The following is a 54091-nucleotide window of genomic DNA, read 5'->3' on the forward strand; positions in this document are numbered from 1 at the left end:
AGGAGGATGCTGCTTGTGGTTCCAGACAAGATACAGGGCAGGATGGACACATCTAGCAGGTATCCAATGTGTTCTGGTGTCTGTGGAAACACAAGAAACCCTGTCCCCAGGTAATGAGATTCCTTGGGCCTCCCCATCTACTGGTGATGAGGTCTCGTACCATTACCTTGGGTTTGGGCAACTGATCATCACCAGATGACTGTAGTGATAGAAAGTGATTCAAAATAACTGGATCTGAGAGTATTTATATAGAGAGTTTTATTTATATAGAGTATACTTATTTATATATATATGTATATAAAACTACAATAATTTATATTAATTTTATATATTTAATATTTTATGCTTAATTTCTACTATCTTTGGGAATATTCCTTGATACAACACAATGCCCTGTATATATTGCAAAACAGAGTATTAACAGGTAACACAGCAACTGCAATATTTTAAAAGCAACTTTATTGTTGGAACATACAGACCTAGTGAAGCTGTCCAAGAAATACGAGAGCACACACACTACAGATGAAGTTAACAAGACATGCCTTGTATTCTACCAAGGGAAAACAAAAGGCAGTTAAAAGCCTACATAAACCTATCTACATAAAAGGTTTCCTGAAGACATGGACTTAAGGTCTTCACATAAATGCTGCAAATCCACCAGATTTCCAGGCAAACACATAACATGCACAAGTGGGGTTTAAGGAAGGACAGAGGGCCAAAGCCGCCTACTTTTCTTCAAATTTGTCAGTTCTACTGGAAAGCCTGGAAGAAGTTAACTAAATTAAGCACCTACAAGTACAAACATATTCTCTGTACATGAACTACATCTTTGTAATTTCTTGCTTGCATAATGCTGTAGGTTCCTGCACAAGGAGGTAATCAATCTTGAGAAACTTTATTCTTGATGCATTTTCTATGGCTGACCCAAATTTTGTTTCTGATTCATGACAAGTGTGAAGAACAAAAGTTCACTCTTGGACTATTTTCAAAAGTTTAGCAAGGGAATAAAAAAGGGCAATGTCCAGTGCTGGGGTATTGCTGGCTATCGGCCAATGAACACCATGGTACAGATAGTTAAGGCAGTGTTATCTATATACTTTTACTTTACTGAGGTACATACATATCCACAAGTTTCATGCATTATTCAAACATTCTTGGGAGCTTCTGATGTTGTAGGAACTTTTTTTTGTTTTGGTTTTTCACTCTGACTTATCTGCATGACATCGTGCACATCAGGTCAATATATTTTATTCCTTCCTGTGACTCCATCCTGTTGTTGCACACTTCCCCGATATCAAGGAGTTAACAAGTTCTTCTCTAATTCTCCTCTGATGCTCTGGTTTGTGTCACTGTTATCACTTGGAGAGGTCAGTCAGCAGGTGTGGGAAACAACATAATTGCTTTATACAGTTCTCTCAGTTACATGGAAGTATTTTAACATTTTGTGTTTTACTAAGGCCTACAGTACAATACATTCATCACACCATTATTTCTGTAAGCTACAAGGTGATATATTCATCACACTACTATTTCTATGGGCTATACAGTGCATACTTAGAATGACAGATCATGTTATATTAGCAAGCAGCTAAAAGGAATTATAAATTGCACTATGTTTGAATACTTATGATCAGTAACAACATGCAAAAACTAAAGAGATGAATGAGAAAGCGAATATTTTATAGGGACATTTTTAACACAAGGAATGAGGAAACTTTTGGTGACTCCAGAGGTCAAACTTACTGCCTCTGCACTGTGTGCTACCTTTGCAAGTAAAGAATGAACTCTGAACTATTTCTACCCTAGTATTCTTATTCTATTGTTAATTTAAAAAAAAAAATAGAAATACATATCTCCTTTATTTTTGCTCAGAAATTCAATTCATTGGAGAGTGCAAACATGTTAAGACAGAATTTAATTACTACTTTCAAAATGACTTTCTAAATCTATTGCAAAACTTTCTCTCTCAGAGAAGGTGGATAAACTGGATTATACTCCCAGTACACCACAGATAAAAGCAACCAGAAATTAATGAGATTGCATGTGATGACAACTTGAATTCTTTACGTAGAGCAATTTGATCACACCAACTAGTCAAGATCAGACTTAACTATTAAGGTCAAGGTAAAACCAACCTCTTCCAGAAGCAAGCATTGTAATCATATATATATTAAAAAGCATATGTATGGGTTTCCCCAAAACATTTGAGAGAAGTGGCTAAAATCAATTAGTGAGATGGCATGATCAAATGTGTCTTAAAATCAAAAAGGTTTCAATAAAGAAAGAAAATAAAAAACCAAAGGCAAAGCCAAACACATGGAGACAAGTCTCTTACTTGCTACAACACCTCAAAAAGCCTGGAACTTCTTTGTTCTTTCTCGTTAGTACTTAACAGTTCAGGTGGGCTATTTGGCTCTTGGTCCAATGAGAGCAGCAACAGCTTTGAGTTACATTCTTGGAGCCCAATCCATGCTCCTGTGCTGACACTGAGCCAATTACACCGAGAAAGGCACAGCACTTTCTAGTTAAACTTCCTAAAATGTCTAAAGGTCAAATGAAACTCTTTCCCTATTTGGAAACACCTGCTGGGGGTGTGAGGGATTCTTTACTACACGTGTGTGTGAACTTTGCCTGAAAGAATTTTGACTGAGCCTCTGGAATGGTGCAGAATGCTCCCATCCCAGAATGCACTTCATCTAGGTCCAGGGATACCAGAAAAGTTGAAATTCTTTTTAAGTTACTTGCACTTGCATTATTACATTTAATGTCCTATCATGGTGCTTGCTCAACCTAACTAGACCAAATGTCCCCCAGCCACATTTAGTTTTATATAGAATAAATGTCAAACACAAATTTTTGTTGCCTTGATGTTGTTCTTTCCCTCAGGCACTTGATAAATGCCCAACATCTGTTCTAAATGCACATTTTTCTGGTCCTTTGTTTGTTTGTTTGTTTGGTCCTTTTTTTGTGAAGGCTAGTAATTAATTCCAGTTCAGAATCTTGCTTTTTCTGGTTTGAAAAGTTTTCACACAGACTACAGGAAAAAATGTGCCAGATTATAAAATGGCTTCTGAAAACGCCGGTTTTTCCCCAAGAATTTTCCTCATTGTAGGATAACACACAAGAAAGTGTGAGGGCAAATCATCTTGTGGAACAGTTGTGTTAATTTTTCCTTATAAACTCTTAGCAATAAGCCATATTTTAGACCATTTTTTAAAAAAAATCTGATATAAGAAACCATAGAGGGTTTTGTCTTCCAAATATGAACTAGATACTAGTGGCTAAACATCAGAATGATTTTTCTCTATGGAGAGGCAGTGCAGCTGGCAGCAGCTCAGACACTTCACTCTCAATATAGTACTTTGAAATTTTTCCATCTAATTCTGGTGATTGCCTGACAACTTGTACCTTCAGCCCATTTAAAAAGCTGGTTTTATTGAACACTGGACTAATTGTTACATGATTTCAGCTATGATATTTTTCCTTCTGAAATGAGAAATGCAAATTCATTCTCATTTCTAGAAGTCTTACCCACCATTGAGAATTCTAGAAAACTAAATGTTTCAATAATGGAATTCAATTTACTATGACCTGCTTTAGATCTCACCTCCTTGTTACTTACTTCACACTTGATGAAGTACATTGTTTTTCTGAATACTTTTGTTCTATAAAAAATATGATACCATCTGGACTGCTGTAGCTGCTGTACTTCAGGAAGAAATTCTAAGATAAACTGCTACCTAAACCCTGTAATCCTTCACATTTAATTTCTTTACATACACTAGCAACTCACATTCCTTGTAGCTTCTGAAATAAATGTTTATACATTTAAAAAAATCCTGTGCAACAACAAAGGTGCCAAAGTTGTAACCCACTTAAAAATAGACGTAACACATTCTGCAAATATATTTATTTATTAATAAGATCTCAAGTTTGTCTGAGATCATCCATCCAGAAGACAGCTTTCAAAAGTGTGCTTGTACAGCAGCCATATACAGTAGTAACACTTTGTTAGCAAGACTACAAATGAATATCTGGATTTGGTTAGTCATCAGGATTCAGATTTACAGGAGAGTCCTCAGTATTTACATTCCATGGGACCTCGGGACCTCCAGGCAGTAGGGACAAGGAAAGGTTTGTCTTACATGAAGTTCCTGTTTGTGAGGATCATATCAAGTATGACTTACCCAAGCTTTGACTTACATGGTGATCAGTGACTTGTAGCCAGACCACTTGAATATTTTTTCTTGCTCCATAGTACAGATCCACCAGCAACCACCTGATCTGCTTCATTTATTTGCCACATTAAAACTGTTCTTGCTTCCTCTGGATTTGCATTTTCTTATATCACCACTGACCTCCTATGATTTGTCTTGTGGTACTGAACATGGAGGTGTCTGCATTCAATTGGACGCCACCATTTTTTACTCCACTTCAGCTCTTTGGTAATCCAGAATTACTTCCTTACAAAGCTGCCCTCACTTCACCATGTGTGAAGCAAGGTTGAGGCCCATCTGCCTTCATCCAACTTTGAGAGTCTGGCTCCTACTCATCCAGTCACTGCCTTTCCCACAGACAAACAGGCCATAGCCCAACAACAGAGAGAAAATTTCCAAAAAGTTCTGGTAAAGGCACCAAGCCTTGCATTTTCCACATTACTATGCAAAAGGACTCCCCGTGAACTACAACAGCCTGCACGGGGCAACTGAGCTGACACTTGCTTTCCCTTGGGGCAGCAGGTGGATCACAGAGACAGTCAAGTCACTGGGACTCACACAGGAACAAGGCTCGGAGCCTCTGCTACCAGTCAGCTGCAGGTGCATTACTGCACTCCTGGGCAGCCTGCATCATTGATCTGTGGCATGGCATCAGCCAAACAGCACAGTACAGCACTTGTGCACAAGTCAGAAAGGCACAGCTGAGCCAGGGGCAGGACTGGCAGTACTCTGTCCCAGCTGACATCTATACACTCTTGCAGCTTTCAGAGACAAACTGCCAGCAGAGCTGATTATTGCCACTGCTCTTAAAACAACCACCCCTACTCTCTGCTGCAACAGAACAAATAACCTGAAGGAGCTGCCAGTAAATACAAGAGCAACCAATGAAAATAACAACTTCTTCATTTAGCTACTTACATCCTACATTTGGAACTTCTCATCTTTGCTCATCTCTTGTGCAGTTAGCTTTCTGCAACTTTTACTTCTGTTCAAACCAGTTTAGCTGCTTGGATGTCCACATATCACCTTGGGGAACTGAGATGAGGCCCAGACAGGTCATCAGTTTACTTGCTGAGTAACACTAAAACTAAAAAAAGCTCATACACCAAGGGAGTCATAGGATGTGTATTCCCAAAGAACAAGAATTCAGCTAAACTGCTAATGGCAACATCAAAATGTGAGGGAATGCTTTTATAGAATCAAGCAACTCTCAGTAAGGGCAACTGATGTGTAAGCAAGCAGGCAGGATGGAGATACGACCATTTCTATTAGACAGGAGTAACTTCCTACTTTTGACTACTCATGGACAGACACAAACAGCCAGGTTGGAATAACAGGAGACTGTAGGGAATAAATCTATATTCATGATACTCTAACTTGTCCACAACACATATGCACTAGCCTCAATCTGGATGTCAAGATTTAGCATATATTGAAGGGTGACTACTTCAGGTATTTCTTCTTGGGAACAGGAGATCAAGACTATGACCAAAAGCCATGCACACAGCAACACACAATTGTAATTTGAGTTCATTTGGTCATAAAGTTGAGCCCTTAGACCTTTTGTTCCAATTTAAAACACAAGAGTATATATACAGTTTAATTAAAGCACTTCCACATTTAATTAAAGCAAAATCATTTTATCAGAAAGTTACACAACCCCAAAAAGCTGTTTTTCAAAACCATACTTTATTTTTAAAGGCTAAGAGAAGTATTCAGAACTGTATTTCTTAAGCAAAAAGATTCACATTTCACTGTGCAGGGTCATTAGTAGGAGAAAAAGCATTTGGGGATTTACTTTTTTGCAACTGCTTTTGAGTTCCTACATCAAACCAGATTTGTTTAAAAATGGTAACATCAGTTATGGCTCAAGATACAGAATTACAAAAGAGTAACACAAACCTTGAAACTCAAGGGGTGAACAGGTAACTATGGTCATTTCTTCCACATAAAGATGTTTAAGCCAAGACAAACAGAAGCAACAACTGTATTTATTGGTAGCCAAATCCAATGAACATCATCAGCACAGACACTACTTCAAAGATACCCATGCTGATAAATGCACGTGTTAGAAGAATGTTCTGTCTGTTCCAATTACTTCATCTTTTCCTCCACATCATAAGCCTCAAAACCTTGGAGGTTATGAAACCACAACATTTTTTTTTTCTATTTTTTTTAAACAAGAGGCTACAAGAAAAGACGAAGACTACAGAATGTGGTGAAGAGAGAGTCATCACCTCTAAAGAGACAGCAGGACTTTGACCAAGAAATTTTCATCAGTGAGCATGTAAGGACCCAAACCAATTCAGAACCCAGAGCTGCAATTTTGTTGGGTATTCTCCCTTCGTGAATCTGTAACTCTGCATGTACATGTTCTGGATGGCTTGCATTCAGTGGGACAGAGGTAGTGATGGGAACAAGATTCCTTCCCTAAAGTTTCCAAATAGGTGCAACCTGGTAAGCATGACCCAAGGAAGGGTGAGTGAAACCAGCAGAGGGCCTGCCAGCTGGGAAAGGACAAGAGCACAAGCACAGACAGGAAGCTGCTCTCCCATACCCAGACTGAAAAATAAAATGTTAAGGTGCTGGACAAGAACTGAACAAGTAACAAAACATCTGTGGCCTCAGCAGTATGTACTTCATGCCAGGTTGTGCAAAGGGTAGAACTGTACCTTTGCTGCACACTTGTGGTGATCAAAATGATATAGTATTTGCAGTACTGCCAGAAATTCCAGTAACTAGTTAGCCTGATTATACTGATAGTATCTCAAAAAAGCCAGTCACTCATACAATAAATTTCTTGTATTTGCAGACAATTCCTTTATCCAGTTAATTCTTCAGACTTGTCCCACCTTTGCTATTTTTCTGTCCTAAGGGGATTTAGACAGACTTCAGTTGTTTAAAGTACTTTCCCTTTTGCTCAATGAGAGCAATTTAAAAAAATAGCATCTTTTTATCTTATACACCTGGAATATTCCAATTTGTTATAAGAACATTCACTAAGAGAAAACTGTTTGTAATACTTACAACAAAAGGTTGCAACTGTTGGACAAGGGATGGTTGAAAACTAGGTCATCTGAATATAATTTGAGTTGTATAAACCAACAACTGAATAAAGTCAATACTTGGGTTTAGAGAGCAGTTCTCCTTAGAACACCCCGTTTCTCTTCTTAAGAAGATCAGAGGTAAAATGGTTTGTTTTATTGCAACACTGGTTAGCCAAATCCAATCCTTGCCATTCAGATATGATTTTTAAGAACTAGGGATTTTATGGTTTACTGCCAAATTTGGCAGACAATTTACTGATGAGATTCATGACCTTTGGATTGCTCTGGTACTTGGACATATTTGCTGGGTTCTGGGCAACATCTTGGAATGCAACCATAACTTCTGGATCCTGGACAAAAAACAAACAAACAAAACAACCTTAAGGAATTTGTAAAACAATTCTACAAAAGTAATTACATGGTTCCATATGAATCTAGTCTTGCTCAGCTTTTACAAAACAAGCCTACACTGGACTTCTGGCAAGAAGTCTCTAAAGACAGCCCAATAATACAGTGCATGCTGTTAAAGCTGTGTCAGTAAACACCAGAGTCATTACTGAACTTGTTACAGTAATAGTTCAGTGTGTGAGAAGAGGGATAGGATAAGACTTCTGTTTTCCCAGAACAGAAGCTATCAAACACAGCCACACCTACGGTATTATTTCTCTTCAGGCATCTTTCAAATGCATTTTGAAGGAGGTAGGAGTTTGAAGTGTGTAGCATACATGATAGGATAACTCTGCTCTGAAAACAGCTGATTCTTAGCCTTTTCTCATTTCTTCACTCTAGCAGCAGAAGCCTGAAAATGTTGGGTTGTGAGCAGACAATGTGGCTATGTTTGGCTTTTAAAAATGCATCTGATTCTCAGTCATTCCTCACCTCCACTGAAAATTCACACTTGGAAAAGAATCTTGTTATCTCTTATCACATTACTATGTATTGATAAATACATCCACATAGTCAATAAAGTCAGTGCCCAAAAAAATAACTCCATCTTCTCTATTCAGTATGAGAAGCATTAATACCTTTTTCCATTACTTCTAGTATACCTTTGGCCTCCACTGAACTTGAACTGGTTTTGATATTTAACCGTGTATGTTTTGAACATAATGAATCTTTTTGTAACAATTTTAAATCTCAGCCTGGAAAAATGTTTCTATTATAAGCAATATCTACAAAAAATTCCAATTTTCTTTAATTCAACAAAAGTGAAAGCAGTTTATTATGTTCAATACAAGTCACAGATGTTAGCTGTAATTTCATCTGCTGCTCTTTGTAGGACATTTAAGTATTTTCACCAAAAGACACGCTGCTTCCTAGACTTCTAACCCATTGCTACAGCAGGCATGTTCTTTGGAAACCATCACAACCCAACCAGTGTACTCAGAGCTGCCTGTGCTTCAATAACACCATCCTGTATCTATTCTAGCATCAGACTCAATCCAAAGCTGTTTAACAAGTCTGATCCTAAACTGCATTTGGCAGGTGTGGACTCCACTGAAAGCACCCACATGACACACCTCAGTCATATTTATACACGTTGGGAACCAAGAGTCCAGTCTTATGGGAGGATTTAACTCCCTCACAAAAGACAATCTGCAAAGCATATGGAAAATAGAATGGTGAAGTTCAGAAAAGAGAGACTAGATACATTCTCTCCACTTTACGGGATTCCCATGCAGAGAAAAAAAGGCAGACTTTCACAATCTCAGACTTCTTGAATTGATTTCAAAACAGGGCATATGATTATAAAGATTATGTCACGTTGTTAAGTCTGTGGTTTCAGTTATATATGAATCGAGAACAAAAAGCTGAGTAATCTTACTCATTACTTTGTGTTAAAGCACTCCTAAATGAATGCTAAATATCCATTTTTATGCTATGTGTTTCACTTTCTTATAAATGCACAGCAAGTAAATGACTCTGTACTTCTGTGACTCCCTGAAAGCTCTCAACCTTAGACAGTGTTTATAATATCCAAGGTTTAACAGTGATGAGCAATATTACCAAAATAAAGTGTAAGACTGAGGACATCAACATTTCTGTAGGGAAATGTTTAGTGCATAAGGTGTGTCCTAGGGTGACTTTATGATGCTTGTATCTCCAATTGTTCTGTTAGTGCTGCATATGGAGTTCTGTGCCTTTAAGACTGCTTTTGAGAGCGAGGCAGGGAAAGAAGCAGTGTGCAGTTTGTTGTGAAAAACAGGGTTCACTCCTCTGCAATTTTTCTCGGGATGAGGTTGTTCGGCTGAGGCACGGACAGCAGCGGGACAGAAATCTCTTTTTGCATTTAGTTTAGCTAGCTGAGGCAGAGAAGCTTCCTGCGCCGTTTTGGGGGTGTTTTGGGTTTTTTCCCTTTTCCTTGGGGCTGTTTAAAGCTGCTCTGGACTGAAGGACCCAGAGGAGCCCCGAGAGCTGGCACCTGCAGCCCACCGGGGCCTGGACTCCGCAGGGCTGAGTAAGGGACTGATGGAGTGGAGCTACACCCACAGCAAGGGCTGCCTTAATTTACCATCTCACTCCAGAACGAGAGGTTTATTGTTTCCTATTATTCATCCTTTGTGCTTGTGGGCACTTTGTTTGTTAAATAAAGAGTTTTTTCCACTTTTCTTTGAGGAAGTTGGTTTCCCAGACCAGCTGTGAGGAGGGGCCGTTTGGGTCTGCTTCCCAGAGGAACCCTGTTCAGGGGTTCTCTCCCAAATTTGCCCTAAACCAGGACATGGTGGAATGGCAGCAATTCTGTTAGTGGTACCAGGGAGACAGTCTTCTAATGCTGTGGTCTTGAGTTGCAGAAGGAAAAAAAATACTTCCAAGAAACGTTATCACTGCCTTTTTTTTTCCCCACAACTTAACGCATTTTGTTGGAAGTGTGTGTCTAACATATGGCTATATGTCAAATAAGGAATCCATAGGTTCATCTTAGACATCACTCCTTATAAAAAGAACTTCTACTTGACTCCAAAATGCAAATGTCATGTGTGTAGAGACATACACCCTTCTACAGTTCATTGCTTCAGCAGAACTATATCTGACACTCCAGGAGGACTTAACTGGACTGCTACCAGTACCCTGACAGTCAGTGTCAGGCTGTATTCTGACTCTGTCAATATTTTCTTTTTTGTTTGTTTGCTTTTATGTACTACTACATTTTTATTTTCATTTTCCTAGTGAAGAACTTTTATTCCTATTCCCCTATCTTTCCCTGAGAGCTCCTTACTTTCAAAATTATAATAATTCAGAGGGAGAGGGTTTACATTCTCCATTCTAAGGGAGACCCCTGCCTTCCTTAGCAGACACCTGTCTTTCCAAATCAAGACAGATAGACAAAACAGTAAAATAAAACATACTAAAATTTCAGTAGATTCTTCTGGAAGCTAGAAAGCTTAGATGCAAATGAGCTAAAAACCCATGCATTAGAATTCACTGCAAAAAGTAAACCACATGCTACCATTAAGAAGCTGCGAAAGGAAACGCAAGAGAAGTTTTGCTGCTTTGAGAAAAAAAAATCCTGAAGAAATCAATCTTCAGATAACGTAACCAAAAATCTCCATCAAGATTTGGTTTGCAGAGATCACAAAATCACAGAATTGTTAGGGTTGGAAGGGACCTCTGGAGACCATCTGGACCAACCCCCCTGCCCAGGCAGGGTCACCTAGACCAGGTAAGATTTATGCCAATGGCAAGCAGTAACTCTGCTGAATACATCCACAGGCAGCCATATCTGGTTCTTTGGTTGCTTCTACGGATGACAAAATGAAGTTAACAACAAAACCAGTTTAATCTGGCTTGTCTTCAGGCACCCACAGTTGTCAGGTTTACTGAGATGTTTCAAGACTCAGGCACATTTCAGCGTTAGCTCATGGAGAATAGTCTCCAAAATGATGAATCATAGCAAGTCTAAAGAGACTGAGGTAGTGGCCTTTACTCTTAGAATACTCTCATTCTGGCACTAACTCCTCACTACGAAAAGCCTCTACAGACTATCAGTTAAAAAGCAATTTTGGAGCGACTTGTGTGATTGAATATATTCAGACTTTTTTGTTACCTCAGACAACAGACATAACAGCTGGCAGCTAACATTATCCATCAACATATTCCATAGGTACACTGGGCAGATGCCAAGCAGTAGAAACTACTGTCTTTTAAAACTAGAGCTTACACGGCAAATTCAGAAAAGACCAGAAAGCAGAGCTGGACATTTTAGGAAAAAGTGGCAGTGTAGACATAGATCAAGTTCTAATAAATTGTATCTAGATACAAAGTTGTTACAAAGAGTACACACGGTAAGAGACTCAAGGCTTGCCAACAGGCTGTACGTGCTAAAGCCTGCCTGCATTATCAGAAAATACTGTCAACACACATTCTTGCAAGAGTCCTACCTATGCTGGGGCCTATGTAATCAGCATGCAATGGAGTGGTATGTGACAAGCATGTAATATTTAGCTGCGCTGCAACACTGTTTTCAGCAACCTTTCATCACAAACTCCAGTGTTAGAGCAGGAATTAGCCTGGTAAGGAAGACAGCTACAAGTCAAGGCCCTTTCTGCATGGTTTGCATGCAAGCCAACACTGCTGACTGTGGCAACCTAAGTAAAGGCGTGTTTTCCAACATCAACAACCATTAAGGGAATGAACTCATGAACTTTTGCATGGAAAGTGATGATTTTTTTTTTGTAATTCCAGGGCATACTGAATAAGCTTCTTTTGTGATGCTTCCTTTGTGTGTCCTCAGCTCATTATTTCAATGAGCTGAGGACAATATGTAACTCTAATCACAGTAATCCAGAAAAAAGAAACAAAACAGTTTTATACTTGATCGTATTAGAATGCAAATGTAACTACATAGCTCTGACTTTTTCTAGCTCACCTGCCTGTAAAACTGGTATTGTCAGACAAGTCTTCTTTGATCTGTTTAAATACTTTTCTTGAGTAGAAGTAGTTATGAGATTGAGCAATTAATTAAATGAGCACTTAATCAAGCCCAGTAGGGAAGTAAGCTTTCTGAATATGATTTCAGAAAATGCCAGATGATAGAACTACTCTAATAATGTCTCTGGCAAAACCTCAAACATTTAATCTCCTAAGAGAAAGGCAATTCTCATCACAATATTACTATAATATATTGTGTAAGAAAAATGCTACCAGTTTTTTTTTTGTTTGTGCATAGTCATCCCTCTACAAACTGTGTGCATTCAAAAAATGAGCAAGTGAATTATGTGTGGAAAACAACCATTGAGAGACTTTTGAAAAAGAGATGACTGCATATAGCACACAGTTTTGCCTATCACAGGGGGCAGGGTTTATGTGTCATCTTCAACTAAGCTTCCATTAGTTTGCAAAACAGATAACACTGAATCCAGGCAGTCTGATGTCACACACATCAGAAAAGAATTTTAGAACAGAAATAAGCAAGCACCCCATTGCTATCCAAAAGGTCATATCTTCCTTCCTTCCTTCCTCCCTTTAGGCTCATGGGTGCTGTTCTTCTCTCATTCAGAAGGTGCAGCTTTGACTTTAACAAATACTCACCTGCATGGCAGCAAGAACTTCTGGATCACTGAGAATCTCATTGAGACCTGGCATCCCTGCCATTCCTGGCATGCCTCCAGCCCCAGGAAAGCCACCTGAAAATCCAGCACAAGAAAAACGCATGATGAAAAACATTCAACTCACCTATACAGTAATTATGCTTACTGAGACCAAGACATACTTGCCACAGACATACTGCCCTTGCCACATCTCTAAAGCCAAGTCCTCTATATGGCAATAGCTGGTCCACTCAATGGTCCACTTCTCTTTCTGTTAAAACCTACATAGTTTTCCATGTTTTTAACCCAACTGAATAGGAGGTTTGTAGTGAGTACAGTTCTTTTCCTGGTTAACTTAAATGAGGTAGGCCTCAAGCTAGGGAACATAAGGAGTTTGAATGTCTGAGGTGAAAAAATTAGGGCAGAAGCAGCTCAGTATTATGTGCCAGCACATTTCACATTTGGTGGGAACTTTAGGTTTTGAAAAACTGTACCACCAACAGGAAGAAAGTCCAACAAAACACCACGAAAAATATCCCTGAAGCAAAATGCTTGAGGTTCTCTTATGGAATCCTTATTCTGCAGCTCCTCCAAATGTGCTGAGCATGACACACAGGGTCTCTGTCTGGCTGCTGATCCAGCTGGAGCACACACACAGCCTATCTCAGCTCTCAACTACATCTCAATTTTCAAGAGCATCAGTACTTTTGTTTCTCACCAGTTCACCGTATAACATGGAAAGCCTCATCTTTGTGAAGCTGTCAAGGATAACTTTTCTGTAAGGTAATCTGCACTACCTTCTTGAATAAACTCTTCTGTTAACAACAGCTTGCAACAAGCACAGATTTCCCTCATGTTCAATCCAGATTTTCAACTTTACATTATTGTTCTTAAGCAGAATGGATTCAAGGTACCCTGGATAATTTAGAAAACATTTTACACTCATTTTTAAATATATTATCAAGCAAATTTTGCTTTTTTTGTTTCCCCAGACCTAAATCCCTCCATTCTGTTATCCTTTAATTATTGATTTCTGTCTTCCCTCAACTTGCTACACAGCATCAATTCTCTTCAAGAGAAAGAATCCCATCCCTCTTACCACTGGTGCCCCAAGAGTTATTTGTACAGAAATTCTCAACTTCATATAAGATTTTTCTGTCTTGAGAACAAATGCTATTAAAACTGCAGTTATAATATTCCATATTGAAACAACAGCCACCTCTACCTCAAATATTGGTGCTGAAAAATAAAATACCTGGGAAGCCACCTGGGAAGCCACCAAACTGAGCTCCTCCTGCCTGTCTTCTTGCTTCTTCCTCCTGCAGATGAAAGCACATCATTCCACATAAAACAATGGAACTGCAGCCTGTTTTCTACTGCTCAGCTGGGTTTAGGAAAAAAAAATACCTGGGACCATTTCAGGCAGATATGCTGTCACACGAAACAAAGCACTCTACTATCTTCAAAACCACTGACAGGAAATTTCTCTGTCTATTCTTAATTTTGTACATGATTGCAGGTTAGTTATGCGGGGGATGTTTTTTCTGAATATGAACTGTACCATTTGTTTTAGCTCCCCAACTGTATTTTTAGAATCTGCTCCCCACATATTAAAGTACATCATTAAAGCACAAAACAAAACAAAAAACAAACAAAAAAGAACACAACGACCAAAAAAAAAAAAAAAAAAAAAAAAAAAAAAAAAAAAAAAGCAAGCCAACTGTGCCAAGAATCGAGAAAGAGAAGCAGAGAAGCAAAGTATTATTCTGAATTTAAAACCTCCCACCTTGGGATAGTGGGATACATAAATACTTAAAGTGACAAATATTCTGGAACAGCCATACAATAACTGACTCCTTGAAATACAGGTTAGTAGAGATTCCAGAGACTGTTTTTGTCACAAGCAATAAAATCAGATGAACTCAAATGCCCTCTTCTCCAGATTTTATTATTTGTTAAATAACCAAGGCAAAAACTACCTCTCTAAAATTTAAAACTTGCATTTAAATTACTTTTCCTTGGTAATTAGTTTTAACCAAGATGAACACTATCCAAATTATTCAGAAATATTAAAGAAATAAAGAGAATAGTCACCCGTTGTGCTTTCTCATGCTCCTCCCGTGCCTTCTTCACTCTTTCTATTCTTTCCTTGATTTCCTTTTCTTCACGCTTCCGCTCATATTTTCGACGATGTTCTGCAATTTTCTGAGCCTATCACAATATCAGACAATGTATTTCAATACAAAACACTTGTAAGCATAATCAACTTGTTCTACCAGTTCTTAAAACTAAGATCTGATTTCACATCCTAAAAGCCTCTGTTTTAGGGGCCATCTGCTACTTCTTTCCCATGGCAGTCAGTCATTATTGTCTACTCAAGACTGATTGGATTCATCAGAACATGCACTCTAGCATACTTTTTGCAGTTGTTTCAGGACCTGCATCATTGTTAGAACTTGAATGTGTTAGAACTTGAATTCCACGTCCTTTTATGGTTTTATGCTGAAATACTGATTTCTCTGGGGCTAAAACCAGCAATTGCCCTGGAAAAGGGCACAATAGGTAATATAATTCCCACTGCACACACACACTTTCTAGGTAGTGTTATCACTGTTTCGGATCCCTCTACAGCATGTACTGACCAACATAAGCAGAACCAAAGAATTCCTCAACCAAACCAAGAAAAGGCTGGTGGGGAGGAAGTTTGCTTCCTTTAATTAGCCTCTTCCTCGGGTGTATTAAATCTATATTCCCAGCAAAAGAGGAGTTAACAACGAAGTTCCCAAGGCTCCTCACTCAGGGCTCCTTAAAACAACAGAATTAACTGCAGCACTCCTTTTCTCAAAACAGAATGGATCTTTAGAAATAATCGCAAAAATGCTTCATTATTTCAGAAATAGTGTAAGGTGGCTACTCTGTAACATTCCTGTAACTAAAACCCAGCAAAATCTGGGGACAAGAACAAAGACACTATGAAGACAATGGATACTCTTGTATTCTTTTGGAATACTCCATAATGGAAAAAATTACTTTTAAAGTAACAGAGCTTTGATACAACTTATTTTAGCCAGGAGACACTCATTCCATACTACATCCTTCCTAAAGTGTATCTGTCAGAGAAAGCACACTGGAAAAAGCAGGAATAACAGAGAGTGAGTACAGTACCTGCTATCACATCCTAATGTCACTGACATTCAATGGCTCATTAAGAGAGAGGTAAGTGTTCTGTTTTCTTTTTAATGAAGCATAAGGAGTTTCCAAATTTCAGATTTTTGTTATTACTAAGTATTTCTCAAAATGAACTAGACTTATTTACAATTTGACTTAGACTTTTAGCTGAAAGTGCTACAAAGTAAAAAGATCTAGGAAAGCTTGAAGTGAATAAATTAGATGAATGCATCAATTTCATGTCCTAAAGATTTTGAAAATCACCCAGGAAAAGATCCCGTGTTTCTCCTAGAGCTACATACACAAACTCCCATGCAATTATCAACTACACAGCAATGTATTACAGATACTCACTCCGCTGTTTCTGTGCTCAGGCAGATTAACAGGGAAAGAAAATGTTCCCCCTCAGCCAAGAATTAAGTATTACTTTGTATGAAAACCAGTATGAGACCTAAGACCTAATTATATTAGCCACAGACCAATAGTCTCCAAAATATAAGACTAACAGATTATAAAATGGTTTTCTTTGTCATTTCGCTGGAGACAGAAAAGATATGGTAGAAAAACTGAAAGATGAAGTTATTAGACACAGGAATGTTTATGCATGTGGGGGTTTAAGCTTGACTGGCTGCCAGATGCTCTCTTGCTCTTACCTCCTCAACAGGACAGGAAGAGAAAATAAGATGGAGAAGCTCTTGGCTTGAGATAAAGACAATATCACTCACCCACTATCATCATGGGCAAAACAGAATCAGCCTGGGGAGGAATAATTTAATTTATTGCCCATTAAAAATGGAGGAGGATGATGAGAAACAAAACTAAAGCTACCTTCTTCCCCAAGCTCAGCTTTACTTCTTCATTCCCCACTCTCCCACCCTGAAAAGCACAGTGGGATGGGGGCTGTCATCAGTTCATAACTGTACTTCTGCCACTCCTTCCTTCTCACACCTTTTTCCTGCCCCAGTGTGTCTGCCCCCCAGGACACAGTTCTTCACAAACTGCTCCAGTGTGGTTGTCCCCACAAGGTACAGTGCTTAAACAACTGCCTGTTCCACCATGGGTCCCTCATGAGCTGCAAGCTCCTGCCACAAAACCAGCTTCTGTGCAGGCTTCTCTCCACAGGCTGCAGTTTCTGCCAGGAGCCTGCTCAAGGGCACTTCATGAGCTGGAGCTTCCTTCAGGGCAGATCCACCTCCTGTCATGGGATCCTCCACAGACTGCAGGGTGGATCTGCCCCACTGTGGATCTCTGTGGACTCAAGAAGGACAACCTGCTTAACCATGACCTTCTCCACTGGCTGCAGGGGAATCTCTGCTCCCATGCATAGCACACCTCCTCCCACTTCCTTCTTCACTGATCTTGGTGTCTCTGAGGGGTTGCTTCTCTCGTATTTTTCTTCTTTACTGCCCTCCCTCTCACAGCTGTTACATTGCAGGTTTTAATCCTTTCTTAAATACATTATCACAGAAGCACCCCTGGCACCACTGACTTGTTCAGCTTTGGCACTGGCTGGAATTGGCTCCCTCTGATACAGGGGCAGCCTCAGGTCTCTCCTCACAAGAGGCCAGCCCTGCAGTCTTCACCTTCCTCCAAACTTCCTGTATAAATCAAATACAGTGTAACAGCTGCCATCTGTGATGTGCCAACCACTTCAAAGGAACAGGTAAAAACATGAAAAAGGAAGCCTGCTTTCTTTTACAGAAGTTATCTCCTTAGAAGTTACAGAAGTTTCTCCTTACAAGATTGCTAGGGTCAGCCAGGGGAGAACAGCTGAAAACCAGCTGTGCCGAGCTGAGGCTGCCCTCACGGGGCTGAATAATGAAAGTACAAAGCACAGCAAAATACTTCCTTCAGAAAATGTGCATAAGGTCAAAGCTTTGATCAACTCAGAAATATCTTGGGGAAAAAAATCAATTACCAGCTATCTCCAGCTTTTCTGAAGGTTTCCAGTCTAAATTTTAAAATTCCTGGCAAACTTCAACTGCTTCAGATTCTCCTGTTATGATCTTAAAAAGGAATGTATTCTGTATTTTTGTTACATGCCCAGCCCCACACATTCAATTTTTCTACACACAGCCATAAACAGCTGTTACTAAAGACAGAAGTATTTATAAACTCAGTCTGAAGTGTCAGAAGACATATAAACACATTTCTTCCAGAGAATGCCTGTTGAAGAATATGAAGGCAGCTGTGTCACTCAGGAAAGACCTGATACAGGAAAGACCTCCAGCACTCCTCCCCACTTACCCTTGGCTGCACCTCCTTCAGCATGGCACTTGCATCTTCATCATAATCCAGTTTACAAGCTAATGCAAGATCATGAGCAGCCTCCTCCCAGTGACCAAGAAGTCTGGAATTCAGAAGACACCAACAGTCACAAGGAAAAACTGAACACTTGCAGGTCTTCAAAACGTTTAATCATGCATCACATAGAAATTTTACCTAGAGCTACGAGGACTTACTTGTAGGATTATTAGAAATAATCATGGTGTTTCCTTTAAGCTGCACATACAATACTATTAGAGGACGCTTACTTGTTTGCTTCATATGCTCACAGTAACAATGAATAAAAAACTCTCCATGAGAAGGTACCCTAGCTAAACTCATGAAGCACTACCACCATCTCAGACTTAAGTGGACCCTCTTGTTCAGCACTCAAACCTCATGATTTGGATGCACCATGTCTTAATTAAAGCAGTCATGTAAGCCTCATACTCTTGATAATTAAAAATTTAAGCAAATGGTGGTATTACTAAATGGTCAAAGCACTTCTGCTCACAGACAGAGGTATTAATTCAAACTATTCTCTAGGCTTCCCACTGTAAAACTGCAGACACTAACAAACTACTCTCTAAACACTGTCTAAACCACTTTTTAAAAAGTTATATTAGCATTTACTTCTTCCACTTTTATATAAGCCATAAGAATCGTCACCTTTTTTTTTGATTAATTGCTATTAAAAAAAAAAAAAAAAAAAAAAAGTTGAACTACAATTGGTGGAATGCCTAACACCATTTAAAATAATTACATTGTTTCCTTAATAACATTTCTCAGTTGCAACAAATGGTTCACTAATAACCACGTATTTAAATTTACTATGTAAAAGAACTCTGGGGTCTAAGGAAAAAGGACAACAGAGAAATGTTCAAGAGCTATAGGTCAGTTAAAAAAAACCCAACAAACTAAGTGAAAACAAAAACCTCCAAACTAATAAAACAAGCAGTCCCAGATCTCATAATCTTTACCTAACGATAAGAAAATGTTATTCAGAAAAGCAGTAAGCCATTAGAAGATGACAGAGAGAGGAAGTGTGGCAGGGCTGATGGGACAGTACCAAGAGGACTACTCCTAAATTGCCATCAATAAATCACCATCATCCTTGTTCTCTAAGCCACATACCCAGCACAATGGTTTCTTGGCTCACAGCTACTGCTCTCAGGTACAAGACAGTTCAGAGGCACAGAGAAGGACAGAGTGTATGAACAAAACTGCTTTCCCCACTTAAAGATGCTACCAAGTATAGCTGCAGTTCATTACCTATGTGCTTTCCCTCTCCATTTATAGGTCTGTGCAGAGTCAGGATTAATCTTGATGGCTCTGTCACAATCTCTAATGGCAGCATTTGGCTTCTGCAGTTTCACAAAAACACTGTGGGAACAAGAACATTTATCATACATACTGAAATATCAAGCTACTACCTTAAGCTGGAAATAATTTTGGATGACTACCAGGTAAGCTAGTGAGATAAATGCATTTGAAGAGCTACCTTCAAAAGAATTCATAGTAACATAGATAACAAAGTCACTAAAATTTAGTCTCCCCCTCCCAGCACTGTAGGTGAGTCATGAACAAGAACTGAAAGCATTAATTGTTCAGATTTAAGCCTTGCCAGCAAGAATAACTTCAGTACAGACAAAAAGATACATAAATGCAAAGGACAGTTCAGCCTCACGGTGCTTGGGGTCTCTGGTCAACGCCAACTAGAAATTCCAACAAAACAACAATAATACTCTGTGTATTGCACAGTCTTTAACACAGTAAGACAGAGAAAGCATGAGGAGTCACACAGGCTACAAGGATCAACAGCTAGAGTCATGTGGAAAAGGAGGTAGGAGATGAGTCATCAAAATAAAAAGCAGCAAAACAAACACAAACTACACAGGAAGCCCCAATCCCTTGTCAGTTAAATGTAAAAACTGAAAATTTTACAACACACAAGCATATCAGACTAACTAGTAGAGTAGTACTTCAGGAGGTTTGAGTAATTAAAATTAAAAATCTCTTAAGGAAACATTAAAAAACATTCATATTCCACATCAGAACATCAACATCTACATCTAGTTCTATATCTCTCTTTTACATGTATTTGAAAACATCAATTGTTTATCAACAATTCCTGTAAGGAACTTCATTATTAAAGCTTCTTATAAAGCAAGCACAAAGTCACACATTGTCTTCTAAGAACAAACAGGTGGACAGGGTGTCAGGGAAGTGTCCCAAAGCAACACTTTACCAATGAGAGCCATTCCAATGCTGCTGGCTCCACAAAGCCCCATGTCTCTCAAACACACAAACCCCCCAGAACCAAAACCATGGATTACTTCTAGCACTTGATCAGTACGGCAAGTTTTACAGTATCCTAATATATTATTCTTTTTTTTTTTCTACAACAGATACAATTGACGGAACTTTTAAACTTTTCCTAATACTCTTATTTTTCATTGCTACACCCAGTCCTGAGAAGATAGGACACTGTAAGAGATTTTAAAAATACTGTTATGATAGCAACAGTGTATTAAGGTACACAAATGGTGTTCCATGCAAAAACTTTGATATGGAAAGAAAAAAAACAGCAAGGCAAGTACCAGTCAAGATGTATTACAATGGAACAGTATTTTGTATTACAAAGGGCACTGATTATTCTTACAAAAATTTAAGTTCTCTCTGAATAAAACATTGCTACAGGAAAGATCCACTGAATTATCAAATCACCCATGATTAGTGGTCTTTTGTGTAAGAACAGAAAAAGAAATCTGCTTCTGCAACCCATACTTGTCATGCCTTCCTGAAGAATCAGGAAGATAAAGATGTTTGTGAGTTATGAATCTAGAAAGTTCCCAAAGCAGCATCTGCAGTCTGGTAGATGTAAGTAGCAGTAAGGTGGGTAGAGAATGAGCTGAGATACAGATGTGTCTTCTTCAAAGATATAAGTGTTGAACAGAACCTGGTATACTAATAAATTCATTTGGCAGATACAACAGGGAGAGAATTCACAGGATTCTTAACCAAGTTTGCATCTAAACAGAGTATCATTTCAATCACCATCTTAATCCCACAATACACTTCAGATTTTACAAGTGTTTGTAGCGCAGCATTATTCTATCTCAACATACCACCAAAAGCACTATTGTTGAGGAATACTTTCAGTGCAGCGGCACTGTCAGCTGAAGATTGAACTGTGGGTGGTGAGTGCCTCAGGCAAGAACCAGTGCATAGAGACCTGTGGCCCAGCCAGGTGACTGGACACTCTCAGACACAGCAGCAGCCCATGACCCCAGACTTTCACAAGCACAGACTGTGAAGGTACAAAAGCCCAGGGCTTCCTTTGTTTGGAATCCTCCCTTCAGAGGCACCAGCTTGAGCTGTTATTTTGTTATTGCACCATGATTACATTATTTCAAGGATCCAGATGTCTGAGAGTCTGCTGTGGGAAACACATGGTCAAGACAGTAAGGAAACCTGATCTGACTGTAGGGGGGTGTAGCTGCAAAGGCACCTTAGTCTCAACTCAGGCAGTGTGAGCCTGACTGCCAGGGTACACCCCTGGAAGGTCAGACAGGAAAGTATCCTTAATGTTACCACAATGCATTTTGGAGCACCGTCCTGTTATTTACTCTATTACCAAGATTCTTTATAGGGCTGCTGCAGCAAATCTGGTGAGTCAAATAGAAGAGAAATTGCATGAAATGAACACTTCCCTTTCCCTCCTGTGGTTTTAAGTTTACACAGATCCTCAAGGTGCCTTACATTTAGGCTCCCTAAGGAAAATAGCAGAACAAGCAGAAACATAAATGACTAGTTTATGACTCACCTTGCCCTCTTGGCATACAAGATGGCCAAACATGGATTCAGCTTGATAGCATCTGTGAACAAGTCAACAGCCCTCTGAAGATCCCCTAAATATAAGTACCAGTGAAGTTTCAATCATTATGTAATGAAATTACACCTGAATTCCTAAACCTGCCTTACACAGTGTGATATGCCTACACTCTTCTTAGACAGAACATTATCAAAAAGAAAAAAAAAATCACCTTTCCCTCCTGCTATGTTACTGTAGTACAAACTCCAAAATTAACACTTGTGAAGAGATACTTTTTCCAGTTAAATTTGTATGTAACTTTGAATGCAATCAAATAGAATGTCACATCTTTACTATACATTTTCACTGCATTAAGACAAACCACTACAGACACCAATCATAATATGGAGGTGTCCTAGGGTGACTTTGTGACGCTTGTACCCCCAGCCATCTGTTCTGTGTGTGCTGTTTGTTGTGTTCTGGACCTTTAAGACTGGTTCTGAGAGCGAAGCAGGGAAAGAAGAAGTGTGCAGTTTGTTTTGAAAAACAGGGTTCACTTCCACACGTTTTTCCTCCGGACACTCCGACATGTGCTCATCGGGGCCTGGACAGCAGCCAGAGAATTTGTTTTGCTTTTAGTTAGTTTAGCTAGCAGAGGCAGAAAAGCTCCCTGGACTGGTTTGGTTTTTATGGTGGTTTTTTTTTTGGTTTTGTGTTTGTTTGTTTGTTTCCCTTAGGATTGTTTAAACCCCTCCTGGACTGAAAAACCCAGACAGGCACCAGGATCTCGTACCTGCGGCCCAGCATTTTCCAGCGCCAAAAGGACTGGGACTGATAAGGGACTGAGTGAGCTGAGCTAACTCACGGCAAGGACTTCTCTCAGTTTTGCCATCTCTCTTCAAAAGAACGAGAGGTTTTATTGTTTCAGGTTATTCATTCTTTGTGCTTGTGGGCATTTTGTTTGTCAAATGAATAGTTTTTTCCACTTTTCTCCGAGGAAGCTCTTTTCTCAGACTGGCTGGGGAGAGGGACCATTTGGATTTGCTCTCCAGAGGAACCCTATTCAGAGATTTCCTTCCAAATTTGTCCTAAACTAGGACAGGAAGGAATTACTGCAATGATCAATTTGTAACTAATATGCTGCAGTACCTTATTCCCCCCTTCCACCTTTCCCTAAACTACGCCTACGTTGGAAAAACGGTCGTTGAAGAAGCTTTCATGCTCTGGATAGGTTTGGGTATCCAACAGCAAGTAAGTTTTCTCCTCCTCTAAAGCATTCAAAATGGTCCAAGATATTCACCTTCATTTTCAAACAGGAGAACCAAAAATAATGTCCTTGAGTAAGTATTAAAAAACAATGTATTACCTTCACTGAGAGCATTTATTGCTTCAATCTTCTTTTCATTAGCTTGATCTGCCATCTCTTCAGTTACCTAACAAAATAAAATGAACAACACACAAAAACCCCAAAAGCTATAGAGTCCAGGCCATAATTACCACACTAAGAGCTTGCTAAAATAGGAAATGCTTCAGTTGTCCAATTCCAGAACCTTCATTTCAATTTGCATTTAAATCTTAGTTCAAAGAAAACCACAAAACCGTTGCTTTTGCTTGATGACATTAGTCAACACTATTTTTAGCTATAAAACACTTGAAAGCTAAATTGAATAATGGTAGAATTCCACATATCTAGTTTGCAAGGGTGTTTTGATAAGCTTCTTTGGTGTTTTCTGACCTGATCCCCCACACGGAACTTTCTGTTTGACTCTAACCTTGAATAAGAAAAGAATGTTATTTTAAGCCAGTAAGTTTTCTGTTTAGAAGAAAAAGAGCCAAAACAACAGCTGGCTTCACAGATAATAGAGTATTCATGCTCCCTCAGCTGCTATCCTTGATTACACTCAAACCCTCCTATCTTTCCTACTGCCATATTGAAAATATTTTGCTTACCTCCACATTTTCATCTCCCATTTCTTGATGGTCATCATTGTCTGGTTCAATCACTCCCTCATTATCAATTTCTGGGGGAAAAATAAAAAGGAAAACTAAGGTCCATCTACAGAGACGGGATTTTCAGAATCATTTTCACATTGGCAAAATGCAATCAAGTCACTGTTTTCCTCGCTGTCTTGGGTTTTTCTTTATCTGTTGTAACTCCAGAAGGTTGGGGTAACTGCCTTCTCTGATAACAAGCCAGCTGTTAAAACCGGGTGGGGCATTCTTGAATGAACTCTGTTCATTGTTCCACTACCCCATGGGGATATCTTCTGTTAATGGGCCATTAAAGCTCAACAATGACATGACACATTACATCATACTATTGTAAGATGCTCTACCCAGGGAGGAGGAGCCAAACCCTCTTCACCTAAATAAAAAGGAGCCACAAGTGTGACCAGGCATCCAGTGTTCCCACAGGATTCCCAAAGGAAGACTGGACCCATCTCTGGACCCTTGGCTCCACAGGATCATCGCTGCTTCCAACAGGATCACATCTGCCACTGCAGGAGGGCTGACTTTTGGACTGTTTCCAACACCCTGACCAACAGGGTGCAGGTTGTATTTCTGACTCTGTCAGGGTTTTCTAGGATTTCTTGTTGGTTTGTTTGCTTATTCTTTTGTATTATATCCCTAGTAAAGAACTGCTATACCTATTCCCAAAATCTTTGCCTGACAGCCTTTTAATTGCAAATTTCTAATAATTTGGAAAGGGGGAATTGGGGTGGGGGGCTTACAATCCAAGAGAAACTCCAATCTTCCCTGGCAGATATGTGTCTATCTAAAGCAAGACACCCACCTAAGTCGCTCTCTTCACTTTCTGGTTCAGGTGATTTAACCGGCTCCTCCGGGTGTTCCTCTGCTTTGCCCTGAGGGAGACACGTATTTGTAAATACACATTATTTCTGACCGATGCTCTACCTCTGCCCTCATAAATAAAAATGTGCTAGAAAAATCAGATTGCTATACAACTGAACCATTTTATTTATAAGATATTAATCTCCTTTTCCCTCCTTTCAGATTAAGCCTATCATGTATGGAAATATTTCAGAGCTCAAATCTGGACTCATGAACTTCTATTATTGTTGAAGCTGGTCCTTGGAATTTTGTAATTCAATAATCAAAACCAAATAATCCAAATAACATCCAATTCAGATCCAGTTTTACAGGGATTACTAAGCAATCCTTCCAGTCTTTGTGCCTTCCCTCACACATTCTCTGGATCAAAATTCTTTCAATTTAATACCATTAAGCTAAGGTCCTTTAGCAGGAAACAATAAGCTGATGACAGTGATTTAAATATTGCTTTAATTTGCCAAGGTCTGAGCTTGTTGGCACTTCTACATACCTAGAGTATTTTTTCAAAAATTGCATATGTTTTCTTATCAACTTCTATATTTCATGTGAATTCCATAACTTAGCACATCCTGTCTATTACCAGATACAAGCCATTTGTCTTCTTACTTAGTATCACAGACTATATTCAGTATATATACACAATCCCCCCCTATTGCTCTAACTAGTCAGTAATTCCAGCATTCACTGTCTTGTTGAAAAAATTAAAAAATATCTTTTACCAAAAGAATTTCAAACTAGAAAAAATCCTGATATAAATATCTACAAGGCAAATTTATTTTCTCCCTTAAAATAAATTAACAAAAGCCAACATCTTCCACAATACTGCCTTAAAAATTTGATAGTTCAACTGATCACTTCATTACTTATCATACTCATTAATAATACTTCTCATGTAAAAGATAATTAATCCACTAACAATGAAAGAAATGGTTTATAAACAGACAAGAGCAAAGAACAAAAAAAAAAGAAATCAAGACTCTGTATGGCACTTGCATTGCAGAGAACATCAGGCATTCAGGATTAGAGAAATGGAGCATAATAACACTTGAAATGAACTAGGAAGCCATCCGTAACAAGTCATCTACAACACACAATGGGCAGGCTTCAGACTGAAATCTCACATTCAGCCCCCATCTGAGAGAAAACTGACAGCAAATTTTCCCCTTCTACTGCTCACTAATTTTGCCAGCATCCATTTTTAGTAATAAATTCTTCATATCTCACCTTAGTTGTCTCCTCCGTGGAGGCATTGGCTGGAGCAGGTGGTATTGTGCCTCCCATGCTTTTCAGCAAAACAGAGAAAAGACAAAACAAAACAGTAAGATTATCAAAATAGTGGCATGTATTCTATTGATTCAAATGCTGGTAATCTCATCTTTTTGTTGCAACACAAAGCATGATGATCCATCTCACTGTCAAAGCAGCAGAGCACACATCCCCCACACACTTTTTGCAGTGTAGTTCAATGCACACTGTCTGTTGTACAGCTCCATTGAGACTTGTACTCACTCGCATCACCCCCTTCACCCATCCATGCTTTCTCACAAGGGAAAGCTGCCTCATGGCTCAAATGGATTTTCTCCTTTAAATGTAACTTATGTTTGAATCATAACTAGATATTATGATTACAGATATTACTAAAATTAGAATTATTTATTTGAACAGAGTTCAAACAATTAAAGAGAACAGCCTAAAATGCCCATGCAATTAAAAAGAAAATGCTGCCTAGAAAAAAATAATTTCTCTTACATATTGCAATATTTCTGCCTCTCTTTTGCCACAATTAAGGACCATTCTTGGTGGAGACAGCATTCTGTCAATATAGAATAAACTTCCTGACTTTGATTAGCAGCCAGAAATAATCAGAGGATAAATTCTCCAGTTGTTAGATAGAACATCTAATCATAACTATGACAGAATGCCACAAGGAATACCATTCCCAGCAATCCCCTGCCCCACATTTCCACCTACTCATAGTTCTCAAGAAAAATGTTTTCATGAGCTCAACAACCAACCCCTTGGGTCTCCACACAACTGGTTAGATGGGATGCAGGGGAGAGAAGGAGATGGGTAAACAGGGTGAGGAGGAATTGGAAGAACTATCTGCTTTCAGGAATTAAACATAAAACAGTATCCCAAGGATGAGAAGTTACAGCTTCTCAAGTCAAGTTACTGCAGTCCCTTCTCCCCTCTTTCCTCCCTCCTGACAGCAACACCTCAGAGTCAGGCCTCAAACTGGCTGAAAACAAACCTGAATGAGGCAGAATAGGACAGAGGTAGGGATGAACTGGGGGAGAAAGGATAGAAGGAGTTGACAGGATGGACAGGTCATGGTACAAGGCCCTGCAGCAAAAGGCAAGCAAACAGCACTAAACTACTTCTCATTTACTGTCAAAAAAACCCCCAAACCAACCAACCACCCAAGCAAATGCCAACAAGTGACAAACCCCAGCATGTTCTGAAGCTATTGCAACAATCTCTGTGTGTCTTCAGGATGTTGACATTACTTGATAGTTGTACTGCAAGGACTAAACAACTGCAGTCTGAGAAATCATTATCCAGCCAGGCAGAAAACCTGGAACGTAGACTAACTGTTCCTACTAAATTTTTGCCCTCATAGGCTGACAATAAAACACATAACTCTATTATTCTCTAAAAACCAAGGAGAGGACTAAAGGGACCATCTAGTGAAGCCTTGGAACTTTACTTCTGTCTAAAGAAAACTACAAATTACAAAGCACTTTAGCAGAGCTAATAGCTAATATCCATGGTAGTAGCTGGTTTTAAGCTAGTACCTTAGCTTAAAACCTTAAGCTGAAACCTTAAATCACCCCGAGACTGAAACAACTTAGTCAGTCTCGTCTGTTCTCTTCATATCCTTCTGAAAACTATTAAAGTCGAGTTCAATTTGAGAAATGTTAAATAACCTCTATTTAAACTACAGTTATAATCCCAGAATAACTCAAAAGCAAGTTACTCTAAAATCTCTTAACCCAGTATCTGATAACAATGATTGAATACACAGCAGGGATACATGCAAAGATTTCAACGCATTAAACCTCAGCAGTGTATGGCAACACAAGACACTCTGGTAGGGAAAGGCAGGTACTGAGATGTAGAAAAAACACAGACACACACAAGACACACAAAGAGTTTAAAGTGTGTGATGCCCATAACAACTGGGAGTTGTCAGGACTCTGGTGCAACAGTGACTGCACATTTCCACTCATCACTGCCATGAAGTGTCACATTTATGACTTGCTGGAAGAACTGCAAATGTGATTTCAGCAACCACTTTTACTACTGACAGAAAACTTATTGTTAGAGAGAAACTGGATTACCATGAATTCAAAAGGGTAAAAACCTATTTGAACAAAACAACAACAACAAAAAAAGGACTTATTCATCAATTAGGGATTCTGTGTTTTATTTCTAAGGACTGCTCTTGTTTCTTTGTTCAATTGCTGGGTTTTGAAATGTGTTTCTTTTACTGACTCACTTCATAATAACTCAAGTAAAACATTGGTATTTTTATGCAATTACAAGAAAATGGGCTTGATAAAAGGAATGTCAAAACACTTTCCAAACACACTCATGCACTACCCTATGCTTTCCCTACAAAGAGCATCGATATAGAAATTAAATACAATAGCTAGGCAGAATAAGGGTTGGAAAACAACAAGTGCATGAAAAGAGGTAGGACTTAGGGTTACTGATGCAATATTAACAGCTAATCAGAAAATAAAGCATCCCATTCTGGCTTCATGGGTAGTTAGCATAATTAAAATTATCACTAGGTTTAAGGAAAAAATAAATCAAAGCAATTATCAGAATTTTAGTCAAAAAAAATTAATGATGGATTTTAGTATAATTTAGTCATTATTCTAATTACTCATAACACTAGCTAGGTAAACAAACCTAGGTCTTTCAGATTAAGACAGGTAAGCCAGACAGAGACAGAAGAGGGATCGAGTTTATTTCCATCTAGAGGCAGGCCATGCTGTTTGAAGCAGTTTCCAAAGAATGATCAGGCCCTATAATACACTTAACAGCTCTGTTGCATGCAGCACTATTACGTAAAGGCAGAGGGAAACCCACCAGAATTCCAGACACTTTAGCATGGTAAATAATTTGGGTACCACTACCACCATCCAACGGTATTACTTGGGCAAATATTTAACTGAAATATGTGAACTTGAGAGAGCTGTAGGAGGTTCTGCTCTGAAGTATTTTTTTAACTTTTGAGATAAAGACATTCAGTGAAGATTTTACAAAAAACATGCAAAAAACATTCCATGGCTCTAAATGCAATTACTGTATTATAAGACAAGCACCAAATACAAATCCTAAAAATTAATCTGGAGATTATAGCCCTTCCCATTAACACAGAGAAAGTCAGATCTTTCCATTCATCTTTCAATTCCCTACCACTTTCTTTGGCAAAAAGAAGTCAGTGCTCTTCCTCTCCCTCTTAAAGCAGTGTAGAGAGCAGCTTCCCCAGGAAAAAAAGAGAACCTTGGAAAAATGTCTTGGGAAACCCCCCCACTCGTAGCCCCATAAGAAAAAAGCTGATTGACATGCTCTCTATGCAAATTGTTTCCAGAAAGTTCTCAGCTCTCTGTGTTACCATAAGTTGATTTTTGGTGCAAGAATTTTAATATTCTTAACTGCTACCCCCATTAGAACCTCCCCTCCAACCACACCTTAACTCCTCTCCCACAGCAGGGTGCAGAAGTACCCCTGTCTGAACCAAAACTCCACCTTTGGCCTCCTGCTTTTGCCCCTTGTTGCTGCCTTGATCTGGTTCCTGATCAGTGGACGCCTTATTGTTTGTTATTTTTTTATTTTTAAAACCACTTTTCCAACAACTGAAACGAAGCTGTCTCTCTCTCTCTCTGTGTCTCCACTTGAGTCGCCGTCAGGCAGAGTCCCGAGAAAACCCAAAGGGGTCTGATAACCTGGGCCAGAACCCAGGAAAATCCAAAGCAGTCTGTCCACACCTTCTGATGCATGCAACAGAAGCACTGGAAGGAGCCTAGGGTAAGGCACTGAAGCATTTTATGCAGAGCAAAAGGAATAAAGGCCTGCAGTAGGATGAGACAGATATCATTCTCCTTCCTAGGCAGAGGTACATCTACTGTCAGGACTGCAAAGCCAAGTTCAGTTAAATACCAGTGTTTTACAACCACAGTATCATTCAGATGTGTAAAAAAAAAATTAAATATCGCTGTAAAAAAACATGAATAAACACTTCACTGTAGCTATTTTCATTATAAGACATATAGTGAAAAGCCAGTGTTTAAACATATGTACATACATATACATCTATACACACAACACCCTGCTGATTAACACCAATTTTCTAAACCAAATCCCAGTTTATCACTAGATAAAAATCTTTCAAATTCTCTTTGCTTAACATGTGCACCTGAACACATGTGCCTCAATTCTCAAGAGTTCTTTATCACAGCAGACATAAAAGCCAAGCAGAGGCACCATACCTGAACACAAGGGTTCTGTGGGATCTCTGCCAGCAGCAAAGAATCCCAACCCTTCCAGCCCCGTGCTTCTGGGCGCTCAGGGTGGATCCCAAAGGGAATTTTTATTTGTGAAGCACCTGTTACGGCAGGCCCCGCTCACACAGAATACGCGCAGGGTCAACAGCAGGCGCCTCAATGGTTCACACGGAATGAGTGGAGAGTTCGACTACCTTTCAGACATTAAACTTCAAATAACAAAATATGTTTTGGACAGGAACTGTATTTGCCAGGTGTTTTGTGGTTTTGGGTACCAGGATGTAAATCAACGTCACTCACCTCCCCACAAACTCAGCTCCCCTTAAAGACAGGCTAGCCAACTGCGCTGCGTAATGCGTGAATTAGCTCAGTATTACTCTGGGGCTTTCCAGGCTGGAAAGCTGAGCCACTGAGACGGCCGGGGGGCAGGCTTTTCGCAAGGGGAATAGCCAGCGTTAGCGAAACAAAACGGAAAATTGACAAATCTTTTTTAAGGCGCCAGGAGTAATCCCGGCGGGAAGAGGAGGAGAGGGCGGGAAGAGGAGAGGGCGGGAGGAGGAGGAGAGGCCGCGGCGCCCAGAGGAGCGGGCCCGGGGCCGACACTGCGCGTCCCCACCCGGCCACGCGGAGCGCGCCCGCGCCAGGAGACACGCCCCCTCCCCTCACCGCGTCCGGCGCCACAACACCCCTTACCCTCCCCCCTCACCCCTCCCGGCCGCCTCCTTCCGCGGCCCGGGACCGACCTCTCCACCCACTCGCGGAGAAAGGCGAGCTCCGGGCTGTGCAGCAGGCCGGGGTTCTGCTTGCAGAGCCGGACGAAGGCCCGCAGCTCGCTCAGCTTGCGCGAGTCCATGGCGGCTCGGCGGCGGCCCAGGCGCGACCCTTTCCCCGCCCACCCGCCGCGGAATCTTCCAGCCCGCCCCGCCCGCCGGAGGCCCCGCCCACAACTGCTCTGGCCCCGCCCATCCTCCGTGACTCTGCGCATGCCAAACAGTGCCCCGCCCACAAGCTCCACGCACCCGCCCACAAACGCCGCGCGGCGCCGCTGAGCCTTCCCGCCCGCCCCGCCCACCGCGAGGCCCCGGCCCCGCCCACCGCGAGGCCCCGGCCCCGCCCACGGCAGCCATGGCGCCGGGCCTCCGCGGCGCGGCGGCGGCAGACGTTCTGCACGGGGCAGCCGTGGCCTGACAGCCGTACGCGGCCTGGCGGCCGCCCCGTTGTTCTTGCTGCCAGCCGCCGCCATGGCGCGGGTTCCTCCTCGCGGGCGAGGCAGGCGGCCTGCGGGACTCCTAAGGCGGCGCGGCGCCGCTCATTGGCGGCGGGCAGCGTGCGGTGATGGTGTCAGCGGGCGCGCCGCGGCGCACGGAGGCCCCGCCATGCGCCGTGTCGCCCGGCCATGTCGCGCCTCTGGCAGCGGGGGCTGGTCCTGGCGGCCCAGGGCCGGCGCGGCGCCGCAGGTCAGACACTGCTCCTCCCTCAGACCCCGACACCGCCCGCGGCTCCCACAGCGACAGCCGCTGCCGCCGCTTCCAGCCCCGCTTCCAGCCCCGCTTTCGCTGCTCGGGTCCCGGGAAAGCGGCTCTCCCCGGCGGCGCAGCGGCAGCCCCGCTCAGGGCTGAATCCTAGGGAAGAACAGGCAGTCATTTGAATAATTGAGCAACGGTAGAAAGCTACTCGCTGCTTTCAAGATGTTGCTTTATGTAGTGTCGGCTGTGTCGTCTCGTTGCGGGTTGCCCTGTTTGTCTGCTCTGTGTGTGGAGAAAAACAGTAGAAACACCGATTTTAAAAATTAGACTGCTGAAAACCCTGTAGTTAAATTTCACTGGCCGGGGCTCCAAGCAAGCATCAAGTAGTGAATGCTTCATGTTATGACTATTAGTTGTCATCCATAAGTGATCTTCAAGTAGAGGTTAATCATACTGGCTCCCACAGCAAATCCACGGTCTGTATGTTTTGTTGTAAGCCTCGGAGTCTCAGCTGCCTGAAAGGCAAATGTTTTGCTTGTGTTATCCTTGCTTATGCTGGTGAAGAGTTAATAGTATTTGTTCTAAGAGTGGCAGCATAAATTGGTTTTCTAGTAGGCACATAAAGAGCAGCCACTTTCCAAAACATCAGGAAGATGTTAACCTTCTGACTACCTTCTCCTTCCTACACGTCTGGATGATTTGTATTCAGGCACAAGCACTTCCTCAGTTGCAAAAGGCTGTGATTAGAGAATTCTGAAGTTTCTGACAGTTCATTTTTAATTGTAGATTTTGTCTCATCATTCCCAGGTCACAGATGCATACTTGTAGTTTGTCTTAAAAACTCACCTGCTTTGGCTGTATGCGGATTTGGAAGTGGAGTATGTAACTATTCAGTTTGGCTAATGCTGCTGCCATGGAAGGTCAATACATAAACAGGGACTCGGGTATCCTTCAGACAGGAAAAGAAATTTGCATTCCTGTATAAACCTGTGTTGTTTGATGGTTTCTTTGTGGCATTATAGGTAAAAAAAAAACAACTGGAAAGGCCTGCAAAACCTTATAATTGTTCCAGATGTGAGAATTTTTTTTAAGATATGGACAAGAAGAGCTAATATACAGGTGTGGTGCTTGGAGCCCTATGGTGTTTGAGGGAAGCAAGGGAAGGAGAGTGCTGAGTGCCTGGTAAACACCAGCTGTATGAACTGGGGTGTGCAAACCAGCAGAGCTTTCTGGGCTTTGTTGTGGGATTGTCAGATCTAGGGTATGTTTATTTCTTTCTGTCCATTCCATGAATATTTGATTGTCATTTGAGGTGTGTGCACATTGTTTCATAAACAATTGTGATACACAGCAAATGGAGAAGTTAAGGAGGGCTATTTTTGTCATATAAGTGAAGGAATGCTGCTAAAAGTCTGATGACTAGACTACAGTTCTGCAGTTTCCTAAATGGAAAGTTCTGGGTGTTTTTTTTACCTCGACATGGTGCATTTCTTGTCCTCTAGTTTGCAGGTCATGTGCTCTCCGAAGATTTTCCATCCAGCCTGCCCAGCAGAAGAAGATTCCAAACCGGTATTTGGGCCAGCCCAGCCCCTTTACACACCCACATCTGCTCAAACCAGGTGAGGTTTGGGCCTTGCATGAGCCAGTCGTAGATACTTTCTTGTCTCTGTTTATCTGAGTGCGTTAATTTACTGTATCATAGAGTTCTCTGTGGTTTCAGCTGTTTGTGACTACCTTCATTAGCTAGTAATTATATTTAGTAGCTAATTTCCTTCTCTGAGATAATACTAATTCCAGAAATAGGCTTCACATGTGATGGCTTTCAGAGCTTCTTTATTTTTTCTCGTTACATACTCAGGGTTGTTTACTTGGGTGCTTTACTTTACTTTACTTTTGTGGCAGTGGCACTTTGTGGGATTGTTGTCCTGCAAATAAATATGGTTTTTATTAAGAGAGAGTCTTTTATGCAAGCTGAACTGTCAGAAGGGTTCATATCTTGCAAGTCACAAAAGAAACTTGTAGTTTGGCAAACATGAATGGGGAGGGACATTGATAGATGAACACCCCTTGTCAGAGGAGTGTTCAATATGAGGAAAAGGAGAAAAAGAAACTTCTGACTATGAAGTTAGACAGTAGTAATAGAAGCTGAGGTTGTGCATTTTTTTGAGATTCATGAAAATGAGCATGTAGGCATAAGATGGACACAATTAAATCTAAAAAACAAACAAACAAAAAATTGCAGCAAAAATATATTCAAGAATATATTCTTGATAAATGTCCAGGAAAACATTTTGTGATCTTCCGTAGGTGGGTATAAAGGGAGAACAGGTAAATGTAGGTGTATGTATATATACATATATACACTTCTGTATTTAATTTTAGAATGATTCAGGTCAGAAGGAACCTCACACAGTTAACATGTTCCCCCTGTGCTCAAAGCTGGGCTAACTTCAGCATTAGATCAGGTTGCTTAGGGCACTCGTTGACAGCTCACAATAAATGAGGCTGACTCCTTAAAGTGCAGCCAAAGCACTGGGAGTGAATTTTAGCTATCCAAAGTATTTTTCCATTTAATAAAGTAGAGGTGGTTTCCTTAAAATAATATGGCATTGTATTGTTGCAATTACTGTTTTAGAAAGCAAATGCCTTTAATGCAAAGAGAATTTCCAGGTCTCACGACTGGAAGACAGCTGGGATCCCCATGTTTGACCCCATTGCAGCTTCTGAAATTCACTGAACTGTGGCAGTTAAAAAGCTGACTGGAATGCGGTGGAACGCAGGAAATTTGCAGTATGACATGTGAGGCCAGATTGCATTAAAAGAGTTTCTGTGTTCTCTGTCATTTCTGCATTTACAGAGTAAAATAAATTTGCTGGGTTTTTTGGGTTTGTTTGGTTCTTTTTAAAGACTTTCACATCTAGTTGGTGTTGAGGATATAATCGAAAAGGTGTAAAAATTAATGCAAATAGAACTTCCCCCTCCCACTGCCCTCATGCAAGAATCCACTTGCAGTACAAGTCAAGCATCAATTTTTGTTCTAAAATTGTCACTTTATAATACATGAAAGAGGAAGAAAAGTTTATGAAAGTGGAACGTTAATAAACAGTATCAAAATTCAATCTATGTTGAAGTAGGGTATTAGCCAAAGTACTGATTAAGGCTCTCATATTAATTTAGATCATAATTAGGGAGTCTCACAATTGTAAAAGTACATACTTAGCTGTTGCTGGTTGTCCTGTGAACTTCAGTTCTGTTTTGGTGAGTATCTTGATTGCTGTACTTCATGTCTTCTGGGACTGGAGCAGCTGAAAGAGGACCTTCATCTGAGAGATCATTTGCTTAGTGTTATTAGAAATACAGTATTAACTTTAGAAAAATTTGAATTGTTAAATACTGAGAAAGGCTACATATGCCCTGGAGAAGATCTCTTTCCTTAACAGTGGTTTGTTTATGCCTGGAATCTAGTGACTGGTTAGACTCTGCAACCTGCTTGTCTGCCTCATCTCCCTAAATCTCGGACACTCAATCTGCCCTTGTGGTTTAGAAATAGTCACTTTATAAGTTGACTTAGTGTGTGTTTGAGCAAGCATTCTAGCTTTATCTGAGACAATTAATGCTTAAACTCAGGAGGCAAACTTCTGTTCAATGTCCATGCTGTAAGACCCATCAGATTTTAGCAGTCAAAGTTCAGTTTGCCTTGCCCCTTCCCCCATCTTTTCTTTTTTTCATGTTCTCTGCAAACCTTTGGATGTTTGTTTGAATCTACCATATTCTGTGATTTCTGCCTTTGCACAGAAGCATGTTACACAGCATCCAATTGGTTAAAAGCAATGTCTGTCTTTGCATGATGGAGAAGCAGCCTGAATGAGGATGTGCTCAAGGCATGGAAGCTGAAGAGGAGCAAGGGAAAGGCTTGTGAGGGGATTACAAAGGAGCCATGCACATGTAAGGCATCAGGGAGTAGGCAGGAGTCAGGCATGTGACTAGTAAAACACCCTCAGTGCCTTGAATTTCTCCTTCTGATTTGTTTTGTGTTCACAGGAGAGGTAACCCCAGGATTGTCACAGGTGGAATATGCTCTTCGCCGGCACAAACTGATGGTGTTGATCCAGAAGGAAGCCCAAGGCTGGGATGGTTTGGACCACACAGTGATTCTGCTGTCCAACCCCACATACTACATGAGCAATGACATTCCCTATATTTTCCACCAGGACACTAATTTCCTGTACCTCTGTGGGTTTCAGGAGCCTGACAGCATCCTGGTGCTGCAGAGCATTCCTGGCAAAGCGCTGCCATCTCACAAATCCGTACTTTTTGTGCCCCGGAGAGATCCAAATCGAGAGCTGTGGGATGGCCCCAGATCAGGCCCAGATGGGGCAATTGCTCTTACAGGAGTGGATGAAGCCTACCCCATTGAGGAGTTCAGGCACTTGGTGGCCAAGCTGAAAGGTAACAAAAAATAAAGAATGAGATGAGATCTGCAGAGTCTGAATGGTACGGGTTTGGGAGGTGGTCTGTGACTTCACTTTGAGACTAAAGTGAACTTAGGGAGGGGCAGGGGAGTGTGGCTGTGGCAAAGGCTATTGGAAGTTTGTGTTAGCTCTTTGAGGGCCACCAATGGATATGTAGTTTTGAAAATTTCTGATTTTCTTGTGTATCCATGTGAATGCCAATCTGTATATCTGTGAAATATTAAGGAAGAGGATTAGCAAGGCTGTGTTCCTGTTTTGGTCATATCTGTCTGCTGACAGAGCCAGAACCAGATGACATACAGGAAACCTGAGAGCTTTTTATTCATACTAGGCTTGGAAAACGACCCACACAGGGAGCTTGTTAGTCCACTCACATTTATCTAGATGATGACTTGCTCCTGAAATACAAAATTGCTGTCCTTTAGAGATATTCTTCTGCGTCTCACATCACCATGTAGCCTCAGTACTTATAATCTAGGGGGAATTTGAATGCATTATAAAATAAAGCTGAAGAAGGCTCATGACAATATAATAAAGGCAAGTGTGAATTCGGAGGGGCCACACAACTAGAGGGAGAGAATTCTGGAGTGTTAAATACCATCTTGGTATTGTTTTATTTCAAAAAAGGATGTCTTGAAAATAGATAAGTCACAGGGCAAAGGATGATCAAAGAAAGCATGAAATGTGCTTCAGGTACGTGCTGAACAAACCTATTCATGTTGAAAAAGAGAAAACAAGGCTAAGTGTGAGCTGTGTATGGTTGGGGAAAGCACAGAGGATGACTGTGATTGATTAATTGCTGGTTTTCTTAATTTAAAAACAAAGGGAACACTGAACTTATCACATCCAGGGTTTGGCACCTCTTAAGTTGTAGATCATTTGTGGAAGTTTGCAATATCAAAATTAATATGGAGTCAGAAGTTTGTAATTCTGTGGGGGAGAGCTCCACGAAAAACAGTAAATCAGCTAAGGGCAATATTCTTTAATGAATGCCTAGTTTCTTAAATACTTTCTGTAAGCACCTGATAATGGTTATTGTCACCAAAGGAAGGCCTGGGTGGACATCAGCAGTGACTCACCATGGCTTTTCTACTCATTTGTACTTAAAATGTTCTCATGAGAAGAATGTTGGTGCTAACTGATGTTCTGAATAAACTTCCACTGTGAGTAAAAGTGTTTGTTCTCAGTAAGCTCATTTTCTTTGAATGGCTGAAATGAGCGGTTGTTTCCCGAAGTGTCCTTAGGTGTTGTTGATAAAGATCTTGATTTTTTGCAAAAAGGTAAATTGCTTTCCATCACAGGCTGAATGGGAGAACATTCATAAGGTGCACTGTGATGTGGTGGCTGCTTAGCTTACACAAGTGCAACTTCGACAGGAGAACTCTGAATGGATCTGAGCCAGATGCTTATATTCAGTGATGGTTGTAAACCCTATTTTTTGCCCAGAAGTGGAGATTTGTCAAAACAATATGCTATGAATTGGCAATCTTCCAAACTTAGAAGGGATTGCTGGTATACTGTGACAGTGGAAGTGTCTATATAGTCTGCCAACATAGATACAGAGAAAATTATTTTTCTTAAATACAGCAACAGATCTGGTTTAGGAGGAGTGAGTTAGTTTAGTATAGGGAGGACATTTCTGCCTTTATTTTAGTCTGTGTGAACTTTTGTTTTGTGTTCCAGATGAGTCAAACATGGTTTGGTATGACTTGAGAAAACCAGTGCATACAGAGCTGCACTCTGACTACATGCAGCCTCTGGCTGAGCTAAAAGCTCGGAGCAAAAACCCCATCCAGGGTGTTCGACATCTCGTGCAAAACCTTCGTCTGATCAAATCCCCTGCAGAGATTGAGAGGATGAAGATAGCTGGCCGGGTCACAGCAGAGGTAACAGGGTTGTGTGCTCTCCTAATGAGCCAGTGCATTCCCTTGAGGAGGTGACAGGAGTTGGAAGGAGAGCTTTGGTCTAATCTGTTACTGAACTGCTGTGTCTCAACCACTGGCTGGGCTTGGCTCCCTCCACAGGGCAAGGAGAAATGGGAAGACAGCTTGGACTACCAGATTCTCTCAGTTAGAATAACTCCAGTGAGGAAAAGCCAGCAGCTCTTAGACTTTGTTTAAAAACAAAGGCTAGCCTTTTCGCTGTCTTCCCAGCTTCCTCTCTGCTTCCCAAAATAATTTTCTTTCCCATCTGTTCTGTTTATTTTGAGGAAACAGGATTTTTACAAAGGTGTTTCCTATGTAAGTGTCTGCATTTCCCCTTTACCCTCAAATACCTTTTGAACTCGTTGGCCACTTTTAAACAAGTCTGACAGGTACCTCAAATGCAGTTATGTTTTCATAAATATTATTAAAATAGATAGCCATGTAGACAAGAGAGGCACAGGTTGTCCTTCTCTGAAGGAAAAGCTGCATAAGGCAATCCTGTTATACCTGAGGGAATCCATAGGTGAGACAACTTCTAAAATGCCAAACCATGGGATCAGCTTCAATCATCTAATCCTTTTTTTTTTTTTTTTTTAACTAGAGTCAGTCATCCCCTAAATAGTGTTTCTTAGGGTATAGATCTTAACTGATTCTAGTCTTGACAGCACTTGCACCAAAGAAGTTGATGAAACCCTCTGGTTCTGGGCCAGCTGATTTTGGACCTTCCTCAAGAGACAACAGGTGGGGAAAAAATGGTTCAGGTTCTTTGCTAACTGAAAATATCTTCTTCTTTTTCATAGGCTTTCATAGAGACAATATGTGCCAGTAAATCCCCTGTGGATGAAGCCTTTCTGTATGCAAAGGTGAGTACTTTGTAGCTGGAAGTGAGATAGAAGTACTGGATGTTGGTTATCCTTCCAGGAAACCAGAAATTTCAGATCTCTATCACATGTCTCCCACTGTAGCACATTTATTCACCCAACTCTTATGGTTCCTTGGACATGCAGAAGAGTCAGTGTGAGGAATTCTTCAGCTGTACTTGTGTACCCTTATTTAAGGAGTGTAGCATTTGTCTAAGTTTCTCTCCGTTGATGTCTTTTTGTACTGTGTTGAAATGCAAAACCTGCTAAACAATTGGAGTTAAAATTATTACCTTATTCCATAATACATGTCTGTTGTACAAAATTTAAGTAGTGATAACACCTCTTTTTAAAGGCTGCTTCTCTTGCCTCTAGCCTCTTACTATGTCAGATTACCACAACCATCTTGAATCAGTTTAGATGTCTCTCAGTTACAAAACAAGGGCTAATTTGCCTGCACTTTTGATAAGGAACTTTGTAAGAAATTGCAGTGAGATGCCTGTTCAAGAAACATCAGCAGGATTTGACCCTCTGTTACATGGATGGCCTGTGCTGACATGGCACTGGCAGCATTGAGGTGAAAAAACTACTTTAATTAAAGTGTATTTTACAGATTATTTTTTCAGTCCAGACCAGGATCGTAAAACCTTTGCTCCATGTAGGCATCCTGGAGTGTTCTGTCCCATGGGGTTCTGGTAACCATAGAAAAGACATGCTTTTAATATGTTGAGGGTCTTTATAGATGTAAATTTATTCATTTCCATGCTTTCATCAGCTTCATCATTCAAGAAGGGTAAAGATCTTGAGGCTTATGGTGCTTTTTTCTTCTTTCCCCTCAGACATCAAGGTAGTGCATGCTTTCAAACCTTCTTAGTTCAAAAGTCATGAAAAATAGATACTGCTGCAAATATGCTGGTACTTTGCAATTTTAAAAAACAGAAACAAACAGTGATTGTTGTCATGCTGACATATAGGATCTTTGAAAATTCACAAAGTCATATGGCAAATTAGAGCATTAGTTTATATAAGAACAAATCCTCACTTGCATGTATGATGATGTAGTCAGTGTTTGAGACAGTATTGAGCCGCTTGTACCAGAAGGAGCTTCCTGGAGATCCAGTAAAGCCTTGAAAAACTCCTGAAAAAGTGGATGGTTCTGTATATTTTTATCTCCAGAGTTCTTGAAAAGTATTTAAGACTGCTTTCATTTAGTCAACTCACTTTCCAGTTTCACTTTGTGTTGTACAGAGTAAGAAAACAGTTGTAGGACAAAAATTATTATGGTTCTAGGGCAGTTAATCATCTGAATCAGCACTAATAGTTTCCTCTTCTCCATATTGTTATTCAAGTTCGAATTTGAGTGCCGGGCTCGTGGTGCTGACATCTTGGCATACCCCCCAGTTGTTGCTGGTGGCAACAGATCAAACACTTTGCACTATGTGAAGAATAATCAGCTCATCAAGGTAACCCTTGTGCTGTCTGGTAACTTGAAATGCAGTGCTGTGATACAAATACATGTTCCCTAGCTGCTGCTTGTTTTGACTGAACAGATCAAAGAACTTAAATAGGTATTTTTTAAGTGAGCAAGGGAGAAGAATCCTCCCCTGGTTAGTTTTACTGTCAGTGGCAGATTCAACTTGTCTTTTCTTTCCTCTCAGTTCTTGTTGCAGTATTTTCTGAGCAGTGCCAGGACTTGCAAACAAGGTTGCAGATAATTTAGTGAACACGTCTGCACTCACAGCAGCTTGCAGTGCTGGGGGCCTCACTGAAAAGGGGAGCCACTGTTGCAGGTAGAGCAAAGACACTGGCAGGGATATTCTGCTGTCACTTGTGTTCCTTGGCCTTGCTTTGCAATATAAGGGCAAAGTGCATTCCTGCTCTGGTAAAGCTGAAAAGCGTTTTGGTTCCATGTAGCTCAGCAAAGCAGGGGAGGGAGACAAGTAGGGAATGGATCAGTGTTAAATGTCAGGAGGTGGAAGAGTGATGTGGTTTGTCTTATTTTGAAGGTTCTCATTGAATTGAACCCTCTCCAGCTTTCCTGACAATAGGTCTTTAGATTCAGATAAGTATTTTCAGGGGCAGTATTCCCTCACTGCTCTGCTCATTGTTTACTTTTCAGAGGAGCATATTTTTCCTCTGTCTTAATGCAGAATGAAACTTTCCCACTCTCATTGTCTTTTCTTGAAGCTGCCCGCTAGCAGACCTTAAAATGATCTGCAGAGACAAATATACAAAAGATATTGCAGGCTGCTTTTGGCCTCCTTTGTTGTTCTGTCATCCAAGGTCAGGCACACTGCTGTAACTCCAATTGCTTCTGTTAAAGTTGTTCTGTTAAATGACTGTCACTTGTTTTTTTCCAGAACTATTAAGTAGGAGGTTAAACCTGTAAACTTGACTCTTCCTTTGTGTGCTGCTTCCTATAGATCTTGTTTCCAGTAAGCTAATAAAGTGTCTAATTTGGGTGGTATGTGAGTGTTTCATTCAGTCTTTTACTTAGAGGGCTCTGCTTTAAAGAAGGAACCCAACATAAGGCCTTTACTGGATAATCAAATCACAGGCTGAATTCCCTTAGTCATGAATTGTTACTTAGCTTGTTTAATTGCTTGGAAGATGGCAGGTGCTGTAATTTCAGATTTGCCTTGAAGAATTCAACCAACTATTCTGAAAAAGTTAAAATATACAATTTAAATGGATAGTTAATGTTAATGGCCTGTCTATTCAGTGGAATAGTGAGATCTGCTCACTGCTGTTTTATCTGCTGTGTGTCTGTTTGTGTCACTTAACTGTACACAATGATAGCAGCTAGCAGTGGAGGAAGCAGTGAAATTCTGCTGCTTTATTCTTTCCCTTAACATGCTGCAATTATGCCTTGTCAGTCTGCATCATGTCTGCTGACACAGTCATGGATCTGTGGAATGAATCTCTACATGTAGTGTAAATCTAGAGGGAATTTAATCTAAACTTTTTTAATATCTTACTGCTCTATTTGTTGTTAGCCCCTTTAAGGAGGAAAAGCAAGGCAGTGGTTTTGTTCCTGGCCCTTTGTCTTCTGTGTGACTTTCTGGGAGATGTATAATGATTGATATGGAACAGTTTTGCTGAAGTGAATTGGAGATTCACATCTCCAAAAATTTTTTCTTCATCACCTATTTTTCCTAGATAGATCTAGGAAAATAGGTTAAAACAGTCAAGAAAGTCCTAGAAGAGAAAGGGAAGGTTGTACAAGCTATTCGCCAGGGCATTTACAGCAGTGATACACTGTCAGATTTTTTGGTGCAGTGTGATTTTGCTGAGTCCTCCTATCCTATGAAAGGGTAAATTTGTAGCTGTTAGTGATCCTGTGGGCAGCTCAGAAATCTTAGGCTTTTGGTGCAAACCCCCTCTTTCTCAGTCACTAAAGCTGAGAACTTCTAATGAAAGGAGTCATGGGCATAATTTGCTGGAGTAAGCAATCCAGGTGTGAATAGGACTCATGTCTCAAGAGAGGAGAATAGTTCAAGGCAAATGCTTTTTTACTCCAAAATCTTAATCTTAAAAGTTCAGACAGTAGATAAGCATAACAGAGACTACCTTGCAGAGAAACAGTCCAAGTGGAATAGCCTATTTATAAACAGCAGTACCTGGGATATTACTCTGGGATTCATATTTCTGCAGCTGCATTGTGAAAACAGAAGAATAACCTCCCTTCCTGCTCTCAGACAGAAAAATCAGTTAATAGCTGGACTGACCCACAAGGCATTCTTTCCTGTTATTCTCCAGGATGGTGAACTGGTCTTGCTAGATGGTGGATGTGAATTTTCCTGCTACGTGAGTGACATCACACGTACCTGGCCTGTCAATGGAAAGTATGCTGCAATAAGTTTTTTTGAAGAATTTTGATAAGTTCTTAAGTAATTGATGGATTGAGTGTGTGTTTGATCATAATTTTACCACGTCTCATTGTGGTGCTTCAGAGTAATCAAATTATGTAAAGTAATTGTTCAGCTGTATTCCCCACTGCCTCGTTAATTACTGCATGAATATGTGTGATAATTGCTATTTTCAGCTGTTACAGCATGCTTAAAGTACAGAGAGGGCTTTTGTACATTCTGCTGTGACTGACTCCAGTTGTGTGTAAGAAAACAGGAGCTTCAGTACATAGCTCTGCCAGTTGTGAATTTGCTGGTGTGGCCTTCCATACAATGAGACAGTTGCTTTGCTTTCTGGTTTTCCCCTACTCCATCCTTGAACTGAATCTGTCCCCAGAATGGAGAGGAAATGGAGACTTTCCTCTTGGAAACAGAGACTTAGTTGTGAGATATTCTTTTACTCAATGACCTTCAGGTTCACCAAACCCCAAGCAGAACTGTATCAAGCTGTCCTGGATATCCAAAAGTCCTGCTTGAGCCTCTGCTCCCCTGGCATGAGTCTGGAAAACATCTACAGCCTCATGCTGAGCCTTATTGGACAGAAACTGAAAGACTTAGGTGTCCTGGAGAGCAGTATTACTGACAGCCATTTCTTCAAGGTACTTCAAGGTTTTTTTACTCTACTTTATCCCTATTTACTCTAGTTTACACCTATTAATCTTGATTGTTTTATCCTTGTGTAGTTTTAGAGCTTTTATTTGAGTCAAGAGTGTGGTTTCTAATTGCTGCTACATGATGCTTTAATTCATGTTGTGGGCTGGTCTCAGCAAAGGAATGAATTTCTCTGAGGCAGGGCTAAACTCCAAGATGTGATTGACTCTTTCCGGTGCAAGATTTAGTCTGAAGTAATCCCCATTCTTATATGCATTGGCTTTTGCTGTTTTACTCTGGAGATTCATTCCCATTGTTCTGCACTACTTGCCAGTGCAGAAATAGCTTTAGAGCACAGTCTGAAGGGAACTATAGGCACATGGGTACTAACACAAGATTCTGGGTCCAGGGTTGACTGCATTCGTACTTTGGTGGTCTGTTTAACATTGCGTAAATCTGCAGTGCCACCATATTCTCAGTACTTCCACCTGCTGCCTCTTCTGCACCATTTTGTGCCTGTACTGGGATTCACAGAGCTACCTGGTGAGCAAGGCTGGGGAACCGATGTGCCCCAGAGCTGAACGTGCAGATAAATAGGATTGGTTTGCAGTTAGAGAAGTTTACCCGGTCACTCTCACTGCAGAGCTGCATGACTGTCGGTGCCAGTACTGCAGAGATGGCGGAACTCGGTGTCGGCACTGTGGCTTTTGGCAGCCGGACAGGTTCCTGCCCGGTTTAGGTGCCGATGCCGTGGCAGCCCTGGCTGCCGGCTGCGGACAAAGGCTGCCGTGCTGGAGTCTTCCGGCAGATGGAAGCACAGCCAGGCGGGAGCAGCTCCTGCAGCTCAGCCCCCTGGGAATGAGGAGCGTGGAACGGGGAGGAGTTCTCTCTGATTCCTGCTTTGGAAGGAGGGAGATTGGGATGGTGCGGGAGGGAGGCGTGTCTGTGCCTTGGAAAGCTGAATTAAAATCGTGCTGTAGCTCCTGAATGAAATATGAAAATGAATGCACAGTGTTCGCTCTCGTGCATAGGAGACCACTTTCACAGCTGTATCTGCTGCTGTCAGTTGTGAAGGTCTGCTGATGGAAGTCTTGCAGGGCTTGGATGTTTAAGGCGTGGAAAGGGTTGAGGCAGCAAAGCTCAGCGATTTGCAAATTGACATCTTGCCTGACATGCTGAGATGGTGATGGTTTGGGGCTGTTTCTTCCAGTGCAGGGGAAAGGCAGTCTGCAATGTGCTCATTACAGGCACCTGGTACTGGTGGGTTTTAAGGGCCATCCAGTTCTAGTAAAGGGAAGGCAGGTCCCTGTGACCTAGGCAGGGCAGTAAGACTGCTAGTAAAGCACGTAACTATTCCATCTCCCTTATCTTTGCTATTGGAACAAGTTGGGCTGTGTCTAACTGCTTCTGTGACACTTGCTCTGTCTTCCCTCAGGCTGTTCGGAAGTACTGTCCACATCATGTGGGCCATTACTTGGGTATGGATGTTCATGATACCCCAGATATATCCCGGTCACTCCCATTCCAGCCAGGCATGGTGATAACCATTGAACCAGGTAAAGGCACTCTGTGGTGGACAACAACATGCTACACTGAGGGCGACAGTATTGCCTTTCAATAATGAGCTGGTCCTGCAGACCAAAGCATTCAGATCCTTTCTGGTGAAGCTGAAAACTGTAGCAGTTTTGGAAAGCCTTAAGTTATTCCCCTCCCGAAGTCATTACAGTATTAGAAAACCCTCTTTCCTCCCCAAACATATCCAAGGTAACACGTAGTGGGAATAAACTCAGAGTAGTGTAGAGCTCAGGCTGTGCAGCATGGGTGAACTGCAGTGCAGAAATCAGGGTTAATTCCCCTGTACTGCATTCTGTGTTCCTGGCCACTGGACTTCTACCAGTCACTGGTAGTGTCTCAAGCATTGCTGTCTGCAATTACAGGGATTCACAACTTAGCTTTGCAAATTAGGCGTACTGTGAGGAATCTTTCTTTCTCCTTGTTACTAGATCTGGAGCTGTCAGCTGGAAACTTAGATTTAGTGCTTGGCTCTCCTCTCTCTCTCTATTCAGAACATTGCTAAAGTCATTGCTGTAAATGTAACACAGAGCAAGTAGTGTGAAAAGGCCAGGTGCAACTATGGAAGTTTTTATTAATGTGCTGATGTCTTTAGGCACAGAGGAACACTTCATTGCCCACCAAACAGCCATGAGTGAGAGGACAGAGAGTAACTTGCCATATTAAAAATTCTCAGGATCAAACACGTTACGTTGCTGAAAATCCAACCCTGCTCTACTGGTGGTGCAGTAAGGGAAAGGTGGTGTTCTGGAGAGTATTGTGTTTTAATTCCCTTTCTTCTTTCAGGAATTTATATCCCTGAGGATGATGTGAGTGCTCCAGAAAGGTTTCGTGGCATTGGTGTGCGCATTGAGGATGATGTTGTCATAACAGAGGATGCACCTCTTGTCTTGTCTGCTGACTGTCCCAAGGATATCTACCACATCGAGCAGATCTGTGGCCGCAGCTCATGATGCCCCTTCTCTACCTCTTTCATCTTCCTTGGGAGACACGACCCTGCAGGGATGCAGATCCCTTAGCTGGCTGTAGTTGTCAAGTGATGAAAGGCATGGAGAGTTGATGGCTGTTGCCAAGACTGGAACTGGGCAGTGGAGTGCAAAAGGCTTGGGTGCTGAGGGATGAAAAAACAAAGCAACCTTTTCTGTGTGCGATTTTCTTCTGATTTGTGCTGATGTTGAATTGTTGTATGATGTGGGACTGGATTCATCCCTCTGCTGTGTGGATCCATCTGTTTTGGGGCCCTTGGGGGAGTTTGAATTTTGCCAGTGCCACCAGATGCATAGGTACAACAGCTGAGACCAAGGCCTCCTTTATTCCCCCTTAACAGCAGTTTCATAACAGTCAGATTTTAAAAATGAGGCTTTTATAAACACTGGTTTGGGATAAGAAAGTGTCAGCTTGAATTTTATAAAACCATGTAAGGAGAGAGTCTGATAATCAGGAAGATGGGTTTGATGGAGAGGTGGTTATATCTGAAGCCAGTGTAGAATTCTTTAAGTATTTTAAGGATAAGGATGTGTTTAGGCCTTGTTCAGGCATATACAAAATAGGCCTGTAGCAGGGAAAAACACCTTTCAGCTTATTGGAGTGTTTGGTAATTTCAAAAAGTACAAATAGGGCTCAGAAGGTTAGACATACCTATTCTTGCTGTCTTCCATATTTCCTTCCTTTTGTCCCAAAGGTCCATTCCTTTTTCCTGCTCTGAGTTCCTCTCTACCCTAGGAAGCAGAGCCATGTTGATTATGCTGGACTCCACTGGTTAAGTGTTGGTTGTCACCTACATGTGAGGTGTCCAGTTCTGGAACAGTCACAGCACCTTTCTGGCTTATGCTTGCTGTGGGCTATAAGTGCCAGCAACTTCAGCAGTGTGGTTTTGAAGAGTCTGCCAAATGGCGAGTGTCAACTCTTTACACAGATTCTATATTGAATTAATTGGAAGTGAAAATGATTCTTCTTTTCTGAACTCTGAGGGCATGATAAGAGCTGACACTTGTTTTTCCAAGTATTTTTGAAGCAGCTGCAAATGGTACTGGGGCTGGGCTGGATGAAGTGTAAAAAGAGGAGTTTTCTATTCTGAACTTCAGCCTACCACTCAGGCCATTGTATGCCGCAGTAGATACACCTACTAGATGCAAGTACAGCATCTCTGTATTTACTGAAAATATTTAGACAGCTATTTAACATGTCTGAAAAATGCCTCTCATGAGAGCATCTCCTGTTATTTACACTTGCTGTTGCATCACCTTACTTCCTTTCTTATGGTAGCTTTCAGTGCTCTTCATCTGTTACTCTAAATTTTCTTTCTCTTCTCTTCTCTTCCTATATTGTCTGTTTTTTGACCCACTGTGTCACTGCTTCCTAATCAATTTTACTTTCTTAACAACATCACTGCCTCCTCCCCAGTTTGGCCTAATTCCCCACAGTGAATGTAGCCAGAAGCATGTGGAGAAGGTGGTCAGGGTTTCGGAGTTTGACCTCTGGCTGTGTTGCTGTGTAATCTCAAGCAAAATCTGCTCTTTTTTCCCCCCCTCTTTTGTGTATTTTATGTGTTTCACTTAGTGAAGGCCAAGTGGGCAGTGTTTTGCATCTCTCATTGCATTTAACTTGAGCTGGGTGCATGCACTGGGGTTTGAATTTTGGCACCTGAAAAGCAGCCAAGGCATGTAATAATTTTATTTTCTAAACATGACAAAAATAAATGCTTTTACAGTGTTTAGTGATCAAGTTTTACCTATTCAAGGGAATCTGCTAATCTCTGATGGCAGTGCTTGGGAAATACTCCTGTGTTGCAGTGATAGCTACAGCCTAAAATGTTAGAAGGGAGGTCTCCTAAGTATGAACACAGACCTGATGAATACTTTTAAAGTTATTCTGATCTGTAATACATTTTTTCCAATTACATCTGTTAAAACCATATCAACTGGGCCAAATCTTGGGGATTTTGGACTATGTCAGCAGCTTAAAAATAACATTAATCTGAGATACATGTGTGGGTTGATCTGCACATCTTCCCTGCATCTAACAGAGTTAATAAATGGTACTTATAGTGTAAATAAGCATTTAAAATGCATATATACAAATTATTTTTAAAATAAAACGATTTCTAGAAAGTAATTTCTCAGGCCATCAAGTTGCATGCTGTTGAATAGATATACACACCTCCAAAACCAGCATTATTTTTCAGGGAGATCTATAAATTGTGTGTGACCTGTCTTAGACTTGAAATAATATTGTCAAATGTCAGCACACACTAATTCCTACTCCTCTCAGGAAAATCCTGCAACTTGTAAGCACCAATAGATCTTAGGAATGCTGCAGATGAATGTTTGTGTTAGTAAAGCGATGTTTGTGACTCTGCTGAGTGGAAAGTAATGGATCTGCTAGGACTGCTGAGTGTGTCTGATTTAGGCCGTGCATATTCTATAATTCTTCCACTGTGTTCAGCCATTTTTTCAACATAAACTGCTGCTGGTTTGAATCTCTTGTTCCACATAAAGGGTGCATTTCACAGAAGGTATTAATTAAATCTTCATTCTAAATTTTTGAAGGCTTTTTTGCACTTGTTGCAGAGATGAATAATCTGTGACCTACACACATGCTGCAGTGGCCCTTGCAAACAACCAAATCCGTGAACATTTTACACGACCTTCATTAAGAAACCCTGAAGATCTTGGTTCTCTGGGTGGTGTATCTCCTCTGTCACTGATCCCATCCTGCCAGACTGTCTGCTTCTGCCACAGAAGAGATTCCTCTCTCCAGCCACTTGGGTGCAGGAGCAGCTCTCAGTGGTGGCACAACTCGACAGCTACTTGATGAGGGTGTTGGTGGGATCATGGGGAATGAAAGAGAAATTGAGGTATCCACAAGTTCACATGGGGAGAGATTTTATCTCATGTGGCACAGGTCTTAAGGACATCAGAATATTAGAGAAAACAAGAGCCAGACATCCCTATGGAGAAGCTGCTTTGCTTCCAGAGGAACCCAGAGAGGCTTTTTGTGGAATCTTTTGAACTCCTCTGGGGAATCCCAAAGGCCTTGCCCTGGAAGAATACACCATAAAGTTTCCGCCTAATCTGAAAGAAAATACTTCCCCCATGGTGCCTTGCAACACCCTGTAATCTACTCCGGTCTCGTTCTCCCCTATGCCCCTAATTCTCATGGTTTTGAGATATTAATTTTGAAGAATTAAGGACTTTAGTTAAACTAGATATTGCTGATGTAGACTTCCCTTTACTAACTAGATATTGTTGAGGTAAACGTCCCTTTTTTTAACATAAGCTGGATTTAAGGAACTGATAAATCAGGAGGCCTGTCAACTTAATCAATAGACTCCAAGAACACAATGTGATCATAAATCAGATAGTCTTGAGAAAGCAGGATCCAGGTGTCACCAACATTAAAAGGTTAAAAAGTCAAAGCGACGAAAACCCATCTTCATCATTTTGAGACCCCACCCCATAAGAAGGACCACCGACCCATTTCAAAGAACAAACTACGCATGCTTAATTGCTTTTTGGCTAATTACCATACGAAGCGGGGAATGGGATGGACCAGAGTTATGAATATGCATTTGTGTTTTGGGTATTCAGTACTCCTGTCCATAAAAAGACCCTGTGATCATCTGTAAATTGTGGTGTGTATTTGGGAGCTATCCCACACGCTGCCCAGCGTCGTAATAAACATACACTTTCTAGCTTCAAACTGTTAGAGTCTTGGTCCATCATAGTTGGATATCGGTATTAGACCAATATCCATATTTTTTCAACAAATCAGTTTCTCCTTTCCCTGTTCCCCACTGGTTGTAGTATCCCTGGTGGCTGGTCTTGTCTTCCCTATAGGCAATGCCCTTTGCCCTCAGATCGTTGGCTGCTGACCCCTTTTAACCCTGTGCACACCACATAGCCAGCTCTTTTGTCCCTGATCCCCTTTGGCATGCTGGAATAAACCTTCACCGGGACTTACCATACAAAAGGCCCTTCTTGCCTCTCTTTGCTGAGGTGTGTGTGTGATGTGTGGACTTGACTGCTTTGCCTGAATCCTACCCAAAAGGCCTTTCCAAAGGAGGTGCTTGTTGGGAAATAGGTAGCAGCACCACCATCTAAACCTCGTGTTACTACAGCTTTTGGCTTTCTCCCTTCACGTTCTACCAGGGGACTGCTTTGCCCTGCAGAAAACTAGTAAAGTCCTCTTGTTCAGTACAGTCTGAGCAGAGGTACCAATTGGCAGATTTGCATCTGTCATCAAAGTGGAGTGAAATTTGACATTTCCCACAATTTGGCATTCTATCTCTATGTGGAAAAATACAGTATGGCTTTCCTAAAATTGCATTCATTACTTTGCAAAGGAACACATGTAGGAAGTAGCAAACTGAGGTAGCACAGTGAAGAGGATAGAGATGGAGAGTTTTGGGATGGTACGATGCAGTAAGAGAAGAGTCAGGAGAAGATTGTGATTTGGAGCTGCAGGGATGTGTGCCAGGGGGTTGGGAGAGCAAGGAGAGAACAATGGGGTGTAAACTGGCTATTCAGTATGTTGTCAAAATGGTGCAATAGCTCCAGAAAACTGGTTATGCTGTTTCATAACCCTGATTGATTTGTCCTCCTCAGCAGGGAGGAACAAAAGAGTCAGACTGGATTGATTAACTTGTCCTTAACAGTTAGTTTAATTATTTCTTTTAAAAATCAATAGATTACCATATGAGAAAGTTTTACGCAGTTTCAGGTTATTGATTATGTGTCATATTTCAAATAATGCAAAGTAGAAAAAGTATGTTGTTGGGAAAGATAGAAGTTTGACAGGAAAGTTTCCCAGATATGTGTGCTTAGCAGAAGGCTCTTTGAATGTGGAACGAGGGCAGAACAGAGATGGAAGCAAGTTTTGATATGGAAGAATAAAAGATATCTAAATTAAAAATTGCTGAGCCAGTTGTTACTGGACAACTAAGAAAGAAAGGTTAAGTTGAGTTGGAAGGAGATTTTATGGCTAGAGCAAAGGATATGTTGACCACAAACAACGAAGATGTTTTTACCAAGCAGAAATAGGTCTTAGGAAAAGCAAAATATACCACAGGCAAACAAAACCATGTTTTTACCAGGTAGAAAAAAGGTCTAAGAATTTTCCACTGCAAGAAAACAGAAAAACACCTTTAAGCTTAAACTGTAACATAATATGGTAATGATGGTAGTTATGATAGGCAGGGCTAATAGTATTGTGTATGATGCTTTTTATGTATTGAGTTGCTCAGTAAAGAAAACTGAATTTTTTGTAATTGTAACCAGAACTGATGGTGGCTTCAGGCTTGCTTACAAGCTGTAGCTGGCTGCTTTAGGTGTGGCTCTGTCCCCCACGACCCATGACTGCTATAGCATCTTCTATACAATAAACAGCATTTTGAAGAGCCACCTGTTGTCCAAACATCCTTCGCTGACATATCTTCTACAGTATGTTTCTAGGCAAAATCTTCATTATGATGGAGGGACCAAGGCTGAGGTTACATGCTCTTATGCTATCCAAATTACAGCTGTAGAAATTGAGTAATTACCCAGGAGAATTAACCATAAGGTCAAAAGAGTTATGGTTAAACTTAGAAAAAAATTCTCTATGAGATAAATGACAAAAATATTTTAGTTATGATATTTAATACTTTATGTAATTGGATAACAAAACTCTGCACTGACATAAATTGATGTTTTAAAATTTCTTTTAAACTGAGTTGCCCAAAAGCCTGTACAGGCATCTCTTTATTAGTATGCAGATCTAAAGTGCATTTAAGTTTATAGTTCTGACATCGTTAGCACATCCATTAAATATGCTCCCTATATGTGTGCACAGCCTCCACTTGATTAAAAATCATCCTTTGAACACTGTCACAGTGCTGGCTCTAGGACTGGATCTATAAAATTCACTATATTTAAGACATATAACAACAAATCACATTTTAAACAGGTATTTATAATCGAAATGGACAGTGAAGCACCAATGACACTCAATTTCAGCTCCTTTCTCCTTCTCAGTTTCCCCTGCTGCCTTAAGTTCATGGCAGCTCTGAGCCTTCCTCCTTAGCAGCAAGTGGAGCAGTGAACCCCTGTCTTCTTGGGACAGCTTATGCCTCAGCCTACCTGGTTGTTTCTCTGAAGCACTGCTATGGTGGTGCACCCCACACCCCCCAGCAGGTGTTTCCAAATAGGGAAAGAGTTTCACTTGACCTTTAGACATTTTAGGAAGTTTAACTAGAAAGTGCTGTGCCTTTCTCGGTGTAATTGGCTCAGTGTCAGCACAGGAGCATGGATTGGGCTCCAAGAATGTAACTCAAAGCTGTTGCTGCTCTCCATTGGACCAAAAGCCAAATAGCCCACCTGAACTGTTAAGTACTAACGAGAAAGAACAAAGAAGTTCCAAGCTTTTTGAGGTGTTGTAGCAAGTAAGAGACTTGTCTCCATGCTGTGTTCAGCTTTGCCTTTGGTTTTGTATTATTTTCTTTCTTTATTAAAACCTTTTTGATTTTTCAAGACACACTCGATCATGCCATCTCACTAATTGATTTTAGCCACTTCTCTGCAAAGGCTGGACCCTCAGAGGTATGGGTAAAACTGCCCAATATTTGGGTAAGCAAAACCAGACTTTTCAGAAGATGGGCAGAAAGGAACAAGGAAGAATTTCCAGCTCCTCCATGTGTGTTTCCTTCACTTGCTGACTCATACCACGTATGCCTTTTTAACAGCCGTGACAGAGTTATCCATTAACAATGGCAAAGAAAAAAAATTTTGTCTGGGTAAGCCTGACAATGAGAATTTTGGACATAGAAAAAGGTAAAAAGCAAGCTAGTTCTAGACCTAGGAGTGAAGCATCTACTATAGGCTCAATATGTTCCTTCCACAGGGATGCTGGGGAAACAGGTAGCACTGCAGGAGCAATGTGCAGTCTTTGGGAGCTTTTTGCAGATGTTGGTCTCACACATGCTGTGGTGGGGCAAAACTGACAGCAATTAAAGCTCTGTATTAGGTTTTTTCTTCTCAGGACCATAAAAGGCCTGTGGCTTTTTAAAGGAATCTCAGTTTTTCATCATTCAGGCAGAAATATCATGGCAGCACAGGCTGAGCCTGTGGTTCAACTAGGAGTTGTTTGCATTCCAGTGAAAACTTTTAGAAATGTAGTTCTTTCCAGGGAAATAGCTCACTGAAATTGTTTTGTTTTGTTTTGTGAGTAAACCAGGCCAATATGAAAAATATTTTGTGAGAGGGGGCAAGGCTCAGCTTCTTTTTATTCCCAGCAGAGCAAGACTTCTGCCTCTGCATGCCTTTGGCATATTAATGCAAAATGGGATTGGCCACTGATCCAATTTAAGATTATGTGATCTGACTCTTGTACCAGGAAATAGTTAGCAGATGTCAGGTAATCTCTTATCATGTGCATATTTTACTCAGGTAGTGCTTTAAGTCTGAGGATAATACAGTGTTCTTTCAGTCTAATGTGCACAGAGAATACAACATACAACATCTGTTTTGCCTACAGGGCCTACAACCAGCGCCTCCAATTAATAGTATTACATCTCTGTCATGAGCACCCAAGAAATTATTAAAGTCATTCAGAGAAAGCATAGCTGCTAATGGCACAGCAGGGAGGTTGGTTTGAGCTTTCTCTGCAGGCCTTGTGCCAGGCTACAAAACTTGGTATTCCTGGTACTAGCTATGAACACCCTTCCTTACCACCTCTTGGCAGAACAACCATTTCTGTTGGGTGGCCTCTCTGAAGTTTGTGGTGGCATTACTGTGCTGTTGGCCTTATGTGTCATCAGGATCTGCTTAACAATTTTAACACTGCATCTTGGATAGACAAGGCATGATACTGCATCAGGAAAGTTCTGCTGTGGAGCCAGGTCTGTCTGGCTCC

The 54091-nt window shown here is 40.9% G+C and overlaps 2 protein-coding genes across 3 annotated transcripts; one reads left to right on the forward strand and one right to left on the reverse strand.

Annotated features, from left to right (window-relative positions):
- Nucleotides 1-5887: 5887 nt before the first annotated feature.
- Nucleotides 5888-31308, reverse strand: ST13 (ST13 Hsp70 interacting protein). The gene is made up of 12 exons (XM_066320109.1): nt 31152-31308; nt 26117-26174; nt 24834-24903; nt 23990-24060; nt 23406-23472; nt 22052-22136; nt 19498-19608; nt 18208-18310; nt 14887-15003; nt 14048-14111; nt 12794-12888; nt 5888-7614 (listed from the first exon to the last, which is right to left on the reverse strand). Exons 1-12 carry the CDS (start codon nt 31259-31261, stop codon nt 7486-7488), a joined length of 1080 nt encoding a protein of 359 aa, XP_066176206.1. The 5' UTR covers nt 31262-31308; the 3' UTR covers nt 5888-7485.
- A 453-nt stretch (nt 31309-31761) lies between these two features.
- On the forward strand, nt 31762-48745 carry XPNPEP3 (X-prolyl aminopeptidase 3). 2 transcript variants are annotated; one of them, XM_066320084.1, is made up of 10 exons: nt 31762-31865; nt 33377-33493; nt 35916-36323; nt 38030-38232; nt 39072-39134; nt 40481-40594; nt 42891-42976; nt 43455-43638; nt 45066-45186; nt 45989-48745. In XM_066320084.1, the coding sequence occupies exons 1-10, from the start codon at nt 31805-31807 to the stop codon at nt 46153-46155; spliced, it is 1524 nt and encodes a 507-aa protein (XP_066176181.1). In that variant the 5' UTR covers nt 31762-31804; the 3' UTR covers nt 46156-48745. The 2 variants fall into 2 exon arrangements, with proteins under 2 accessions (XP_066176181.1, XP_066176182.1); XM_066320085.1 differs by lacking the exon at nt 31762-31865 and adding an exon at nt 35731-35819 and having other exon boundaries at nt 33417-33493.
- The last annotated feature ends 5346 nt before the right edge of the window (nt 48746-54091 follow it).

This window comes from Sylvia atricapilla, chromosome 5 (genome assembly GCF_009819655.1).
Source record: "Sylvia atricapilla isolate bSylAtr1 chromosome 5, bSylAtr1.pri, whole genome shotgun sequence".
In the NCBI taxonomy this organism is placed as follows: Eukaryota; Metazoa; Chordata; class Aves; order Passeriformes; family Sylviidae; genus Sylvia; species Sylvia atricapilla.

Coding starts and splice junctions, on each gene's coding strand:
- ST13 (XM_066320109.1), bottom strand. CDS start 31,261: ATGGACTCGCGCAAGCTGAGCGAGCTGCGGGCCTTCGTCCGGCTCTGC. Junction 19,609..22,051: donor TTGTATGCCAAGAGGGCAAG/GTGAGTCATAAA, acceptor TTGTTCCCACAG/TGTTTTTGTGAAACTGCAGA. Junction 14,112..14,886: donor AGCATGAGAAAGCACAACGG/GTGACTATTCTC, acceptor TTTCATCTGCAG/GAGGAAGAAGCAAGAAGACA.
- XPNPEP3 (XM_066320084.1), top strand. CDS start 31,805: ATGTCGCGCCTCTGGCAGCGGGGGCTGGTCCTGGCGGCCCAGGGCCGG. Junction 31,866..33,376: donor GGGCCGGCGCGGCGCCGCAG/GTCAGACACTGC, acceptor CTTGTCCTCTAG/TTTGCAGGTCATGTGCTCTC. Junction 45,187..45,988: donor GGTGATAACCATTGAACCAG/GTAAAGGCACTC, acceptor TTCTTCTTTCAG/GAATTTATATCCCTGAGGAT.